Genomic DNA, 71,439 nt, shown 5'->3' on the forward strand with positions numbered 1-71,439 from the left:
CGTTCTGTTTGCATAGCCATGAAGCCAGCCGGCCGCCTGTCGGGAGGACCGTGTGTTAGCACACATGCGTGCACACATGTGCATTGCAGAACTGTTTAGATAGTAGTCATTTCCCTCCTGTGGTGAGGAATCTCCGAAACTTTTTCAAGTTTTCAAGTAAACAAGTATCCTGGGGAACTACAGTTCTGGTTTGTGCAAATTGAGAGTCCTGTGCTTTATTTAAAAAAAGGAAAAGAGGTGACATGGAAGAGAAAACCCAGGAGAGAGGAGGAAGTCAAGGGTTCTGGAGCGTCGTGAGAGGGACCGGGGCTTCAGACAGGAGGTGGGGGCTGGGGGCCACGGGGGCCGGTCTTGCCCTGGGCCTGGGTGTCTGTGCAGCCTGGGCCTGGTGTGGGTGAGAGAGAGTCCTGCACTCTGCAGGGCTGGCAGCTGAGGCAGCCCAGACCCTGGATTCTCTGCATCCTGGGGCCGCTGGACCCATCCAACATTGAGCCCCAGAAAGGAGGGACCCAAAAGGAAAGCAGGAAGGGGCTTCATAGGTGAATTGCCCGCATCCAACAAGATGAGTTCCAAGCCTCTGCTCGGAACAGTGAGGACCCCGAGGAACAGTGAGTGGGCGAGGAAGGGGAGGAGAAGGCCAACCCTGGCCCTGCCAGCACTGGCATGAAGCGAGTCACGTGCAGTCCAACCACTTTGCATGTAGCGTGGGGCGCGTGGCGTTCACCAGCGAGTGCAGTGGGAATATGTGACAACTTCATCCACTCTCCTAGAGCCTTGGACTCAAACTTTCAAACTTCTTTTCACGTAAGATGCAAAGTTCTCCCTGATCTCCAACCATGGGGTTAAGGTTGGTGTAGAATCCTGTGTATATAAATGTACGTGTTTATAACTTAACCTTGAACTGAAATACTGCCTGGCAGGTGTTTGGTGTCTGAGCTGAATGCCTACGTTTTTCAACGGGATGGCAACCCCTGTTTGTAGGTCCAATTTGTATAAAAGTAATTACATGTGCATTAGGAAGGACCTATTTTTTTCGAGTTTGAGAAATGACTAATCGTTCTTTTGAGATTCTGGCAGCGAAGGTTATGTTAATACAATCAGCTTTTACTCCGCCATGAAGTCCTTGCTTCTCAGGCTTTCTGGTAGAGAGTAATCTCCAGTCTGCCTAACTCTACAGCCACAAAATGGGGTGGGTTTCCAGGGAAGAGAGAAAATGCAATTCTCTGTGGCATGGAAGGAGTTGATGTGGGCTTCAGAGTCCTTGTGCTGGTGGAGGGGCCAGTGCCCCCATCCACCAGGCCCTCCCCTGCCCCCTGCCCTGTCCAGGGGTCATGACAAGGACTCATCCTTTCATCTTGGAGCCTTGTCATGGCTGGTCACATCCTTTCACCTTGGAGCCTTGATATGGCTGGTGCTGGGCCAGCCCCGGGGGTCCGCTGGGCATCTGCAGATGGGGTCCAGGGGTTGCTGTAAAATCCTCCAGTCAAGGATGGGGCATCAACTCCCTACCTCCTGCCTGGCCTCATACTCTGAGCTCCAAGTCTGGACACCCTTGGTTCCCACCCTGTGCACAGCCCCGCCCTCGCTGCATCTGAGGACGTCCTGCCTGGGAACCCCTCCTCCTGCCTCTCCCTGCTCTCTAGTGGATGCCAGATGAGAGAGAGTGAGGCAGCCACGCTGCAGGAGGGGCTCTGCTCCACGGACGTGTCTCCAGCTCCCTCGGTCGCTGCTTACTGCTCTACGACTGGCCGACGGCAGAGCAGGACTTGGGGAGCAAGCACTAAAGCAGGAGACCAAGAAGCTGGCAAAGCCCCTGGGCCCGGTGTCCCTGCCTGAGGGTCCCTGGGTGGAGCCATACCGGGCATTGCCTGAGGGCCTTCCCAGCCAGTGTCAGGACCCAGGTCCCCTCGGCAACACCCTCGTGATCCACGAGAGCAGCACCCTGACTGCCTCCCTCTTTTCTCCCGCAGCAAGAATTATCAAGACCAAGCAGTGGTGTGACATGCTTCCGTGTCTGGAGGGGGAAGGCTGCGACTTGCTAATCAACCGGTCAGGCTGGACGTGCACGCAGCCCGGCGGGAGGATAAAGACTACTACGGTACGTGGTCCTTGGCTTTCTCGTGTGTATGCTGGGGAGGGGTCATCTGCGGGCCTCTGACGCCACCCTGGCTCCGAGGGGACGGGTGGCAGCTGCTCACTCTGTCCTCGTGCAGAGAAGCCAGGGCCCTGTCTCCTCCCCCACATCCCTCTCGGGGGCCGAATTCCTGAGCGTCTGTCCTGGGGCGGAGAGTCCATGAGTACATGGGTGCTGAGAGCTGGATGAAGAACCACCTGCAAGGCTGGTCAGCCCAGAAGTCAGATCACAGACCAGGCCCCGAAATCCGTTGGTTAGAGCCATCTTGTTTCCGGGACTGATGTGCCCGTGACTCCCGGCTGGAGGAGGCGTCCGCCCCTCCTGAAGATGAGCTTCTGATAACTCCCCCAGTGAACAGGGAGCTTCTGCAGAGACAGAGCCGGGTGCGGGTTCTGTCCAGCTGTGCTCCTTCCGTCCCTGGGCCTGGCCTAGTGGCTGCTCACACCAGAGACCCGGAGCTCCTCTTTGTCCCACTGAGTGGGGCACGCAGCATACCCCGTCCTCCCGAAGCCACGGCCGACCTGGGTGTCTAGAGCTGCTCTTCCCAAGGGCAGAAGCTTGGGGAGCGCGGGGTGGCCCTGGGCCTTTTCTGAAGGCAGCTCCTCCAGGCACGCCATGGATTCTGAGGCAGTTTCCCCTGCAGAGGGGCAGAGGAGGGGGCAGAGGAGGGGAGCCCACGTGCATGGGGCTTGGGGCATTCACATGTGGGGTGGCCTCGACTTCTCCCTAGCGAGTGGTACCCCCTTATCCTGGCTCCTCCTGCTTTGAGGTTGGCATTGGAAGCTGAGGATGTGAGTGGCTGACGGTTTCCCTAACGTGGATCTGGGCTCCATGCTCTGACAATGTTAAGTCAGGGAGATCTGTGGCTGGGCAGAAGGATCTGGAAAGCCCTTGGCATCCGAGCCCCCTCCAAGGATTGCACGGAGAGAGGGGGCTGCAGCCCCTCACCCTGGGCTGCAGGGAAATCCTTCCTCTTGCTGCCTGAGCGGCCTCCAAGCGAGGGCTCGGCTGGGCTTTTCCGGCACTTGGCTCAAGAGACCAATTTGGCGGCGTTGCTCCGAGGAGAACCACAGATCCCTGGGTTCTAACATAATTCGGGGCTCTCAGGGTCGTCTTCTGGGAGTCGCACGGCTTTCTGCTACAGCCAGGATGTCAGTGAGATGGGCAGGGCAGCACTCCAAGCCCCCCATAGGTTTCTCAGGGGCCTCTTGCATTTGTGGAAGTTCATGCAGACTCAGCCTCGCTGGCGGCCCAGGGCCCCCTGGGAGTGCCTGCCTGGAATGTGGGCCTGCAGGAGGAGTGTGAGGCCGGGCACCGGTGCCACCCTGAGGCATGCGGACAGGACAGGAGATGAGGGGCGCGGGTTGGTCTAAGCTGAGGTCCTGGGCTTGCCTGGTCAGGGTTTGTTTATCTGGCATTCAGTGCAGAGGCAGATGATTCCGTCCTGCACCTGTGAAATGCACAGTGCTCTACCATGTCCTTACTGCTACCTGCCCGCAGAGGGGGCCTAGGCCCTCCTCTGTCCCTGCTCGTTGGGGTTCCCAGGCCTGCGCTACCTCCCCGAATCTCCAGCAACACAAGCAGCAGGTGCATTCCATCCACCTGTGGATCCCGGTCAGGCGCAGCCTTTCGCTTCCTTCGTAGAAGCTTCAACATAAGCAGCCACCTTGCCCCGAATTTTGGAGGGATGGGTGTGGGAGCCACTCTGGGTCCCAGCTGCCAGTGACCCATCACTTCTCAGTCACCCTTTGATGAGCCCCTCCTCCTTGTGATTCGAGGCGCCCAAGCCAAGCGTTCAGGCCACACCCCTTCAGGAACGAACTCGAATGCACCTCTGTGAGTTGACTGCTCAGTTCACCGGGGTGGGAAGTCAGGGAGTCCGCAGACCCCGTGAGAGCTGGCGGTGGATAAAGCTGTCGTCACTTCGATGCAGACAGCCCTGCTGAGGCAGTGACAGGGCCAGAACCGGCCCAGCCCCTCCAGAGGCATCGAGGTGCTTGGCAGGAACAGGATTGGGTCCTTACTTGGAGGCTGCTGGCATCATCACATTTTGGTTTTTGGTAATTTATTGGGGTGAAATTCACATAACATAAAGTCCATTTTAAAGCGAGCAGCTCAGTGGCGTTGGGCACACTGACAGTGCTGTGCCAGCACCCCCTCTACCTGCTTCAGAGCATTTGCATCCCCCTGGAGGGTGCCCTTCGCCCACCGGGCAGCATCGGAGTCTTCAGATCTGCATGAAGGCTTCTCCTGGTGCAGCTCTGCAGCCACTTCTGCCCAGGGTCACCGTGGCAGACCTTCTGGCCCCCATAAGGGCAACGCTAATTAAAGTGATCGGTGAAGCCCCCCGCACGCAGGGCGCACGCTGGTAAGTGGGGGACACAGATGTGGCCTGTCCCCAGCCTGTCAGGCTGCCTGGAGAACGCCTTGTCCGACAGCTTCATGGTATCTTCCTTTCTTCACTGTTGGCCCAAACCCTGGACCCAGCCCTCCCTGCCTGCTGCGTTCACCCAGAATGCCTGTCTTCTCCTCTCTCCTCCTCCCGTTTAGTTCTTCAGCGCCTGAGTCATTCTCATGAAGTCTCGTCAGGGACCCCTTTACCTACCCCAGAACCAGACGAGGGCCGCCCAACCAGCCTCCCGCGTCCGTCCAGGTCTGCCTGGCCAGCACGGCCTCTGTGTGTGCAGAGACGGGGAACCGAGGTGCTCTCCGCATCAGCTCAGTCCAAGCCCCCAGGGCCCACCACAGGAGACAGTGAGCCCCCCTTGTTCTGGGGCATTTGAGACAGAGGCTAACCAGGCACCCGGGATATTCCAGAGGGGTTCCAGCCTTCCCGGCTTGGGGAACAGTAGCTGCACCTGTCCAGTGCTTGGTGTGCTCAGAGAGCCTGGCGGACATGGCTGCGGATTCTCCTTCCCTTGGGCCTCGCAGGCCTGGGAGCTCAGTTCCACACGTTTGAATACTGCAGCTGCGTGAGCTGGGGTGACCGCTGGTGGCCAGGGGGTCAGAAGCCCAGGGAGGTGGAATTGACTCTGCCTGGTCTGCTCAACGCAAAGGCCAGATGTGGCTCGGCGTGAGACCCCACATGGCTTTCAGCTCAGGAGACTCAGATACTCTGATCTTCCCATGGTTAGGACACTTTGCAGGGGACCCCGCAAGCCTCTGCTGGTGGAAGCTGGGAGGGCACCTGCAGGGACCAGGGACATGGGCAGGTGGGAGTCCTACTGTAGCAGGACGCTCCATCATCCAGCATGGGAAGGCCGGGCGCCCCTCCCGGGCTGGTCACTCTCAGGGAGCCTGATTCTTCTGGAGAGTGAGGTCTCATAGGTGGAGGGGATGGCTCTGCTTTCCTGGGGGAGAGCGTGTGTCGGGGGCTTGAGGACCTGTCTCTCAGCCTGTGCCTCACGTTGCCATGGCGGGGGCACCTTGTGTACATGGCCACGGGTGCCTGGGCTGGTGGATCTCGGTGAGTGACCGTGTGCTCACTCCAGGGGCCCGGGGTGGGCCCTGTCGTCTTCCCAGGTATCTCGGGAGAAGTCTGGGGACAACAGGAGAGCCGGCTCCTAATAGAATCGCTGGCCTGTGGTGACCTGTGTTGAAAGCTTTCTGAAAAGGTTAGTTGGGCTCTTGAACCAAACACCATAGAATTCGGAGCTACAATCCCAGTTGTGCGATTGCATCTGAGTTCTCTCATGGATGGTAGATGAGCACTACAGGAGATTTCACCCTTTACCATAAACTGGTTTTCTGAGAGATGATGGTGTTCTCCTAACTTGGCTTTTAGAGACCCAGTGGATACTGAGTTGCTGCTAATTCCATCCTAATGGCCACGTTCTCAGATGAGAGCCCGCCTCCAGCACAGGCCTGATGGAGGCAGCCACCCGCTCCCAGCCTGCCCAGCTACGCTCCACCATCGTGCCAAGCCCCCGTCACTCCCCAGCCCCTTCCTGTGTGAGCCGTTGCCGTTTGCTTGTCTGTATGGGCCCACCAGAGTGTGGGTCGCCTAGCACCGGTGCTGGGCCTAAGGCTGCTGCTGCCCCATCCCCTGGCAATGCCTGCGCCTCTGTGTGTGACACGTGGATTCAGGATTCATGGATTAACCGAGTGTGGACCCCAGGCACACGCTAATGCTTCTGTTTCCAGGATCATTGCTTTTCTTGAGATGGAGTTTTGCTCATGTCACCTAGGCTGGAGCGCAAGGGCACAATCTCGGCTTGCTGCAACCTCCACGTCCTGAGTTCAAGTGATTCTCCTGCCTCAGCCTCCACAGTAGCTGGAATTATAGACGCCCACCACCACACCCAGCTAACATTTGTATTTTTAGTAGAAACGGGGTTTCACCATGTTGGCCAGGCTGGTCTCGAACTCCTGATCTCAGGTGATCCATCCGCTTCGGCCTCCCAAAGTGCTGGGATTACAGGCGTGAGCCACCACACTGACCCGAGATCACTGCTTTTGAAAGCGCAGGCCGTCACCCCGTTAGTGGCTTGTGAAATTAATTTAATAGGTCATGACCAGCATTTAAAAGGAGGAAGGAATAGAATGAAAATGTGAGAGGGCATCTGTGTCAGGAGGGCGAGCGCCCGGTGACAGGCATGTGCCTGCGCACGCATGGTCGTATGGGAGAAGGCTTTCTCCTAGGTTGCTATGAAAGGCTGGAAATCCGCATCCTGTGGGGGCTTGAGAGAAACTGACCTCTGCAATGCTCTTCCAGGCCCTGCCTCTCAGCCGGCTCTGCCCTGTGGACATCCACTTGCCCCAGGCGAGGGGACCCTGGGTGGGTGTCGCAGGTTCTCCCGAGGCGTGAGCAGCGTCCCTTCTTGGCTCCCCATTCTGGCTCCTGCTCCCTGGGGACAGGCCCAGAGCTGCTGTCCACCCTTCTTCCCGTTTCCCTGCTCTGCTCTGGCTTCCTCTGTCCTTGAGCTGGGCTCGGGCTCGCAGAGCTGGAGGAGGAGGGACAGGAAAGGCTCGTGGGGCCGAGGGGAGCAGGCCGGGCCACGAGCAGGTCTTTTCTCCACAGATATTCCGTGGCTGGGGCTGCGGACCGTGCAAGCGACTGACTTTCAGAAATATTCTCATCAGTGTTTGCTCAGCCACATTTTTGGAATGTTTATGTATCGCAAGATACTTGTCAGTGAGCTGCACCATCTCCTAAATCGGAATCAGCCAGCTAGATGGAAATCCTGTTTGCACGTTCGCTATTGAGCACCACCTTCTAATTCTGTGCTGCGTGAAATCACAGTTGTAGGGGTGAAAAAAATTCAGTGGGGTTTCTGTATGGTTCTGTTTGGGAACTTGTATTTCATGGAAACTCATTACGCTAAAAGCCCGTTTCCCCAATGTGAGAGATTCGGAGGATGTGCAGACAGCAGCTGCCGCTGATCTCGTGGGGGCTTGGATGTCTAAATTCCACCCTGGCCAGGCATCCCAGCAGTGAGGCCATCCCAGGGCCTCCGTTGGACACGGACAGGAGGACACTGAGGTCTCCGTGGGGCCTGGCAGCCCAGCCAGCAGCCTGCCAAAATGCTGTCTCTTCTCTCATCTTGCCATAAACTGCTGCTGACTTGGGCTGGGCAGCTTGTGCTGTGAGCCTGTCGGCGAGTTCTGGAAGTCAGTCTCACCACCGATCGATGATTCAGGTCACCTACACGCCCCCCTGGAAAAGGTTCTGTTCTCGTGGTTGAGAGCTCTCCTGTTAGCATCTCCAGCAGTGCTAAGCATTGTCTATGGCAGCCTTGTTTGGGATTTAGGAGCCAGCTTGCTACGGGGAGGAGCCTTCTGGCTGGACGGCCCCTGTCCCAGTGGATGGCTTGCCTTGTCTAGGCCACCAAGGCCCTTGCCCCTGAGCTTCCTGCAAGCTCGGAGCCTGGAGGAGGGGCACATCCCAGGAAAGGCACCTGTGCGGAAGCAAGCTCAAACCGCGAGGTGTCTTCGGTCTCGGATTCTGAGAGCCTAGTGTGTGTCAAACGTGGACCCACTCATGGATCCCTGGGAGGAAGAGGCTAGGACCCCTGGCTCCAAGCACCCCCAGTGTGAAGAGGGAGGTGTCAACACTGGGGTCCCGGCCCAGCCCTCCCGTGTCTGTGCCAATCCGCCAGGTGGCTGGGGCACAGGAGTATGTTCCCGTGCCGGGCCCTTGCCCAGGGCGGCCCTGCAGAGGGACAGAGTGTCCATGGCCTGCACACCCAGCCCTGATTCTGGGAGGCGCCATCCACAGGAAACAGCAGACGCCTTTGCACCAGGGTCCCCGTTAAAGAGGACGAGATGCTCACACTTCCTCCGTGGAACCCCCTGTAAGATGACAGGTACACGAAAGGGGGAAAATGGCCTCCTGCTTGGAGTGCAAACTCAGCAAGACAGGTCTGGAAGGATGGGAGCGGGTGGACGGAGCTGACAAGGAGAGCTGAGCCCCAGGGGAGCAGTGTGCGGGCTCTGCCTCCACTCTGATGCAGAGCAGTGCTGGCGGCCCCCTCCCAGCGCTGTGGAGATGGTCCCAGTTGAAAGGCTGCGTAAGAGACTCCTGGTCCTCCCCAGCGACACACCTGGGCCTCAGCTGCCTGTGGAACCCAAAGAAGACTAGACTCACAGAGGCTCATGCTGGAGAGGGAGAGACCTGAGCGGCTCTGGACCCTACAGTGGAAACACAGCCAAACGTGGCAGGAACTTCTGGAAACCAGGAGATTAGGTGAAAATCGATGTTCTGAGATGAGATCCCCGCTCAGCTCCCTGAGGGCTCAGTCAAGAAACGGGAGGCTTCTTTTTAGATACACTTCCTGCGTGTGCCCTGGGGCCCCCATAACCAGTGACCATGTTCTAAGTGGCTAGAAATGGCAGAAACATATTATCTCATGGTCCTGAAGGCCAGAAGGTCCAAGATCGAGTGGTCAGGGCCCTGCTGTCTTGGGAGGCTCTCGGGGAGGCCCCTCTCTTGCCTCTCACAGCTTCTGGTGACCCCAGGTGTTCCTTGGCTCATGGCCACAGCACTGCATTCTCTGCATCCGTCTTCATGGAGCCTGCTCTGTTTGCCACATTTCCTTCTCCCTTCTCTTATAAACACTCCACCATTGGCTTTACAGTCCATTCTAAATCTAGGATGATTTCATCTAAAGATCTTTCACTAATAATATCTGGAAAGAACCTATTTCCAAATCAAGTCAGATCCTGAGATTCCCCAGCAGACATGAACTTCGGAGGCCCCCCATTCCATCCACTGAACTCACCAAGCCCAGATCAGAACCTGTGGGTGCCATGAGTCGGGGGCCAGAGGGCCCCCTGTGAAGCCCACCTCCCACCAGCCAGCTGTTTATCGCCGTGCTCCTAAACATGGTAGAAAGCCAAGGTCACTCTTTGGGAGAGAAACAAAACCAGAAGAAGCCAAAGGAAGAGGAGCGAAGAACATAGAGGCCACAGGAGTCATCGAGGCAGCAGAGGAAGGGCCAGCACACCAGCTAAACCACAACTCAGCCTCAGAGACAGCGGACATGCATCCAGACACAGGAGGGGAGCGGGGAGGCAAGGAGGCTGGTGGGAGCCGGGAGGTGAGAAGTCCAGGTCCTCCGTCTTCCTCCTCATGAGTGCTCTGCTTCCCCTCCCTGGCTCAGCCTTAGGGATGTGCTTGACTGGTGGAAGGGTGTGGTTGTGACCCCATGCACAGACTGGAACACTGGCTCTGACCCCTGAGCCCTGCAGGTGTCCCTACCCCAAGCCTGTCCTGCTGGAGAGAAGAGGGGAGCCCAGGACTGGGCGAGGAGCGGGGCCCGCTGGCCAGGCCCAGGCGCCTCATGAGACAGAGGTGAGCCTGGCCGGAAAGCCCGCCCCAGCCACAGATGTCACCACTGAGTTTGGACAGTGAGTCTGGATGCTATTGGTGGCCTGGCAGTAGACAAGTGGGATGGGGAGCTCATTAAAGGAGCGCCAAGAAGCCTGGAGATTTTACATTTAAGTCTTTAATCCATCTTGGATTAATTTTTGTATAAGGTGTAAGGAAGGGGTCCAGTTTCAGTTTTCTGCATATGGCTAGCCAGTTTTCTCAGCACCATTTATAAAACAGGGAATCCTTTCCCCATTGCTTGTTTTGTCAGGTTTGTCGAAGATCAGATGATTGTAGATGTGTAGTGTTATTTCTGAGGCCTCTGTTCTGTTTCATGGGTCTATATATCTGTTTTGGTACCAGTACCATGCTGTTTTGGTTATTTTAGCTTTGTAGTATGGTTTGAAGTCAGGTAACATGATGCCTTCAGCTTTGTTCTTTTTGCTTAGGATCCACACATATGTATATTGCAGCACTATTTACAATAGCAAAGACTTGAAACCAACCCAAATGCCCATCAATGATAGACTGGATAAAGAAAATGTGGTACCTACACATCATGGAATACTATGCAGCCATAAAAAAGAATGAGTTCATGCCCTTTTCAAGGACATGGATGAAGCTGGAAACCATCATCCTCAGCAAACTAACACAGGAACGGAAAACCAAACACCGCATGTTCTCACTCATAAGTGGGAGTTGAACAATGAGAACACATGGACACAGGAAGGGGAACATCACACACCGGGGCCTGTTGGAAGGTGCAGGGCAAGGGGATGGAGAGCATTAGGACAAATACCTAATGCATGTGGGGCTTAAAACCTAGATGATGGGTTGATAGGTACAGCAAACCTCCATGGCATATGTGTACCTGTGTAACAAACCTGCACATTCTGCACATGTATCCCAGAACTTACAGTAAAATTTTAAAAAGAGCCTGGAGAGCGCTTTGGGGAATTGTACACACACGCACACATATACATGGCACAGATGTGTGCACACATGTACATGTGGTATGCCTATAGGTACTGTGTGCCTGAGTGTGTGTAACAGCAGAATGTGTTACAAATCCAGTAGAATGTTGGGTACATAAAACTGGCCATCTCTCAGAAAGCAGAGAGTAGAATTTTCTGAAAGAAATGGGAACTAGGAAAGGAAAACAATAGAGAATCAGAAGATTGATTCAGGAGTTCTGAACGATACAGCCTCCTGAAATAGAGGAAAATGAAGAAGAAATTATCAAAGAAATGCTTTCTAAAAACCTCTCCAGCACTGAGATGTCAGTTTCCTCTGTGAGAGTACTCACCAAGACCAGAAAATGAATGAATGCAGTCGCATCCTAAAGCATGCCAGCATGAAATTTCAGGCCACGGGAGATGAAAAACATCCCCAAAACTCGGAGGGAAAAACTAGGTCATGGACAAAGACGTCCATAGCAGAGTGTTGCTGGATTCTCAGCACATCGCCGAAGCCGGGAAACAGTGGTGCCAGGTCTTGCAGAGCGCAGGCTGTGACTCCTGACCTGGAACTCCGTCACCGCTGGAATGGGCCGTCAAGGGTGCAGGGAGAACAGGCTCTGGCCCTGGACATCCCAGAAGGAGCCCTGCACGCATCTGTACTTGTGAAGATGAGAGGAAGGGGTCAGGAGACAAGGGGGGTCTCCCAGGGAGAGGGCAATGAAGAAGCACCCAGCGATGCCTGTAGCAGGAGTTCGCAAATGAATTCCAAATATGCAGACATTCAGGGAGGGAAAAATGTGAGGGTCTTTCTAGGAAAACAAGCACAGATGCCCTGAGGATCCAGCGTGGGAATATTGGAGAACTGTGGCTGAGCCAGCACTGCCTCAGCCGGACCCAGTGCCCACGTATTCATCAGGCCCCGTTCTCTGTCGGGCACTGTAGGTGCCACTGGAGAGCTCCAGTGCTTCTCAGGGACCACAGAGCAGGCATGGCCTCAGCCCTCCAGGAGCCACACGGCGGGATCATCATCTGGCACAGTTTCTGAGGAGGGTGATGGCCCCAATGAATTGGTCAGGGCGCAGTCAAGGGAAGAGGGTCCCCTCAGGTCCTCTGGGCCAGCACCCCGGAAAGCCTGGCTTAGGCGTCGAGAGGGACCAGGGTGTCACCAGGAGTAAGACCCCAGGCTGGGCAGGGCCAGTCAGGGCCCAGGAGCCTTCTGTCCTGTGTGTGGTCGGGGAGGACTTCATCTGGGAGTGAGACAGAGCTGCCTTCGTGAGCCCGGGTGGGCTGTGGAGCCCATGGCCTTGCATGGCCAGGGCAGGGCTGCTGCGGACAGCAGGCTGCGGGCTGAGCAGAAGAGGAGGGTCCGGGAGGGTCTGCAGTGCCCTCTCCCAACGCAGGCAGGCGAGAACCGAGGTGGTACTCGGTGTGCACCCAGGCATCCCCACCCGACCTCTCCCTTGGGTTACCATGGCCACTTCCTGGTCCCCTGCACAGCAGACACTGAGCCTCGCTGTGGCCGCCATTAGTCAGCAAAGGCCGGGGCTGCTGGAGGAAGAAGGGGACCCTGTAGCTGAACGCTGAGCCTCCGTGGGGACAGCGGGGAGGCCCCCAAGCAGGAAGGCAGTGGCTGTGGTTGTGGAGGGAACTCAAGAGGTGTCTTGGGGGAAGATTCACTGTTAACAGGCAGCTGACTGCACGCAAGCAGGGGGAGAGGACGTGGGCCTGGCAGACCTGTGTGGGTGCCATCCTCCCGTATGACCTGTCTGCCCTGTCCCACCCCCACCAGGAGCCTGTGGTTCATCTCCTCCCCAGAGCACAGCCAAGCCAGGGCCTTGGGGACCCCTCCCTGCACAGGGACCCTGGTCCCAGCCAGGCTTCCCCTTGGCTCCTGAGGTCAACCAGGAATTCAGGCAGCCTTTTCGGATTCTGGCAGCTTCTTCAGTGACTGAGAGTTGCACCCCCGCCCCCCCCCCTCCCGACCCCCTTGTGAGCCTCCTCCCTGCTGCTGGGAGCGTTCATAGCTCCCATCCTGCACCGGGCTTGCCCTGCAGAGACGGGGTGCAGCTTGTCACTTCCTCCTTTGATGTGACAAGGTGTCCCCTGCCCCCAGCTCACTGTCACCATGGCTGAGGGCCCATCCTGTCCTCCACCATCTGTCTGTCCCCATGTCCCCCCAGCTGGCATGTTCTGAGCACTCCTCTTTGCCCGGCCAGGTCAGCCCGGCCTTGAGGACTGGGGAGCACAGCTGTGTTCTCAACGTGGAAGAAACGCAGTTTTAGTCCATTTTATGGGCCCAGGGGCATTTTCAACTTTTTCTTTTGAATCCCACGTGGGGAGGTGTGCAGACGCCCCTCTCACCAGGGGCCCTGGCCTGCACACACCCACGGGGGCTCTGCTTCCCAAGGTCGACCCACCTCCTTCTGGAACTGATACCAGGTGGACGCAGAGCCGGGAGGACTGCAGAGAACTGCCCCTCAGGTGAGGTGGCATATCCTGTCCCCCTTGGAGCCCTCCAGCGAACAGCTCAGCCCTGACCGCCTGGGCCAGAGCCCAGAGGCTCCGAGTCTGTCTGGAGTGTGATCAGATGGCATTCATGGAGCCTGGCTCAGGGAACCGGAGGAGAGGGAAGCTGAGCTAAGGAAGAGACGGCTGCAATGGCCAGGGGAGAGGAAAACTGCCCAGAAGGATCGTGAAGGAACAGGAGAGAGGATATGCCCTCCCCTCTCACCAGCCCAAGAGAGCAGGGTGGTGGTGGGCCGAGGTGGCCTGAGGACCCCCCCACCTGTCTGCTCTCCCAAGGACAAAGAAGGCTGGGGCTTAAACAGGCCTGAGAGATTGAGTGGGGGTGGATACTTAGCCAGAAGTGGCCCAGGACCCGCACCTAACTAATCTTTGTTCTGCACAAAGAATGAAAAATACTAAGTCATTACTCTGATCCCTGTCTGCAATCCATTTTACGTTCCTTTGAATCACCGCTATTCATCACCACAATAATAGCTGGACATTTTAATAGATTCTGTGTGTAAACAAAAACGTGTATGGCCGGCACCACATCAGCTAGTATTGTAAGCAGTGACACTCTTCATTTTCTCAGCAGAAATAAGCCCAGAAACAAAAAAAAAGGGGGGGTTTGACCAAACCCACATTATTTCTGTCTGCACTTTGGGCCAATTTCGTGATGGGAGATGTGACACGCTGGGCACCATTTACAGTAATTGTCCTGCATTAGGCTCAATCTTCCTTAAAGCAGTTGTTCTTTGAATCGTTTTAAATACATAAATGGCAAATGGCTGAAATGTGAGGATGCTTGCCTGGTGCAGAAGGGTGGACAGGGTCTGTCGTGGAAACCCAGTGGGTGTGACGGGGCTGGGAATTTCCTGGTACCCCCTGCTGATCAGCAGGTTACGTTAGGTTGGGTCCGGGTGAGGATCAGGCTTAGGGTTTTTCTGAGTGACGTGTTCAGTGCCTCCCTCTCCTTTCCCCGGCCCTTGCTTCCCTGTCTTCTCCCCACCACTCTCATCCCTCTGACACTATTTTGGTGCGAAGTCAGAGACTGGAATGCAGAGATGAGACACGGGATCCAACATCTCAGGGACGCCCCTCGAGAATCGCTGGAGGGGTCACTTTTTGGTGCCAAATGGGCCTGCTTGGTTGGCCTCTAAGTCTGGCACGTCATTGGGAACTGAGAAGGGAAGGGCTTGCCGAGTAAATGGCAGACAGCACACTGTTTACCTGGCGAGGACTGCGGCAAGGTGCTGGCATCCCACCGTGCGTAGCCAGGAGACACAAGGGTCCTTTCGGCTGGAGACCATCCTCTGGCTACACAGGTGCGGGAAGCCTGGTCTCCAAGACACGGGGAGACACCCTGTCTTGCTGCTAGCAGGGCAGCTTCCCAGAAGTTCTCATTACGTTCACAATGTAAATGCAATGCCTTGGCCCCCACCATGCTGGCACCTGGGCACAGAGCCTCCACAGGGTTCCCTGTGCTCGAGACATATTTCTGAGCTGTACCTTCCAGGGCCTGGCTGTGGTTTAGAGGAACTCTGCTCGCACTGCAGACCATGGAATGTCCTGGAAGGGCTCCACGTCCTGCCTGGGCCCCTGGGGCCCTCTCTGGGTGGATCCCAGAATAGGCACTTCTGGTTCCTGCCTCAGGCCCCCTCATGCACAGTGAAGTCACACCCACGTGAAGACCCCAGATGAGGAACCTGAGTGGCCCCCTCTCCCGAGGGCGGTAAGGCCACTGTCCCCTGCTGGGCCAGGCTCCCTGACAGCCCTACCGCGTGGCTGCCCAGGCAGGAAGATGGATGTGAGCTCCATCTTGATGGGTGAGGCTTGGGGATGCTGGACTTCCAAATGGCCCTGGAATCTACACAATCCTAGGGGAAGGATAGGGCCGCCTTCGACACTGGCGTCTTCCCTATAGAGGAGCCCGTGAGGAACAACTGCCGGCTATTCTGGAGTCACTTGGGCCATTGCCTCCGTGCCGCCGTTTCAGCCCGTCCACTGCCTTTGTGCCACCCACTGCCTTCATCCCGCCCACTGCGTGTGATCTCTGGTCCCCACCAGAGCACTGCCTCCGTGCCGCCGTTTCAAACCCACCCACTGCCTCCGTGCCGCCGTTTCAGCCCACCCACTGCCTCCGTGCCGCCGTTTCAAGCCCGTCCACTGCGTGTGATCTCAGATCCTCACCAGAGCCATTGTAACTGGTGCCACTGTCTGATTCCAAGTCTTATGAACTGATTCGCAGAAGGTGCTGGCCAAGTGCTGGAAAACGTGTTTTTCTCCTATTGGTTTATAATCCTTATAATCTTACAGATGACATCACTTTGAGATTAATTTTCTTATAAAGGACAAAGGTGAACTTACTCCTTCCTGACTGTACTCTGGAAAGTAAGATCAGGTTGGGCACAGTGGCTCACGCCTGTAATCCCAGCACTTTGGGAGGCTGAGCAGGTAGATCACTTGAGCTCAGGAGTTTGAGACCAGCCTGGCCAACATGGTGAAACCCTGTCTCTACTAAAAATACAAAAATGCTCCAAGCATGGTGGCACGCACCTATGATCCTAGCTACTCGGGAGGCTGAGGCAGGAGAATTGCTTGATCGCTTGAACCCAGGAAACGGAGGTTGCAGTGAGCTGAAATCACACCACTGCACTCCAGCCCAGGTGACAAAGCAAAACTCTGTCTCAAAAAAAATTTAATAAACATACGTGTGCGTATGTCTTTATAGTACAATGATTTATAATCCTTTGGGTATATACCCAGTAATGGGATTGCAGGGGTCAAATGGTATTTCTAGTTCTAGATCCTTGAGGAATTGCCACACTGTCTTCCACAATGGTTGAACTAATTTATACTCTCACCAACAGTGTAAAAGCAATCCTATTTCTCCACATCCTGGCCAGCATCTGTTGTTTCCTGACTTTTTAATGATCGCAATTCTAACTGGCATGAGGTGGTATCTCATTGTTTATTGCGGCACTGTTCACAATAGCAAAGACTTTGAACCAACCCAAATGTCCATCAGTGATAGACTGGATAAAGAAAATACGGCACATATACACCACAGAATACTATGCAGTCATAATAAAAGGATGAGTTCATGTCCTTTGCAGGGACGTGGATGAAACTGGAAACCATCATTCTTAGCAAACTAACACAGGAACAGAAAACCAAACACCGCATGTTCTCACTCATAAGTGGGAGTTGAACAATGAGAACATAGGGACACAGGGAGGGGAACATCACACACCAGGGTGTATCGTGGGATGGGGGGCTAGGAGAGGAATAGCATTAGGAGAAATACCTAATGTAGGTGATGGGTTGATGGGTGCAGCAAACCACCATGGCACATGTATACCTGTGTAACAAAACGGCACATTCTGCACATGTACCCCAGAACTTAAAGTATATAAAAACAAAAATTTTCAAAAGAAAGTAAGATCAACATGCACGGTGGGAAATCAGCTGGGTACATGCCACAGGGGCAGTCATGGCCAGGGTTCCATCCTAACAGTGAGGTGGTACCTCCAATCAGCTGGAGTGTACACCACAGGGGCAGTCATGGCCGGGGTTCCGTCCTAACAGTGAGGTGCTGCCTCCAGTCAGCTGGGGTGCATGCCGCAGGGGCAGTCATAGCTGGGCCTCCCATCCTAATAGTGAGGTGCTATCTCTAGCCCCAAGGCTACCCTCTACCTGTGCCCAGCCTGTCCCCTGAGCCCCAGGTTCCAGTCATGCTGGACCGGTCCCTCTGTCACAGCACCTGTGTGTACCGTCTTCTTGTGTCCAGATGTGCCTCATTCTCAGCCCAGCTCTTCGGACCCAGATAGCAGCACACAGGAGACCCGGGCTCTGCCAGCCACCCCTCCCAAATGACTTCTGCATGCTGCCATGGGAATGAAATACGACGTGTGGCATGTCCGTTTGTTAAAGATCAGTCTTTAAAAATGAAATAGAAGGATTTGCGTCTGCATCCAAATTACTTTAAATGTCAACTCCCCGTTAAACCCAAGATGTGGCGGGTGGCACGTATCCTTGGATGACACCCCTACCCCATCGCGTTCGTCAATGCCAGCGTCCTCATCACTGCGGCTCTGTCACTGGGTCCCTTCGCACGTCGCCTCTTCCTGAACTGGAATAGAAATCTCAGCCTCCACAGGCGTTGGGCACGATCAAGCTGCTGTGCGCCTCCGGGACTGACAAGCCCCTTCCGGGGACGTGGCTGTTGTACCAATAGGACTTTGTGGGTCAGATCCCACCGTCCTCCCCCTGCCTGGAAGAGTGACAGCACTTGTGCATGCTAGGGTGGGAGACCCTGTGGAAGTCAGTTTATCTTTAGAGCTTCAGTTTCCTTATCTGTAGAAGGGGGTAAGGATGCCCCCAGGGTTGACCCTTCAGGTTCATGGGATGGTAAGAAAGGAAAATGATGGATGAGATATTCCGTAAGCCTAGTTGACAGTACAGTGGCAGGGTATGAGAGAATTGACTCCAATTTTGAAAGAAGTTCTTCTCTGGTTAAAATGCTCTCAAACAGCATCGCATGCTACGGAGAACTCTTTCATGAAAGAGGGTCAATCGATGCAGCAACTTTAATGTTGTCTCATTTTAAGAAATGGTCACATCCTCCTCAACCTTCAGCAACCACCGCCCTGATCAGTCAGCAGCCATCAGCATTGCGGCAAGACCCTCCTCCAGCAAAAAGATGACGGCGCCCTGAAGGCTCAGATGATCATTAGCATTTTTAGCACTAACTTATTTTTAAGGTATGTACTTTTTTAGACATAATGTTTTTGCACACTTAGTAGACTGCAGTATAGTATAAACATAGCTTTTATACGCACTGGGAAACCAAACATTTGTGTGACTCACTGGATCGCGGTATTTGCTTTATTGCAGTGGTCTGGAACTGAACCCACCATATCTCTGAGATATGCCTGTATTTCAAAATCAGGTAGAATGACAAACTGTATCACCAGGTTGAATCTTTTAATAAGTCTTCTAATTCAATAGATGCTGGAAAACTCACTAGGGGGACACAGTCTTGCTCATTAAAAAACAAATCAAATGAGCAAAAGCACCAAAAGCCACAGACCTCCAGTCAGCCTGGAGGATAGGGCAGGCCCACCCAGTACCCAGCATCCATCTGAAACCCAAGCCAACATGTGCTTCGGCCGGGGCCCAGCTGTCACCCCTCCAGGGAGACTCCAGCTCTGAGATTTTGGGACACAACCCAGTTGCCCTGTGTCTCTTCAAATGGAACCTTCGGAAGAGTCCTGCATGATGACTTTTTAGACGTTCCGGCGAATGCAGTCACATCAGCGTGTGATATGAGAAAATACAATCCTTGTTACTTGCAGGCGAGGTAAGCTAGTGCTTCAGAAACTCTAGAGATTGGCTGAAATGTCTTGGAAACTAATAAGATTTCAGTAAACTGGCCCGAGTATTGAGTCTAGAAAGTTGTATCTGCTTGTATCCAGTGTTAAAGTTTTCACAGACCCAGTCTGCGGTGGAGATCTGTGTTCAGCAAACTCCAGCCTTCAGGCCAAATCAGGCCCATCTGTTTGTTCATTCACACATTGTCTACAGATGGGTGGGAGCCACAGCAGCAGAGTTGAGCAGTGGCAGAGGAGAACCTATGGCCCCAGAGCTACAAATGCATAGACTGTCTGACTCTTTGCAGCACAAGTTTGCCAACCTCCGGACCAGACTAATCAAAGCTCTTCAGCCCCACTTGCCAACAGCTGGAATCGGCCGCCGCCTGCCCAGTGTTGGTCAGGATGGGAAACTGGTGAATCTGCTGGTCACCTTTAGGAGAAATCCTCTTTGCATATGCCAAAAAGGGAGCTACCATACACAAAAACCAGTTGCTGCTGACTTTCCAAGCACACGTGTTTCAAACGATAATGATTTAATTCCAATAAAGACATGAAATAAATGAGAGGGGAGGACTATTGATCACAGCAGAAAACAGAAAGTAACTTGAAAGAACATGAGTAAGAAATGCACCTGGGTGAAGTGCAAAGCCTTCCCATGAGAAATGAGAAAAGTCTGGAACAAATGAAAGATGCCGTAGACGCTGACATGAGGAGGGGAGGCCGAGATGTCGTGAGGCCGGCTGTTCTTTCAAAAGTTAATGTTTATATTTAGTAAGATTTGAATCCAGTTTCCCATGGGTTTTCAGAATTTCACAAATGATTTTACGCTGTATCCCAGAGTGTAATTCAGTCTCGGGCGTCTAAGAAGACTTTGTAACGGAAGACTCACCCGGGTGTCCTCGTCCTGCTGGTGTACACACGTGTGTGAACAGCAGGAGAGGAGCCGTCTGGGCTCTGGGCAGTGTGTCAGCGGCTCTGGGCTTTGGGGGCCGCCTGCCTGGCCTAAGCCTGGGTCCCACCACTGACCCGCCTCAGGAGTTAACACAAGGACCATGTATGGCAAAGTCCCAGCACATAATTAAATGCTAAAATGTTAGCTCTTCTGACTGCTGTTTTCTGATCTACAGAAGAGACTAAGTGAACAGCCCAGCCCTGAAATGAACCCAGGTGTTCCTGAGAGGTGAATATGGATGCGGTGAGCATCTCAACTCAGTGAGGATGGGACAGGGTCCCCAGCCCTGAAATGAACCCAGGTGTTCCTGAGAGATGAATATGGATGCGGTGAGCATCTCAACTCAGTGAGGATGGGACAGCGTCCCCAGCAGCAGCTGCTGGGAAAATCAGCTTTGGATTTGGGGAAAAACCCAAGTTGGACTCTTACCTCACACCATGTTCAAAACTAAACGCCCCCAGGATTGCAGAGTAAACGATAACAGGGAAACTCGGAGATGACCAGGAGGAAGTGGAGGGGAATATTGATCTGCGTGGGGCGTGAGGAAGAACGCTGCAATTGTAAACTCAATCGGAGAAATCCGTGATGATAGCAAACGCCTGACCCTGTGCACCTAGGCGCTCAGGTAGATTAACTCATTGATTCTGACATCTGCCCACGGGCTGCAGACTGTTCTCATCCGGTCTTACAGATGAGAAATGGAGGCACGGAGGTGCTAAGTAACGTCCTGAAGCCACCCACGGACCGCAGAGCTGGGATCCCACCCAGGAGCCGGGAGCTGGAGCCCCTGTTCTCTAGCCGCCTGGCTGACCTCAGAACCCCAAACATAGGACAGTCCAGTCACATGCATGACGCTCGGAGGCGCATCACAGCGTGGGGAGAAGGAGGTGGGTCACAGCTGGCGAGCGTGTCTCATAACCTTGTGATAGACGCACAGTCCACAGGAAGACGGGCAAAGTCCGCAAATAGAGAATTCCCAAAATACGAAATTGAAGCAGCCAGAAAAAATGGCAGAGACAGTCACTGTCAAGAAGGGCGACCAAAATACGCACACGGAGGCCACTCGGGCGACCAAGACACGCATACAGAGGCTGCTCGGGTTCATTCATGGTTTGGTTTTTATCTGATCTCCTTTTGAGCTGACTTAAAGGATGTTAATAGGAATGAAGATCCGCCAGCCTCTCTGGAAAGCAGAAAGCAGTTAGGCACTCTCTGTCGAAGAATCTGAAATTGGTACTCAGGCTGCTTTGGAGGATAGTTTGGCAGTGGCTGAAAATGATGGAGTTACCAAGGGACCCAGCAGTCGTACTCCTAGAGTCCATTCCCCAGGAGAAATGAGAGCACATCCACACACAAACCTGTGCACGCCTGTTCTTGGCAGCACCGTTCCCAGCAGCCAGAAAGCAGAAAGCGCCCAGGTGTTCGTCAGCAGACTCGCAGAAATACACCTTCATACACAGCCGTGACCGGAACATGATTCAGCCTTAAAAAGGAGTGGCGTTCCTGATGAACCAACAACACGGATGAACCTCGGAAACATGACGCTGAGTGAAGGAAGCCAGTCACAAGTCTGCCCTGTCGGAGCCCAGTGACGTGAAACGCCCAGAACGGGCCAGGTCACATCGGCTGAAAGCAGGCCCGTGGCTGCCAGGGCCCAGGAGGGAGACAGGGAGTAGCTGCTGACGGGAACGGCGTTTCTTCTGGGCAGATGAAGGTGTCCTAAAGTTGGCTATCAAGATGGTTGCCCAACTCTGGGATATGCTGAAAATCATTGAATTGACACTTTAAGCGGCGAATTGTATTGTGTGTGAATCATATCTCAATAAAACTGCAGCACACAGGTACCTAGGCATAGCCTGGTATTTGAGGCAGAAAGACTCTGACCAGGCTCTCCCCTGGTCCCCTGGGGCTCTGCTCTGGCAGCAGAGGACTCTGCCCCGTGTCCAGCTCAGAGGCCAGGCACCTAGCCACACAGGCCTGTCCCACCCCAGGTGGCCATTTGTCCTGAACTTGGACAGAGGGCAAAGACCATGAGACAGGGAGCCTGCGAACGTGGCTGGGCTTTGACCTTGAGCTTCAGAAGCTACTTGGCCCTCACAGCTCAGAGGGCAGCGCCTGGCCTTAGGGACCCTGAGCTGCCCTGGTGGGAGGCGTTTCTGAAGCTGCCTCTGAGGGACGCCTCTGAGCCTGCCCTGCTGTCCCTGGTCCCCTCAATGCCATCCGCCCACGAACTCACAACTGAATGAGGCTGTGGAGCTGCAGTCGCCGAGACACTGTGGTCGCCCCTGACGCCAGCTGGGGTCTTCTCCTGGGGCTGGGAGAGGGCACCACACACTGTGCTGGGTGAGCCTGGGCACGGGGATGGGAGCTTCAGAGCTGGCTGCACTACGGCTTGGGACGAAAGGGAAAGGTTGGAAGTGGCAGAGCCATGTCCTTCACATGCCTGAGAGGCGGGCGATTCCCGGGGCCGGTGCGGCCTCAGGGATGGGGATGCCAGCCCTGCTCCCTGGCGCTGGATGTGACTGTGGCTCCCGGTGTGAGCACCGGCCCCCGGGCTTCCGCAGGGCAGATGGGCAGCCTTGTGGCCAGGGAGGGCGGCTTCCACTTGCCCTCCCTGTGGCCAGCACAGGGGGCTGCAGCCTCTGAGGTTAGAGGTGGGGTTGAGCTGGACCGGGCGTGAGATGCCGAGTGATGAGTGAGGGCTGCGGTCACTGTGCAGCCCTGCTGTGCCTCCTGTGGTCACCTGCGTGGGGGCCTTCACTGGGGGATGTTGTGGGGGGAGCTCCGGCCTCCCTCGGACATGAGGGAGATCCTGGGCCCTCTCATTTAAAATTCAGCAAGGCTGAGTCCAGGAACCAGCCTTCGGAGCAGACGGAATGGGTGACGCGCTGCAGTGAGCCTGGGATGGGCGGGGCTGGTGCAGGCCTCCACCCTGGCTGCCGGGGCCAAGTGTGAAATTTCCTTCTTGAGCGTGCAGAACTGGGAGCACCACTTAGAGCCCAGCACGGGGAGGGCCGTATTGTCACTGCGGGGAAAGAAGGAGGTGCCCGTGATGTCTACATTATTTTTTAAATTGAGGTGTAGCTCTCAGCAGTGAAACACACACATCTTAAATGTACCACTGCATGGATTGTGACGACACCAAACCTGTGGGAGGCCCCCAGGTCAGACACGGAATGTGCCCTGCAGCCCAGCGGGCGTCCCAGTCAGCACCGCTCCGGGGCAGCCACTCCTGGGCCTCCGGGCACACAGCAAGGGAAGGTCAAAGGCCACGCCTGTGCTCCTGAGCCTCATCTCACTGCCTCTGGCCTCCCCTGGCTCCTGGCACAGAAGCCCCCCGGCTCAGTCTCTCCAGGACCCTCTGCTCACCCCAGTGAGAGGTGATTGCACCACAGCCTCCCCCGTGAGACCGTCTGCGCCAGTAATCGGGTTAAGTGAGAGAGGCCATGATGTGCACAGTCCTAAACGGGTTATTTTAATTTAAGACGCATAAAAAGCCGACATTCCCCAGGCAGGGTATGTTAGTTTCCAGGGTGCATAACCACGCGGCCGCTGGGTCAGCTGTCAGGAGCTCCATGTTTTTCGCCACTTGTGGCTCTACCTTTGGTGCAGAGGGTTGATCGGCTGTCACAGGCAGCCTGACATGGCACCTTGACCTTGCCGCTGCTCCGAATTCAGTGCCAAAATGGGACTCTGCCTTGATGACACAAATTCATTGTCACCAGCTCCTCCTTTTACCACTGGGTTATAAACCAAGCCACCCCTCGTGTGAGTATCACACCTGGATCCTGGTATTCATGATTCAGACCGATGCTTTGCTCCCTTCTCCAAAAAGGAAAAATCACGGCTTATCTACGAAAGCCGCAGCTCCATAGAAATAGCAAATGGCAGCCCACCACTACCCCAGCACTGCTGAGAACCCTCCCCCGCACCAGGGCCCAGTTTCTGGAAGCTTCTAGGAACTTCTCAAAGACCCAAAGATAGCTATGAGGCAAAGAGAGGAAAAATACCATCAGAAAGACAGAAATATAATTTTCCCATATTTAAATTAAAGATTTTTTTTTTTCCCCCAGAGAAGTAAGCTAGACTATTTAACCAACCAAGAAATATGTGTTCTTACAGCTTGGCAGCTTGCAGAAAATGTTGAGACTGCGGTCTGCTTCTGTCAAAGCTAAGCAAAAGAGTACACGGCTTTCTTTCCAGGGCCCTGGCACTGCCCACCCTGCCTCCTTCCCCAGCTCTCTGCCTCATGGCACAGAAGGGCTGCGTAGTGAATGCCTGTGCACACTCATCCCAGCCTTGGTTAGGGCAGTCTGCTGCCTTCAGCCCGAGGACACGTGCATGCAGGTGCTATGTCCTCTGGGGCAGGTGAGTGGCCAGCACTGTAATTGCTGAGACAGGGTTAGACATCTGTAGCAGCCCAGATGTGTCCAGAGGTGACAACTGATCTTCAGGCTCACTATTCAGGTCAGTAATGACCAGTAAAGGACGAAGTGTTGAGCAGATCTGGGGAGGAGCATGTGATGGCTGCATCTGCTTCTCTGTGTTTGTCATGGGCTTGCTTTCATTACCTGCGGACTGGGTCTCCCGGTGCCATCCTTCCCTCTCAGAGCTGACAGTACCTCCCGTGCATGTGCTGTGCATAGCTCCCTTTATTCCCCGGCGCGAGGCACGATGACTCCGTGATCTCTGGCAGCAATCTGGCCGTCAGCGTGCTGAGTCAGCAGAAGCTCTGGGGGCCCTGCCTCCTCGACTGTCCGGGACCGCAGGTCTGCTTTTTAGTGGGAGTCTGGTCAGTGCCCGGATGTGCCGATTCCTTAGAACCCACCAAGTGCTGGTGTTCCTGGACGCTGCTGCCCACGCCCACCCCAGCTGGCTTGTTCTTAATTAGCACAGGGAGGAGTGTCCGCTGCAGGCCCCTCTCCAACGCTGGAGAGGGTGAACGGATGCTTTTCCTGGCAGGACCCAGCAGTGACTTCGCTAAGTAGGAGCCCCAAGGAGAAGCCCACCTCCCCCGGCACCGCTGCGTGTGGCCTCCCTGGCTGGGAGGACGGCAGGGCAGGAGGTGGCTGCAGGAGCGGGGGCCCTGGGGCAGAGGAGCTGGTCCCAGAGCCAGCCCTTCCGCATTGGCTGCGTGGCTTTGGGGACTCACGGAGCCTCCAGACTCGAGCCCCTCCCTGTGTGTTTGCAGATAAGACACAGCAATATCCTTCACTGTCTGGTTACGAGGAATAGTAACCATTTCCCACGGCTTAGTGAGCACAAGGGGATCTGCTTACTAAGGGGGCGGGGATGGAGCTGTGCCCCTGGACTCGGTTGGCGGATCTGCCTGGTGCTGCCTCCTTCCTGACGTGGTGGCGTGTCGCAGCGCCATGGCTTCAGAACCCTCTCAGTGAAGGTCCAGCACCGTCATTGGCCCATGCTCTCAGCCAGGGACAGACTCCAGAGACTGCAGGTGGGCTCAGCGTGTCCTGTGTCCACCCCTGGATGGAGATTCGCACACGAGATCCCAGCCCTGGTGTTGGGGGCTGTTCACAGAGAAGAGGTGGCTGTGATGTGGCCTTGCAGGGTCTGTAGACGCCATGCTGAGGACGTGTCCCCCAGCAGGCCTGTTCTCAGTGGAGCTCGGTGATCTCCCGCCCTCACCCCTGAGGGTAGGAACTGGAGCCCCTCAGAAAGCAGCTCTTATGGACTGAACTTCATCCCCCAAATCTATACGTGTAAGTGCTGCCCCCCAATCTTAACATATTTGGAGATAGGGCCTTAAAGGAGAGAAGCTTAAGTGGGGTCCTTGGGGTCCAGGGCTCTGATTCAGGAGGACCCTGTCTTTCTTAAAAGAGGAGGCGAGGACACAGACGCACACAGGGCTGAGCCTGTGCAGACTCACGGAGATGCCGTCTGCACACCGAGGAGAAGGACCTCAGAAATCAGCCCTGCCACGCCTGTGGATCCCAGACGTCCAGCCTCGTGGGCTGTAGACAGCGAATGTCCTTTGTTCAAGCTGTCCAGTCTCGGGTACTCGGTTACAGCAGCCCTGGCAATGACACGGCAGCCTTCTGGATGAACGCTTCTAGAAGCTGGTGAGGAAGGTCGCTGTGGCTTTTTTTCTTTATTCTGAGTTGTAATCTGCAATAGAAAAGGTGCCCTGCATTCTCTCTTATGCTGAACTCTTTTTTCTTGTTAAGAACCCCATGGATGGGGGTAAACTGTTCCTATCCCATGTTACAGACGGGGAAACGGACTCCCAGAGGCTCCAGCTGGGAGGCTGTGGGAGGTCGAGGCACCCGCCAGGCTCTGGAGGCATCTGGCTGCACCGGCTGTCCTGCCCCACCCCACAGGCCCCCCATCCTTCACCAGACACAGGTGCACAGGGCCCCTGCCGGGTTTGGGAAAAGAACTGACCCGCACGCGGATGGTCCTGGTGTGGAGAAACCTGTTTCACAGTGGAAGACACGGACAGCAGAGGACACGGACAGCAGAGTCAAGCACAGTTTTAGAGCCCAGCTTAACACAGGGACATGGAGGGGACAGGGAAGGCCCCACCCAGCAAGAGCCCAGCCAGAGCAGGTGGAGCAGGAGACGGGCGGAGTGAGTGGTGGAGCTGGCGGCGCAGTGGAGCGGGCGTTGTAGTGGACCGGATGGCATGGCGGACCAGGCGACGTGGTGGACCGGGCGGCGTGGTGGGCCGGGTGGTGTGGTGGAGCTGGCAGCACAGTGGAGCAGGCATTACGGTGGACTGGGCAGCATGGTGGATTAGAAGAGGAGAGATGGCCTGGGATGCTCAGCGGGGCCGAGTCCCCAGCCGGGAGCTCAGGTGCGGTGATGCTGAAGGGACTGACGGTGTGAGGAGGGCCCTCTGCTGCTTCCACGCAGCCCACATGCGGGGCCCCAGCAGTGCGGAGATGTTGGAGCGGTGCTGCCTGGTCCCACCCTCAGCCCAGCCCTGGGACATAGGCTCAGCAGCCCCCAGGTTCCAGTCAAGGTCCCCAGGCGGGTCAGGCACAGTGTCCAGGCTGTGTGAGTCTCCGGGAGCTGCTGGAACAAAATGCCACACACCCGGTGGCTTCAAACCACAGAAACCTATTCTCATGGTTCTGAGTCCAGACGTCAGCGGTCACGGTGTCTGCTGGGCCGTGCTCCCTCGGGAGGCTGCAGCGGAGGGTCCTCCCTGCCTCTTGCAGCTGCTGTGGCTGCGTGACTCCAGCCTCTGTCGCTGTCTGCATGGGGCCTGCTGCTCTGTGCGTCTGCCCTGAGTCCAGATTTCCTTCTCCCTGTGAGGGAGTGGTGCCCACCCTAATCCGATAATGACCGCATTCTAACTCGATCACATCTGCTAGAACCTGCTGCCGAGTAAGACCCCATGCACAGGTATGGGGTCAGGATCTTCATGTCTGTTACTGCAGAACATAGTTCAGCCTCAACAGAGGACTGAATCCAATACGGCAGTCTTCACTCCTGAGCTCATGGAGGAGGGGGAGGGCTGCCAGGGGCGTCCTCATTCCGGCCTTCCACGGCCAGGAGCGGACTGCAGGGGAGTTGGCCCCGCTGTGGGCAGCCGAGGCGCTGACGTCTCTGATGTCCTGTCTGCCAGCCCAGCTGTGTTGGGGGAGCTCCTCTATCCTGAGGGAAAGAACCTGCCTGCATTCATCCTTGCCGCCCTCCTGAGTCAGGAGCCTTGTTTATGGTAGATGGATAAATGTTTGATGGATGAACAAATGATCTGTCTGCACATTCCTCAGCCGACGCCCCCACCTGCCCTACAGCGGCCGAGTGTCGCTCTGTGGCCTGGGACACTGCGTCTGGCTTGAGTGATCACACCAGTCTTGATGAGTTTGGGGGATTTTACTTGTTAGTTTTTCTGCGTAATTTTATTCCCCGGGGCTTGGTTTGCCACTGGGAAATATGCTCCGAGTCGCGCCTGCCAAGGCTGTTCTGCCGAGATGGAGTCATCCCTGAACCCTGCGCCCGCGCAGCCCGGCGGTATGGGGGGGCCTCGTTCCCAGAACGCACATCTTCGGCCATGAGGAAGGGGCTGGTCCTGAGGACAATGGTGGCACCATGACGGCCCTTAGTCCCTGACACTTCTTGGTGGGGTCAAGGAGACCGAGGGGAGCTCTGGGCACTGTGTGTTGAGCATTGCTCTGTAGAGGGTGGCCGACTCTGGCCCCAAGGTGGGGGCCACAGACTATGGTTCTATGGTGACCCCAGATGAAGGCCACCCCTGGGTAGCTTCACCTCCTAAAAAGAAGATGTTTTTGGAGTCTCGTGAGACGAAGCCTGGTGTGGTGCAGCCAGCAGGGAAGGCCTGGAGGCATCAATACCTGGTGGCCTTCCCCAGACCATGACCTGTGTGGTTCGCGGGGTCAGAGCCAGGTTCCAGTCAAGTTGTAGAGCCCACACTGATTCCCTCAGCCCCGCAGCCTTGGGGAGGGCTTTGCAGGGCACTAGGCACAGCGTCCTCGTTAGAGAGCAGTGCTAAACCTGCGTGCTCTTCCGGCGATGCGGTCCTAACTTGGGTGGTTTCGTACGTTTCCGGCAACACGATCGTAACTTGGGTGGTTTTGTACATTTTCAGGGCACCTTTACGAACATCTTTTCCTCTGTGTTTCCGCCACCTTGGGAGGCAGGGGCGGGTTCCTTTTATTTATTTATTTATTTTTGAGACGGAATGTTCGCTCTTGTCGTCCAGGCTGGAGTGCAGTGGTGCGATCTCGGCTCACTGCAGCCTCCGCCTCCTGGGTTCAAGGGATTCTCCTGCCTCCGCCTCCCAAGTAGCTGGGAATACAGGCACCTGCCACCACGCCCAGCTTATTTTGTGTATTTTTAGTAGAGACAGGGTTTCGCCATGTTGGGCAGGCTGGTCTCGAACTCCTGACCTCAGGTGATCTGCCCGCCTTGGCCTCCCAAAGTGCTGGGATTACAGGTGTGAGGCACTGCGCCTGGCAGGGGTGGGTTCTGTCTGGTCCCTGGGACCATCAGCCTGTGAGGGTGTCTCAGCAGCCCTGACCACTGACCCCTGACCCCTGAACCCGAGTCTGCTACCCAGTCCTGGCTCTTTGGTGGAGCCGGCTCATTGCACAGGGCAAGGTTTTGTCGTCGGCCGCTGTTCTGTCCAGGGTTTACCCTGAGCATGGGCACACACAGCTTTGTCGTCAGCAGCTGGCCTATCCAGGGTTCACCCTGAGCACACACATGACATAGTCTTCAGTGGCTCGACCCAGGATTTTGACGTCGCAGAACTGGCCTGAGGTCCTAGAATTCGCTCCGTCTTCAGTCTCAGCTGACGACTGTTCATCTGGGGTAGCCGCGGTGCCTCTTGTCAGACGTGCTTCTGTCCACCGGGTCCACCTGGGCGCTTGGAGGGGGCCTGGGAGGCGTCAGCGCCGGCCCAGATATTTCATATACACGGTGGCTCTTCTGCCCCTGGGCCCACAGGCCGGGGCTTGGTGTCAGGCACCTCTCCTGGCAGCAGCACGGGAAGGAGGGCCCAGAGAGGCATCGTTTCACTCCACACGCACTGGAGGAGGGTGGGCCGGGGAGCTGAGCTCCTGCGTGAGAGCGGGGGCTGCCGCCGGTGAAGCCCGCAGGGGCATGCTGTCCCGGGGAGGGAGGTGTGTGAGCTGCACACACAGGATGCAGCCTCCAGGAGACAGTGTGTGATGGGCTGGGGTCCTTGTGTCCCTCACTGGGGCACATTCAGCGTCCACTCAAGGAAAGGGCGAGTGTCCCCAGGATCCGCCTGGGCTGTTTAGCTTGGTCACCTCTGGCCCCTGTCCTTGTGGTTTCTGGCTGGCGCTGGACCTGGCCCTTCTCGGTGATGCCTTTCTGCCCTGGGTGAAGCCACCCAAGGCATTCTGGGCTTTCAGGCTGGCCTCCCCCCCGTGCCGTTCAGGAAGCAGCCCAATCATCAGGCGGGCACAGACACCCCAGTCACCCGTCATTCTCATTTTCCACATAAGAGACATTGACATCAGCTGCACGTGGTGGCACGTGCCTGTGGTCCCAGCTGCTCAGGAGGCGGAGGTGGGAGGATGGCTTGAGCCCAGGAGTTCAAGGCTGCAGTGAGCTGTGATTGCACCACTGCACTCCAGCCTGGGTGACAGGGCCACACCCTGTCTTGTTAAAGAAAAAGAGAGAGAAAAACACTCACATGGTGCTGGCTATATTCGATTTCTTCAAGCCATAGCACTAACTCATGAAGTGGGTATGTGTTTACACATGCAGAAACTGAGGCACAGAGCGGGGACATTCAGAAAGTGGATGTTCAGATAGTCATTGCTCCTGCAGCATTCAGGCCCAGGAGGTATGGCCGTCCTGGGAAGAGGAATTCCAGCTTGACCTTCTCCCAGGTGGCAGCCTAGTCCAGCCTTGTTACAGGACAGAAGCCCGAGGGGCCTCCTCACCTGTCATCAGAGTGGAGTGGGGTGGCAGCCTGCTCCCGTCCTCATGCAGCTCACCAGCCTGACGGGTACTGGAGCCCCATGTCCTCAGGAGGCCGGTGGCCGGCACCCCCCCTCCGTTAGGCCCCTCGCCTGTACCCTACAGAATGAGCTCGATGCCCTGGAGCCCGGGAAGCAGTGGCTCACCGGCTAGGAGGGTGGAGGGCAGGGGAGTGGACACCATAAGCCAACAGGACTGGAGGCCACCATGGTGTCACCAGCCCCGCCCGGCCCTGCCCTGCCCTGATGGACTTTGCTGCTCAGCCTAAGAACTAAAGGGCCCTGGGACTCGAGAAGGTTCCCTGTGAAGATGACCTCCTGCGGCTCAGGACGCCTGCTGGGGTTGCTAGAATGAATGCACTGTAGTCCGAGTTTCCGACGCTCTGCGTGGTGATTTGAACAGCAGCAACCAACCACAGCCACTCCAGCCCTTCTTGTGGACCTGGCCTTGGGGCGCAGGACGGGTTGGGGCCTTGGTTGTGACCTGGCTCTGCACCTTCAGGGAGCAGCTCCAGGAGAGAAGCCAAAGGCTTCCTGGACATGGGTGGGGTGCGGTGTGTATTTCCTCCCTGAGTCCACTTGGGTTTTGCCTGAGGTACAGTGTCCCTCGTCCCAGGTGTCTGTGGAGGTGGCACCACGGTCATCACGCTGTCTTGCGCTTTCTTCTCTCCTGCTGTTTACTGGAACCTTTTGCATAGGCTCCATTCGAGACAGCGTGTTCAGGCCGGGCACCGTGGCTCATGCCTGTAATCTCAGCACTTTGGGAGGCCGAGGTGAGCGGATCACCTGAGGTCAGGAGTTTGAGACCAGCCTGGCCAATATGGTGAAACCCCGTTTCTACTAAAAATATAAGAATTAGCTGGGCATGTTGGTGCGTGCCTGTAGTCCCAGCTACTCAGGAGGCGGAGGCAGGAGAATCGCTTGAACCCGGGAGGCAGAGGTTGAGGTGAGCCGAGATCGTGCCACTGCACTTCAGCCTGGGTGGCAGAGCAAGACTCTGTCTAAAAAAATTAAAAGAATAGCATGTTCCTTCATACAGCAGACTCCTCCTGACCTTAACGTCAGATGGAAACTTCTAGTGAGGAAGAGAAAGTATCATTTACCTGGATGAATGGGGCTGGGAGGTTTGGTTTTGTTGTTTGTGTCTGAACACGGGGTAAACTTCTTATGTAAGCTGAACACACGCTCCACAGGCTCAGGACCATGCCCTGTCGTCACTCCTGATGGAAAGGCTTGTGTGGGCCAAGCATCAGGTGCCTGCAGGTGCAGCGGGCAGCTCGGGACCACACCATTCATGTCGGTTTGTTGGGCGTCCACAGCCCAGTGTGATGGCAAGCTCACTCTGGGGCCAGTTGAGCCCTCTGGGGACTGGGATCTGGAACAATGGCTACAGACTGGAGGATGCAGACCTTGGCCTTGGGCTGTGGATGACTGGGCACCCACAGACCCAGCAGAGGGGAGCTCAGAGCCAGCTTCCTTTCCAGGCCCCAGGGGTGCAGTGAGGAGGTGCACCAGCTACGACCCAGGCCACAAGTGTCCACAGGCAGAGAGGGCTGGCTGGGCCTGGCCGCAGGATGACCATGCTGGCAGCTCCAGGAAGCCAGGAGGGGAGGCATCTGAGGCTCCCTGTCTCAAAAGTGTGAGTGTGAGGCTGCTCTGACCCCGGGGCAGGTCCCTTCACTCCTGAGCCTCAGGTCCCGTTGAGTGCGGGTTCTAATTCCCACGGCCCCATTGGGTAGACGAGCCTGTGACAAGGTGACGGCAAGGTCGTTCCCAGAGCAGTGACTGGCACCCAGGAGCTCAGGAACCGCAGCTGGTCAGAGTGCTGGAGATGACCCCTGGCCCTGACGGAACCTGGGATTTGGGGAGGCCCTGCAGCTGCGAGACCCTCATCATCACTGCCTCTGGCTGAGTAAGGAATTTAGCGCAAGGCAGATGAGGCCTAACCCAGGTGGGCAGGTGCCTGGAGGTGCCCGTGCGGGACACAGCATCAGGCTCCAAAATTTCAGTAGGGCCAGGGTCCCATGATGAGTTTTCTGGCCACGGTTGGTTCAAGGGCAGATTCTCAGGGCTGCCTGGGGCCCAGGGAAAGGGTGTCGGGGGAAGCTGAGCCCCAGGGCCTCTGCCTCCCATTGAAGAGAATCCTCCGGGGGCCAGATGGGGCAGGGGAACGTCGACACGGGGACCGTGTGAGGATGGAGGCAGAGATCAGGACGATGCGTCTCCCGGGCAAGGAGCACTGAGGATTGCTGGGAGCACCAGAAACCCCCAGGGGGCCTGGAGTGGACCTTCCCTCAGATCTTCCAGCAGGAACTGGCCCTGTCCACACCTTGAGTCTGGGCAAGAACTAACTGCTGTTTCAGATTCCCGTCCCTCAGTGTGTGGTCCTTTGGGCAGCCACAGGAATGGCACAGACCTGTAGAGGCCCAGCGTGGATGGCCAGGGGAGGGTGGCTCAGTGGTGGGGGTGCGGCCAGGTCCCCCAGCCTGCAGCGGCCGTTCTGGGTGAGCTCTGTAGTCTGTGGCCTCAGAGGCACAGGAAGCTGGGAGGGGTTTGAATTGGATACAGGGAACCGGGAGCCACAGATGGTTCTTGAGCTGGGGAGTGGCAAAGTGATGTGGCCGCTTAGAGGAAAGAAGCCAGCAAGTAGGGGTGGGAAGGGCTCTGCCCGAGGCCAACAACCCCTCCAGGTCATGCACAGACAGCGCCCTACCCTCCCGAGACACAAGGAAGGGTGGGTGATTTGGGGGCGCTGTCTGGTGGCCTGGATGTCCCCCACAGCACTGAGGATGAGCTCTTAGTTTCGGGCCCTCCAGGAGGCCGGCTGGCGGGAGCCAGGGAACGAAGAGGAGCCTGTGTTCCCTGTGGCCTTGGGCAGCATCTGCAGGAGGCTCACCGTCTCTCTCTCTTTGCTCCTCAGGTCTCCTGACAAACACAGCCCCTGAGGGGCCCTGGGAGTGGCCTTGGCTCCCCTGGAGAGCCCACGCCTCAGCCACAGTTCTCTGCCCGCCTCGGACTTCGCCCATTCTCTGCCGCCCGCCCACTCCGTTTCCCTGTGGTCCGTGAAGGACGGCCTCAGGCCTCGGCATCCTGAGCTTCGGTCTGTCCAGCCGACCTGAGGTGGCCGGACTGGACACACAGGCGGGGGGCGGCACCGGGCATCAGCAATACGCAGTCTGTGGGAGCCCGGCCGCGCCCAGCCCCCGCCGACCGTGGCGTTGGCCCTGCTGTCCTCGGAGGAGGAGGAGGAGGAGGAGGCTCCGGCAGCCCAGCCCGCCTGAGACACGACGCCCGCCCCAGGGGACTGTCAGGCGTACAAGTGGCCTCCTCCCGTGCCCCAGACTGTCCGAATTGCTTTTATTTTCTTATACTTTCAGTATACTCCATAGACCAAAGAGCAAAATCTATCTGAACGTGGACGCACCCTCACTGTCAGGATCCCTGGGGTCGCTTGTGGGGACGGGAGGGCATGGTGGCAGAGACATGCTGGTGGCCCTGGCGGAGCGGAGAGGGCGGCCGTGGTGGAGGCCTCCACCCCAGGAGCACCCCGGCGCACCCTAGGAGGATGGGCTTTGGCTGCGCGGAGGCCGTGGCACACTCGCGGGAGGCAGCCGGGGCGCGGCCGGCGATGGCCCCCACGCAGACGCCGAGAGCCCCGGGGAACACAGGCCGTTTGATTCCTCTGTACTTAGACCGACTTTACCGTACTAAAATCACTTTCTGTTTTAACCAGTTAAACATGCCTCTTCTACAGCTCCATTTTTGATAGTTGGATAATCCAGTATCTGCCAAGAGCATGTTGAGTCTCCCGTGACTGCTGCCTCATCGATACTCCATTTAGCTCCAGAAAGCAAAGAAAACTCGAGTAACACTTGTTTGAAAGAGATCATTAAATGTATTTTGCAAAGCCTAAAGTTATATATTTAACAGTTTTTATATGTTGTATATTTGTAGAAAATCCTATTTAACAATTAACGTGGCAGTCCCGGCCGTCCTGAGAGTCGGGCCGCGCCCCGTGGGTTTCTGAAGACTCTGGGGGTGGGACATGGTGGGGAGGTGGCGCCCCTCAGACCCTGGGGTGCCAGGCGTGGAAGGCGGGACTCTGGGAGAAGCGTGTGGAGGACCGTGGCGTCGGTGTCCCAGACGCGTCGGTCGTGCCCGGGGAGGCCGGGTTCCTTTCGCTGCGGGCCAGGTTTGGTGGCTCTTGATTCCCGCTTTGGTCTCTGCGTTGGTCAACACTGAGTGTACAATATTTTGAACATGCTTCTTCCAATGGGTTTTGTTTCCCGTTTCCTGCCCCTTTCGCCACTCACGGACCTTGAGGCCAGTTGGCGGCCCTCCTCCCCACGTCTGTGTCCCCGCGTTCTGAGAAGTCCTCCGTCTTTGTGTCAGTAGGTCCAGAAAGCCGCGCTGGGCAGAGGCACAGGCGGGGCCAGCAGGGCCGAGGAATAAGGGACAGTTGTGTTTTTTCTCTCCTGGCCGTCGTACGCCAGCCTCCTTCATTTTCCTGAGTTCCCGCTGAAGTATATACTACCTACAAGTCCAATTAACATGAGTATTATGCTAGTTCTATCCTACTAAAAAAGCGTAAAAAGATAACTATAGCTGTTCCAGCAACCATAGACTAAAGATACGAAAGAAAATCCATTTATTTAAGACCTGTTTCAGTATCCATGAGGACTTCATTTACCTTTCAGTCACCACAAATTTATAGGCATTAGTATCCCGGACTAAAAGAAGGGGCTGATGTTGGGTTTGTCATTACAGAGGGGGCCCACCCTTCCTGAGCTGCCCCGGCTCCAGCGGCCCGGGCCGCAGCCTCTGCCAGCCAGCGTCCTCACGGCCTCCCCCTCGCCTGTTTCTTTTGAAAGCAAGTGTAGACACCGTCGAGGGCAGAGATCGGGAGATTTAAGATGTTACAGCATTTTTTTTTTTTTTCTTGTTTTACAGTATTCAATTTTGTGTTGATTCAGCTAAATTATGAAAAATAAAGAAAAACTCCTTTGATAAGCATGGCTTTTGTTCCCTGGGCATGGTGTCCTGGGAGAGGGGCTGTGGCTGGTGTGGCTGGTGGGGATGGCAGGCGGGGGCCAGCACAGGGACCCCCAGGGCCAGAGCGGACAGTGCGTGCCTGTGGCCCTCACGGCATAGCTGGCACCGCCTGTGAGCCCCTGGGTTCTTCTGTACCAGCAAGCATGGCCTCCGAAGCCCAGCCCCAGACAAGTGGGCAGTGCCTGGCCACAGCCCTCTGGGGTGCTGTCATCCCTGCCTGAGTATCACTGCCCCACACAGACACTGTGCCCTCAGTCCCTCCATGGGTCCGACGTGCGGCCGCCTGAGTGCAGCAGGCATCGGCTCTCCTTCATCATTCCTGCCCTGGCCAGTGCGGAAGCCCAGGCTGTCAGTAGGGAGGCTGGCCCCAGGTTCTCGTGAGCTGGCCCCACACAGGTGCCAGACACAGAACTCCCCAAGGAGACCCAGTCTGAAGCACCCCCTTTGCAGAGATGTCCACTCAGATCCCCAAAGAGCAGTGCTGGAGCCCAGAGCCTCCTTTCTGCCCACACCTGAGGCCACCTGGGTGGGCCACTGGCTACTCCCCAGCTGCTATTCACAGGGCACCCCGGCCCGGACGGCTGGGCTGGGGGTCTGCGCCACGGGCTGCCTGGCTGTCTGCACTTCCTTCCTAGGAGACATCACTGGTCTTTGGAGCCATCAAGGTGGACAGACAAAGCCTCAACTTTTTTCTGCAAGGGGCCAGGCTTGTTCTGGGAGGGAGGGCAGGAGGCAGAGCTACAGTGGCTGCAGGAGCCCCGGGCCAGCCTCTTCCCCATCGGCGGCCCTGGTGCCTGGGCTGGAGAGTCTTCGGTTCCCTCCCACAGAGGTGAGGCACCACCTGGAGTGTGGCTCTGGGACTCTGTGGTCAGCACAGTCAGACAGGATGGGGCAGCCTGACCAGGAGAGGTGCCACCAGCCCGTTCCTGTTATTACAGTGAGAGCTGGGAGGAGAGCAGCCCCCGCCATCAATCCCTGAGGAGCAGCCCCACACCCAGAGGCTGAGCACAGGGGCCTGAACCTGGGCCTGTCCTCCTGCTGTGAGCCCCGCGCAGGCTCCTGGGGGTGCGTCTCCCAGGAAGCTCTCTGCTGCCTGGGTCAGGAGGCACCGGGACTCCCAGCACTGGCTGCACAAGCTGCCTCTGCTCCCTGTGGACTGAGGGAAGGTGGTCATGCCTCACCTAACTCAGGCTGCTGGGAGCAGTGCCTGCCCCGTCCGAGGGGAGAACAGGCTCCGTCCCCAAGGTGAGGGGTCCGGGGGAAGCCCTTTGCAGGCGTGGATGCCCACAGATGGGCTCTGGGGATGGTCGCAGCCTCTTCTGTGCCCGAGAGGTGCCCTCCCAGGGCCCCGGGCCAGTTGAGCCACCAGCAGAGTCTGCAAATGAGACACTCAGAGATAGTCCTCGGCCTCCCAGGACCCTCTGCCCAGGGCCCCCGCTGGCCACCCTGTGCAGCCCCAGCAGGACAATAAGAGCAGGCAGAGGCCACACCTCAAGGGCACGACCTTGGTTAGGGGCAGCCCTGGCCACTGTTGTCTAAGGGGCAGGGCTAGGGGTCTCCATCCTTTCTGTCCCGGGCAGTGGAGCAGTGTCACGAAGCCCTGGCTGGAAGTCACACTGCGCAGTGTTCCTCACGACGGCCTGAGGCTGGCCATGCTTCCTCTCCAAGCCTCAGTTTCCCCATTGATAGAATAAAGAGAACCTTGCCAAGCTCACAAGGTGTCAGGAGGTGGAAGGTGACCAGCACTCGAGGCAAAGGTGCTCATGGTCCTGCCTGAAGCCTTACACTTCCTCCCCAGGCCCCGTGTCACCATCGAGGGGTGACCCTGGGCACTGGTGCTCACCTGCCACTCCCGCCTCCCAGCTCCCTGTTCAGTGCTGGCCTTCAGAGATGCTGTCTGGGCCAAGCTCTGTCTCTCCCTCTAGTGAGGTTTGTGACTGAGACCCATCGCTTCTCTGAGCCTCAGCTGCTCGATCACGAAGTGGGGACCCCGTAAGCCTCTGCCCTCCTGAGGCCCTGGGGCCAGAGTAGGCGCCTCCTATGCGGGTCCTCCTGCTGCCCTCCCTGTCTCAGACGTGAGCTGCCCCTCCAGACTGGCCAGTTCAGACTGTGGATGGGGTCCACGTCCAAGGGGCATGGATCCACATGGGGACCCGTGTGGATAAGAACAAGGCAGGAGGCAGCAGGCTGGTGTGGGTGGCAGTGGCCCAGCAGCAGCGGGAAGCAGGCAGAAGGGCCTGTTGGAGTGCGAGTGTGTGCGTGTGAATGTGTGTGTGTGCCTGTGGTGTGTGTGGTGTATGTGCATGTGTGGTGTGTGTGTATTGTGCATGTGCAATGTGTGCATATATGTGTACGACTGTGCATGTGTGTGTGCATGTGTGTGTGCATATGTGTGTGCATGCCTGTGCATATGTGTGTGTGCGTGTGTGCACGTGTGTGCATGTGTGTGCATATGTGTATGCATATGTGTGCTTATTTTCACCAGCACCCTCATGTACTGAGCACTTTCTGAGTCAAGGGTCCAGGGAGGAGCCCTGCAGGACTCCTGAGTTCAAAGAGCCCTCAGGAATGGGGAGTGGTCCCCAAGGTCAAGCAGCCCCCAAGGTTGTGCCCAGAGCGTCTGTCAGAGGGCAGCTGAAACAGGCTATTCCAGGACTTTTGGAGCCCACCCAATGCCCCCCCGGTCCTGCACTGCCCCATCCCACCTCGGGTTCTACACTGCCCATGTTCCCCCAGCCCGGGTCCTGCGCTGCCTGCATCCCCCCCCGCCCCAGGTCCTCCTGCACTGCCCGAGTTTTCCCCCAGGGTCCTGTACTGCCCATGTTCCCCCCACCCAGGGTCCTGCATCGCCTGCGTTCACCACTGGGTCCTGCACTGCACTGTGCTGCCTGCATCCCCCCCCAGGTCCTCCTGCACTGCTCATGTCCCCCCACGCCAAAGGTTCTGAACTGCCCGTGTCCCCCGCCCAGGTCCTCCATTGCCCACGTACCCCCTTCTGGGCCTCCTTCACTGCCTGAGTTCCCCCTAAGGGTCCTGCACTGCCTGCGTCCTGCCCTGCCTAGTGTTTTAGATGCCACAGTGACCTGTAGCCTTGATATCCAGAGCTTGACCGCTCTGCTGTTCTGATCCTGAGCTGACCGTCAGCTTGAGAAGTCAGCGCCCCCATAGAATTTAAGGAACCGAAATCTCAGAGACCCTGGTGGTCCCCTCAGCAGGCAGAGGTGGGGTCTCTGCTCTTGCTCCTGGGTAGGAGGTCACTAGGCAGAAATTGGGCCGAGGCCCCCAGCAGCCCCCAGCCCCAGCCTAGACTCTCCCCTGGGAGCCTGAGGGAGCCTCATGGGCCACTGCCCTGCTGCCTTAGATGGCCCAGGTGGGCCTGTCCCAGGAGAAGCCACTCTGGGCCGGAGGAGGGTCCAGGGGAGGTGGGCCATGTGTCCACCTTGTCGGGATGAGGAATGGGGCTGGGTGGGCACCAGGCTGATCAGTGGGGAGCCAGGATCTCAGGACAGCAGGGACAGCAAGGACAGCAGCCTTCCTTGCACCCCGGGTGCCAGTGCCCTCATTCCAGCATCTGTCCCAGCGCCGTCTCCACCAGCATCTGTCCCAACCGCCCAGTGCTGCCTCCCCGTCTCCCAGCTCCTCGGAGGCTGCCTGCCCAGGGGAGACGGGAGACATGGATGTGGGGGCGTGGCCAGGCCTGGCACCTCCGCCTGTGTCCGGCCCTCTGCAGGTGCTGCCTGTATTGGTGGCCCCCCCCCCAGGTTCCCGGTGAGCTCTGGGTGAGGTGGGCACTGAGAGCCCTGGGGCTGCTTCCAGAAGTCTAGGTCCTTCGGTGTCTTAGCCACCCCAGGCCTCAGGTGCAGCCTATGACCACGCGGCACTTCATCCCCGCTCCGGCAGGTCCCCAGTTCGAGGGGGTCTCCCCTTCCACAGCACTGCTCTGCTCAGCCCTCACACCGGGGGACCTCTCAGTTCCCGGGGGCAGTCCTCCGCTCCTTCCGCGCGCTGGCCTGTCTTGCGCTGTGGCCCCGTGTGCCTTCTCTATTGGCTTCCTTAGAGGACGTCCTGCATCTTCAACATCTTATTTCTTCCCTCTGCACCCAGACTCGTAGAATTAATCTGAAATAATAGCCACATTTACTTTCTCCTTTTACAAATGTCACCTCATTTGTTCCTCCCACCAACGCTGCAAGGAGGGGATTAGTCTCTTTCTTGGGTGGGCGGTGAGGTGGCCAGGCCAGCACCAGGTGGGTCAGCTTGGGATACAGACCCTCTTCCTCCGTGGACACTCGCTTGGAGGGCTTCCTTCTGTGGTAAAGGGAGCAGGAACCTGGCTCCTGCAGGCCAGCGCCACCCAGTCCCGTCTCGAAGGGGGAAGACGAAGACTGAGGAAGGAGCATCTGATCCCACCCATGGAAGGGTGCCGAGGAAAAGGCCATTCTGACACCTGTGAAATCGGCAAGGAGGACCTCATCAGCACCACTGCCGTGGGGCCAGGACTGAGGACGTGGCGTGAGATGGGCTCAGCTGCAATCCACCAGCCACGGCGGGAGCTGTGCTTCACAGAGTGGGGCTACGTGGATGGGAAATGACGAAGCAGAGACACAGGGACCCGGAGACGCAGGGATCTGGAGACACAGTGACCAGCCCGGAGGCTTAGTGGGCTGGCGAGATTCTCGAGGAAAGCAGGCAGAGGACAGACGTGGAAGGTGGGAGAGGAGGAACCTACCCTGCAGCTACAAGTGTAGGCTCCTCTCTACACTGACCTAGCAGAGGTTTGGTAACGCTGGACTCGGCAAGGATGAGCAGAAGCCCCAGGTCGAGGCCTTGTGGAGATGAAGGTTCAGAGGCACCCAGCCAAAGCTTGGCCAGGAGAGTCTCGGTCCTGAGCCTCCTGACCAAACCACTGCACTGCAGGCGGTGACCTCTCCCAGGATAGCAGCAATGGGCTCAGCTCCGCAGCAACAGAAAAGGAGAAAGAAACTCCCAGGGAGGTGGCACGCCTCTCGCTTTGTGAGGAAACTGGAAGGCTTTGGTACAGGCCTGGCTGGGTGTGGTCATAGCAGGGCTTGGAGGATTCTCTGGAGAGAGGCAAGAAGGGGAAGGAAGGAGGAGGGATAGAGGGTGGGAAGGAGGAGGAGGAGGAAGGGGGAGGAGGGGGGGAGGGGGAGGAAGAGGGGAGGATGGAGGAGGAGAGGAAGGACGAGGAGAGGGAGGACGAGGAGGGGAGGAGGAGGAAGGGAGGACGAGGAGGGGAGGATGGCAAATGAGAATAGTGCACAGCTCTGCAAGGGTCACAGTGAACACAGACCTTGGAGGGCCCCGGGCCAAGGGCCCACCTTCTGAGGAAGGTGTGTGGTGTAGCGGGCTCTGTGTGAGTCAGCCTGTGTCCTGTCCGTTCCAAGCCTAGAAGTCTGATGTACAGCAGGAGGAACAACCGAGTTAATAACATTGTCCTGCGTACTGAAAATGTGCTGAGACAGTCGATTTTAGGTCCTCTTGCCACACACACACACACACACACACACACAAGCACACACAGAGGTGCGCAGGAAGTGTGACTGTGGAGGTGATGAGTATGTTAATTCCTATGTAGTAAGCATTTCTCTGTGTTTCTATATATCAAAACAAACATCATATTGTACAACTTAAATATACACAATAAAAATAAATTTTAAAAAAATTGCAAAGGAGCCTTTAAGAACGAGAACAAAGGGGAGCTCCCAGAGAACAAGAGAGCCGGGAAATGCAACCCCAGCAGAGCAGGAGGAGGACTCAGGCCCAGCACCGGACCCAGTGAATATCAGCTTCCCGTACACCCATCTTCCCTCGAACGTCTCGGATTAATTCTCTCCCACTTCATCTCTCTCTTCAAACGCTCCCTGGACGTTACAACCCTCCTTATCTCATGGTCTAAATTCAACCCGATTTCTTGGTGTAAATTCCATTTTTGGCTTTTCAGGGAATGGCTCTTGCTCCAGCCTCTTGAATGTTGATGCCATGAGGATTCTCTTCTCCTTCCTCGTCTCTCTCTGTCCAGCTTCAGAGAGGCATTATGTCCTCAAGTCTTTCTTCTTCACCAGGAGATAAAGTCCTTGCGAGAAGGCACTGCAGCGCCTTTGTCTTGCCAGAGCCTGGCATTGATTTGTTAAGGGGATGCTCCAATATTTATTGGAATAAACTTTCAACAGGTGAGGACTTAGGCGTTGTGGCTTTGTGCACGATGGGTGGGGTGCTAGGTTTTCAGGAAGGTTCCATTTGAAGAGCCGTAGGACAACTGGGTTCTGTGTCCCAAAATCTCAGAGCTGCGTCTCCCTGGAGGGGTGGCAGCAGCCCACTGACAGGGCTCTGGGTGAAGGAGGGTCAGCTGTGTGTGCAGCACGATGAGTTCCTCTGCAATCAGATGGTCTCCTGCCTGCCCAGTGTGTGGGATCCGGGAGGTTCCATGGGTGCATGTACCGTGGGGCAGACTGGCATGAGTGATGGAGCCTTATAGCATGGCGGCACCACCCTGGACCCTTGCAGACAATGAGCCAGGCATGTGAGGAGACAAGGTGGGACCACAGACCAGAAGGTGAGGGCCTAATTAGAGGAATGTTTGGAGATGTGAGTGTCTGGTGCCAAGTGTTCCGCGGCAGATTGTCCTTGTGACAGCCGCTTTGGCTCACACCTCCCTGTGTCGTCCCACACCGCCTGTGAGCTTGCATGGCTTCCTCGGTCCAATCAAACAATAGCAAATGTGATGCGGGCAGACATTTTTACAGTCCTGGCTCATTAGAGTGTCCTCCCGCTGGATGGCCCTTGGGCCCTGCCACCCAGTGAACCAGCCGGGGTAAGGCTGCATGAGGAAGGAACCCAGGAAGGGGCCAGCCACCCCCGCCCTCCCAGCGGGGCTGTCAAACACCATCCAGTTCCCAGCCCACCCACCAGTAGACAGCCGTCAGGGAGCTCCCCAGGATCAACCAAAGAAACTCCCAGTCAAGCTCAGCCCCAAGTGCAGACTCAGGGAACAAACGCTGAGCACAGCAGTGTTTCCAGATGACTGATGGGCACCGAGAGCCGGACAGTAGCAGAGCAGTTGGAAAGTTCCGGGTAGAAAAAAAATCAACCTTTTCCGAGTTAAAACTTCACATCTGCAAAGATATACTTTTAACATGACGATAAAATAAAGATACTTGCAAAAAAATGAAAATGGAGAGAAAAAGATTTCCAAAAGGGTCTTACTCAAGGAAGTACTGAAAAACGAGACAGAAAAAACAGTATATCCCAGGTGGACTCTTGGAGGTTCAGGAAGGAATGAGCAGGGGAAGGTGTGGACGATGGGGCAGGAGATTCCACTCATGGGCAACGACAGTAACCTCCCAACACGATTATCCAAAGCCGCCATTTGGAAGCACTGGAACTCGAACAAGGGCAGGAAGACACTGCGAAGTGATTTTGGAAGGGATGCAGCCGCGTTGGGTAAGGTCGGCCGGTTTGTGGCTTCTGGCTGCAGGCAGCTCCTGAAACCCCACCTGTAGTGACTGGAAAACCACCGGCTCTGCAGCTTCAGGGGGCAGACGACACAGAGCAGCTGGAAGCGCACGGAGAAGATCTGTAAGCAAGAAAGCACAGATGGGCTGAGACCTCAAGTCGGGGTCAAACTTTGCCCAAATCCCTGGCTGACTCCCCAAATGAACGAGCTTGGGGGACCTGGAGGAATGAAGCGGAAATTAGACAGAAAAGACTTCTGATGATATTCAGAAGGATTCTGTGCCCTTGGCAGAGTTTATTCCCCAGCCTACATGGTCCCTGTGACTGAAAGAGGAAGTTGTTCTGCCTTAAAGAAGGAAGAAACTGGGGATGCCAGAGCAACTAAGAATTAAGGGGTAGTTTCAGCAGCAAGACACCTAGAGAGGGGGTGAGGCCCCAAATCTGAGTACGTACACTGCCCGGATACATAGCTGATCACTAAACCACACAGCTGTAGGATTAATACGTAGGACCAAGATGAAAAATAAACACAGTCACACCCTCCCTCTCTCTGACAAAACAGCAACAAGGAAGCCAAACCGAGGCCACTTGTGCATTTTTTAGGGAAGACGGCTTTGAAAGCATAGCTGCCTATGGTAACAAAGAAACAACGCTTAGAAGAATAAAAGACATTTCAGAGCATCTATAGGAAACATTACTTCCACTGGCAAGCCTCCCTCCAACGTGTGCTAGACATGCAGAGAAATAGTCAAATGTGATCTGTACTCAGAAGAAAAACATCAGGCATGGAAACCAACTCTGAGACAGCTTTTATGCTGGATTTTGCAAAGACGTCAAAGGAGCTAATCTAAATATGTATAAATCATTAAAGAAACGTGTGGTATTAATGAGTTAATAGGTAGAACATTTCAACAGAGAAATGAAAACTAGTTTTTAAAAACTGAAGTTCTAGAGGTGAAAAATACAGTATCAGAAAATAAACTGAAAAATGTGCAGGATGGATTCAATTAGCAGATCAGAAACAGCAGAAGAAAGAATCAGTGAACCTGAAGATAGATCCATAGAAATTGTCCAATCTGAGGAACAGATAGAAACGGATTGAGAAAAAATGTAAAAGCTTCAGCGACCTTTGGAACAACATCAGGGAGTCCAACATGGGTGAAATCAAAGCCCCAGAAAGAGAAAAGAGAAAATACAATAGACAATCTTTAAAAATTGAGGAAATAAGGCCAACACTTCCCAAACCGGCGAGAATATTTACAGAACTCTTCAAATCAACAAACCAAAGTAGGATAACCATAAGAAACCACAACTAGATAATATGATAGTCAAATCTCTGAAAGACAAAGTGAGGAGAGGAGAAACTCTTGAAAGCAGCAAGAGAAAAATGGCCCATTTCATAGAGAGGAACAATGATAGGATTAATGACTGACTTTTCATCCAAAACAATGGAGGCCAGAGATGTCGAGGAGACATGAAAGTGTGGAGGAAGGGAAATATCCATCATCCAAAGATCCTATATCTAGAAAAACTATTCTTCAAAGATAAAGGTGAAATAAAGACAAAATAAAATAAAAGTGAGAAAAAATTATTATTAATAGGATTTTACTGCAAGAAATGCTCGAGTATGATATATAGATACATGTGTACATAATCTTATAATTTCTATAGAATATACATGGCTATTTAAAACAAAAATTATAACACTGTATTGTAGGGTTTAAAATGGACAGAGGTTTAATATATCTCTGTATAACAGTGTGTAGCCCAAAGGATAGATGGTACAATAGAACATAGTCCCTTGAAAGTGTCCTACTTTGTTCAGAAATCATTTAATATTAATTAACTTTAAGGTGGTTGTGATGACGTGATATAATCCATAGCAGAGCCACTAGAAAATACTGCAAAGAAATTTTACCTAAAAATGGAATTGAGTGATATGCTTAAAACATTTGATGGCCACAAGCAAAGTAATAAAAGGAATAATATAGGAAGGAAAACGAGAAAATAGAAAAGAAATAGCAAAGTGGCATTTAAAGCCAAACATATCAATAGTTAAATTAGAAATAACTCTACTAAAAATACAAAAAATTAGCCGGGCGTGGTGGCAGCACCTGTAGTCCCAGCTACCTGGGAGGCTGAGGCAGGAGAATGGTGTGAACCCGGGAGGTGGAGCTTGCAGTGAGCTGAGATCGCACCACTGCACTCCAGCCTGGGCAACAGAGCGAGACTCCATCTCAATAAATAAACAAATAAATAAATAGATAGATAAACACTCCAATAAAAACTCAAAAAATGATCAATGGGCTAAAATAAAAAGAACAAAATATGTGCTTTAAACACAAAAACTTTACTACAGAGACACACGTAAGTTGAAAATAAAAGGATAGCCAGGCACAGTGGCTCATACCTGTAACCCCCGCACTTTGGGAGGCTGAGGCAGGCCAGTCACCTAAGGTTGGGAGTTCGAGACCAGCCTGACCAATATGGAGAAACCCCGTCTATACTAAAAATACAAAGTTAGCCAGTAGTGGTGGCACATGCCTGTAATCCCAGCTACTCGGGAGGCTGAGGCAGGAGAATCGCTTGAACCTGGGAGGTGGAGGTTGCAGTGAGCCGAGATGTTGCCGTTGCACTCCATCCTGGGCAACAAGAGCGAAATTCCGTTTCAAAAAAAAAAAGGAAAAGGATAGAAAAGACATGTCATGAAAGCAGTAAGCATAAGAAATCTGGAGTGGATTTGTTGATATTAGATGCAATATACTTTTAGACAAGGAATATTACTATAGACAAAAAGAACATTTAACTACAATAAAGCACCAAGATAGCAGGAAAAAAATCATAAATGCATATGTGCCTGATAATAACGGTCCAAAATACATGAAGCAAAAGCTGACAGAACTGAGAGGAAAAATCGACAATTTAACCATGATAAATGGAGATTTTATTTCTTCTCTGTTAGTAATCAATAGGACAAACAGATAGAAAATCGTTAAGTATGTAGAAGACTTGGACAACATCAGTCAATATCTAATCAACACTCACAGAAACAGCAAATAGAGCACCCCTAGGAATGGGACAGCTGAATCATGTGTGGGTGTGCTTATATTTTTTAAAATTGCCAAACTGTATTCCAAAGTGGTTGTAATAGATCTGATCAGTGTTCATTAATTTTAGCCATCATAATAGATGTAAGATGTGAACTCTACACAAGATCTTTCCAAGACATACTGAAGATGAACCAAAATAGACCAAATATTAGACAATCAAGCAAATCTGTAAAAAATTTCAAAGACTGAAAATCAAACAGTATATGTTCTCTGATCACAAGATAATTAAATTAGCAATCAATCAGAATATCTGAAAAATTCCCAAATTTGGAAATACCCAACTTGGTCAGAATAACCAAACCATGGGTTAAGAAAAAAAAAAAGGAAAATTTAAATGTTGTATATCGAATTGAAAACATTTAAATATTTTTATTTGAATGATAACAAAAGGACAATTTATGAAAATCTCTGCAGTGCTGCTAATGAAGTGCTTAAAGAAAATGTATCGCTTTAGAAGCTTCTATCAGAAAGGAGGAAAAAGTCTAGAATGGAAGCTCTCACCTTAAGGAGCTGGAAGATGAAAAGCAGAATGAACCCAAATAACAAAGAGCAGACACCAATGAGATAGAAAATACATAAGTAATGGAGAAAATCAATGAAACCAAAAGCTCACTAAAAAAACATCTAAAAAGTGGCTTTTTAGGTGTATGGTTAACATGTAACTAACTGCACACATTTAAAGTGTACAACATGGTAAGTCTGATATATATACACCCTTGAAACCATCACCACTATCTTGATTTGCTTGGGCTGTAATAAAATACTAGACTGGGTGATTTAAACAACAGGAATTCATTTCTCATAGTTCTGGAGGCTGGGAAGTCCAAGATCAAGGTGCTGGCCAACTTGGTTTCTGATGAGGGCGCTCTTGCTGGCTTACAGACGGCAGCCTCCTTGCTGTGTGCTCACATGGCTGTCCTTGATGTGTGCACACAGCATGAGAGCAAGCTCTCTAATATCTCTTTTTATAAAGGCACTAATCCCATCAAACCAGGGCCCCACCCTCATGACTTCGTCTAACCCTAATAACCTCCCAAAACCCCATCTCCAAACACAATCACATTGGGGGTTTGGGCTTCTACATATGAATTGTGGGGGCACATAAACATTTCACCCATAATAGCGGTAATCAATATAATGAACATATCTAACACTCCTCAGCATATCCTCCTAACCCTCCTCACCCCACACCTGCCTCTTTTCTATTTCATTGATCTATGTTCTTACCTTTATTATTTTCTTCTTTCTGTAATACTTTGGGTTTACTCTACCCTTTTTCTAGCTCACTAAGGTGAAAACTTTTGTGTTTCATTTTATACTTTTCTTATTTTGTAAAACTCAACTTTCTAATCTGGAGATACATATAATAATATATAAATTATATTATATATACTATAAAGAATATATACTATATAATTGTTATATAGTATATATTATATCATTAATATATTATATATAATTGCATATATTTACATAGCTATTAAATATAATGATATATCTTTCCAGATGAAAGTTGAGTTTTATTTAAAAAAAGAATAAATAGAATAATAAGTAAATAGAAAGAACACTCCAGTAAAAACTCAGGAATTGACCAATATCAATCAACATCAAACAATATTATTTGAGGCCCTGGTGTGTGTTTATACATACATGCAAATAATATTGTTTCATTTTAATGTTTCTTTTTGTTTTACTCTTCACCAGTGGAAATCTCCCAGAACGCCTTTCCTCCATCTCAGGCCGGAGTTCCAGCTGATTGCTGTGCACCTTTCCTTGACTGTGGTCCACACTCAGCAAAGCCACCAAGCAGAAACTCACTCCCTGGTCAATTGCTTCTCCAGGTTTTGGTGCCACTCCACAGTCTGCCTTCTTTTGGGTACTCATTAGTTTACTTAGGTAGTTGGGTTTTGCACTTCGTCCATTGTTTGTAGTTATTATAAGCAATAGGACCGTTCTGTGGAGGCTCACACTGCCATACCAGAAGAGTAAACCCACAAAGTTTTGATATGTAGTGTCTATATTGTAAATCAGTTATGGATCCTTTTACATTTTAATTGTTTTAATTATTTTGAACCCAGGAGTTATTTAGTAATGGTGTTTCAATTTCTAAATATATGGGTGATTTTCAACTTGTCTTTTTGTTTTAACATCTTGATTGCATGGCGGTCAGAGATCTTGTTCTGCACACACACACAAACACACAAAGAGATGCTCTTCAACTTAAGATGGAGTTATGTCTCAATAAACCCATTAAAAATTGAAAATATTGTAAGTCAAAAATACATTTAATAGTGCATACACCTAATTTACTGAACACTGTAGCTTAGCCTAGCCTACCTTAAATATGGTCAGAATACTTACATTAGCCTACAGTTGTGCTAACTCATCTAAAAGAAAGCCCATTTTTGTGATTAAGTATTGTATGTCTTATATACTTTATTAAATGCTGTACTGAAAGTGAAAATGGAACCGCTTTTGCACCATCGTAAAGTCAACAAAATCGTTAGATGGAAGCATGGTAAGTCAGGGAGGGTCTGTATTTAGACATACACAGAGACTCTCTTTATGGCCTCATGCACCATTGATTTTTGTATATTTTTATGTGTATACTTGGAAAAAATATTCTTTATCTGTTGGTTGCCTAACTCTAATTATGTCCCTGTAAGTTACCCTTGCAGGTTCTTCCTCTTCTTGACCTATACATAGAATGTGTTGAAATATCCCCCTAGACTATTATCGTTTACATCTAGTTTATGGATTAGAGTATAGATATTGGATTACTTTTTCCCTGTCAGTCTATTAATTTCTTTCTGTATATGTTTGGAGGCGATTTTACTAAGAGTAGGCATGGTCAATATTTCTATATCTTATTGTTAAATTAAAATATTTATATCTGTGTCATAATCCTCTTCATGAAAAAAAATATTTTTGTCTTAAGGTTTATGAAATGTTATTAAGGTAGTCATCCCAGGTTTCTCTTGGTAAGCATTTTTCTGAAAGGTCATTTTTCCATCCTTCAACTTTTAGTCTTTGCAGGTCTGTAAGTTTGAGGAATGACTCTTCTAATTAGCACATACTGAACATATACATTTTAATTTCAGTTTGTCTAGTTCCATAAAAAGTCATGTAAGAATTCTGATGAGAATTGCATTGAATTTATGAATTAAAGTGGGACAACTGACATTTTAAAGATATTGAACATAATAGATCTCTGCCTTCATTTATGCCTTCACATAAATGAACATAATAGATCTTTGCCTGTATTTAGGTCTTCTCACTGTCCTTCAGCAACACTTTATTATTTTCTCTTTAACAGACTTCTGTACCTTAAATTTTTGTTTCTTTTGTTTTTACACACAGAGACTTTGGGAACCTTTTATTAATTTGAATAATATGGCTTTTGATGCAATGAAACTGGCAATAATATCATTTTTTTCCTTTTTATACCTTTTATTTATTTCTCTTGTTTTACTCTACTGGATTCAAGTATTTTCTTGGCTTGTTCCAGATTTTAAAGGCTGAGTGTCTAGAGGTTGTGTCCTGAAGTGTTGTGTTTGCTTCGAATTTTTGTAGATAACCTATATCAAGTTTTAAAAGTTCTTTCCCATTTATAGCTTTCTCAGAGCTTTTATTAAAAATTGAGTTAAATTTTTGAAATGTCCTTTTTTGTATCTGTTTCAATAATTGTGTGATTTTTATGTAGTGAATTATGGCATATGGTGTTAATGTATTCTTTTACTCCTAACAAAATCCAGTTTGATCATGAGTGATTTTTTTGGTGGGTTACCACATTTGAATTGTTAATATTTTGAATGATTTTTTAAAATCTATCTCATAAATTATATCAACCTACAATTTTCCCTTTTTATACTGTCCCTCCCTGGCTTGGAATCAAAATTCAATTCACCTCATAAAATGAGTTCTTTCATTTTTTATTGTCTGGAAAATTCTTTATGAAATTGGAATGATCTATTCATCGACTGGCTGGTAGAAGTCACCCATAAAACCACCCATGCCTCTTGTTAAAATCGAACATGTACTATGGGTAGGCTTTAAAATACAGAGCCAGTTTCCTCGGTGTTATAGGTCTATTTATGCTTGCTATTTCTTCTTGGGTCATCTTTTGAAGTTGTAATTTTTCCAGGAATGTTTTCAGGTTAACTAAGTCTTCACATTTATCAGTCTTCACATGTTTATTTGTAAAGTTCTCTTATGTTTGATGTCTTTACTATGAAATTTATCATGCATTCAGATTATATATGAATGGTTTAAACAACAGCAAAAATGAAACACTCCTCCAACACCTGTATTAAGACTCAGATCCTGACAAGACTTTCGAAGTCCCCATGTCCTCAGACCACCCATCTCATAATTTTCTGTCCCCAGAGTTGCCATTGTTCTGAATTTGTACAAGTATGTTCTTATATTTCTTTGTGCATCCACAAACATTATATTATTTAGTTTAAAATGTGAGTATTAAGGACAAAACTAGCTTCCTAAGGAAAGAGTCATGTTACAGCTATTTAGATGAAGGCACTGGAGGAAGACAAGTTAAGAGAGCTGGTAAGCCGAAGCACAGTCTCAGCCTCTTGGAGAGTTTACCGGATCCTCCTGTGGAATTCCATGGAACCTGAAGACCTCTGCAGCTGGCTGGGGAGGGGGCAGGGGTGGAGATGAGGGCCATGTCCTGACTCAGGGCTGCGTGTCCCAGAGGAACACAGGCAGGGAAACACGGTCTCTGGCTTGCCAGGTCCTCCAGCTCTCAGGATTGGATTAAAGCAGAACAAGAGTGCAGGGTGGGACACAGGCCCTCTGCTGGCCTGAAATTCGGGTCATGGAGAGAAGAGTGGAGAACTCATCGGCACACGGCCAAGGGAAGCCATAGCAAAGAGTCCATGGCACAACGGCGATGAGGCTGGGGTTCACCTGAAGGTGCTGTTTCTGGGGGTACGTGCCCATCTGGGCGGGTGAACTCCTGCATGTGGTGAACAGCTGTCCCTGTCCCTACCTACATCTCTCACTGTCCTGCATCAGGCCAGGTGTCCCCTGGGTCCTGGGGCAGCCTCCCCACGGGTTACTCTTCACTCAGTGGGGTGCTTCCTCTGGATCTTTGAGAAAAAGAGTTCAAAGGAGGCAAGCATTTGGGATCCCACCCATCCAAAGTGGGTTGCATGTTCCTCCAATACATACTGATGGGTCTGGCTGGGTGAAAGATTTGCGTTTGGAAGCCACCTTCCTTCCAGCTTTTGAACGTGGTGCTCCATTGGGTCACTGACTCCCGTATTGCTATTGAGAAGCCCTAAGTCTTTTTGATTTCCAGTCCCTTTATCCAACTCTTGTCTATATGCAAGATTGTAGAATAGAGTCTGTGTTCTGGTTTGAAATTTCACCACAATGAATCTTGGTGTGGGTCTACTTTCATTCATGTGCTAGATTCTTTTTCTTTTTATTTTATTTTTTTTAAAAAAGCAGGGTCTCACTGTATTGCCCAGGCTGGAGTGCAGTGGTGCAATCCTAGGTCACTGCAGCCTTGACCTGGGCTAGTCAAGCGATCCTCCCACCTCAGCCTCCTGAGTAGCTGATGTACCACCATGCCTGACTAATCTTTTTTAATTTTTTGTAGAAACAGGGTCTCAGTATGTCTCTTAGGCTAGTCTCAAACTCCTGGGCTCAAGTGGTCTGGCCACCTTGACCTACCAACCTGCTGGGATTACAGGTATGAGCCAGTGTGGGGGACCCTCATGCTGGATTCTTATTGAGCTCTCTCTCTCTCTCTTTTTTTTTTTCTTTTCTTTTCTTTTCTTTTTTTTTTTTTTCTTTTTGAGATAGAGTCTCATTCTGTCACCCAGGCTAGAGTGCAATGGCAGGATCTTGGCTCACAGCAACCTCCGCCTCCTGGGTTCAAGTGATTCTCCTGCCTCAGCCTCCCGAGTAGCTGGGACTACAGGCATGCGCCACCACACCTGGCTAATTTTTGTATTTTTAGTAGTGACAGGGTTTCACCATGTTGACCAGGCTGGTCTCGAACTTCTGACCTCAGATGATCCACCTGCTTCGCCCTCCCAAAGTGCTGGGATTACAGGCCTGTGCTACTGTGCCCAGCCCTTACTGAGGCTTCTTGATCTATCATCTCATGTCCTTTCTTAGCCTTCTCCCCTGTAACTTTTCTTATTTGGATGTTGGGCCTTCTAAACTGGTGTAATTTCATGTGTTAGTTTTTCATCTTTTTCTCTTTATCTCTGCTAACCTTTAGTAAGATTGTGAAATAGCCTCAGCTTTATCTTCCAGACTTCCTATAGAGTTTTCATTGGGGCTGCCATGGTTTTAATTTCCAACAGCTATTTTGCTACCATTCTCTCATTGTTCCTCGTGTGTAGATAGCTTCTTGTTCTCCTTTATTATTGCAACATTTGTCTTATTTCTCTGGAGTATTGGATACCTTTCTGGAAAGTTTCTTCACTCTGTCAAGTCCCCGTTTTCTCCCAGTAAGTCTACTTTGATTCTGGGCTGTGGCCTCCATCTTCACATTGCAGGCCTTCCTTATGCTTGACCATCCTGGCTGGTTGAGAGTAGTGGTCCTCAAAGCTGTTTGGAGGCTCTTTGTCTGTGGGCAAAATGCATTGACTTTTGATTTTGCTGCCAGGTGGTTTGCAGGAGCCCTTGGCTGGGAAATCCCCAGCTTGTCAGTTTTTCTTTTATAGCTTTCTTTTCTTTTTTTGGAGATGGAGCATCGCTCTGTTGCCCAGTCTGGAATGCAGTGGTATGATCTCGGATCACTGCAAACCTCTGCCTCCTGGGTGAAAGCAATTCTCCTGCCTCAGGCTCCCGTGAAGCTGGGACTACAGGCACATGCCACCACATCCGGCTAATTTTTTTTTTTTTTTTTTATTTTAGTAGAGACGGGGTTTCACCATGTTGCCCAGGCTGGTCTCGAACTCTTGAGCTCAGGCCATCTGCCCACCTTGGCCTCCCAAAGTGCTGGGATTATAGGTGTGAGCCACTGCGCCCGGCATTTTTTTTAGAGCTTTCATCTGCAGCTTTGTCTGATTATCTAAATACAAGTATCATACAGCTCCCACTACTGTGCATTCTTTAAACCAAAGTTAATTTTCAAGTTTGTTTTAAATGTTTTAATGTAGAGGATGTTTAGTTGAAATTTCTATTAGATGATTGTAGATTGACATGAGGTTGTAGGAAATTATACAGAGAGAGCCCACATACCCTCCCCCCGTCCCCAGTACAAATGCTGTGTAAAATTCTAATACAGTAGCACAGCCCCACCCAGTGACAGAAGCCGCTGAGCTGATTAAGTTTTCCTCAGTTTTACCTGTGCTCATTTGTGTGTGCACGTGTGTGTGTGTGTGTGCAGTGAGTTCGATACCATTTTATCCTCTTTGTAGGTTCGTGTACCCACCACCAGAGTCAAGACACCAAACAATTCCAACCCCACAGAGATCCCATTGATGACCCTCCTCTATCATAGCTACTCCCCTCCCACTCCTCCTCCCCTTCAACCTGGGCAACCATGATTATTTTCTTCTCCATTTCTAAAACTCTGTCATTTAAAAAATTGTACATAAGTGGAATCATCCACTATGTAACCTTTAGAGATTGACTTTCTGTGCATCACACAATTCCCTGGAGATTCACCCAGTCTGTTGCCTGTATTAACAGCATGTTTCTTTATATTACTGAGTGGCATTCCATGGTATGGACGTACCACAGTCTGTTTAACCATTTCATTAATAACTGTGTGTGTTGCTAACTTATCTGTGTGTCATTAGCTTACAATGTAGTTGTGTTCATAAAATATATTCTGTTTAATGGTAATCCTTTATTTGGAACTATGTTGAGATATGACTTATGTTCTAATACAGGTAAATTTTCATGAGTGTTCTATGTATATATAGAAAGAATATCCTGCAATTTTGAGATACAGGATTCTACAGTCTATATTTTCATCTGTTCTATTTGTTAATTGTGTTGTTTCCATCTTTTTTATGCTTATAAATAGTTTTGCTGTCTTGATTTACTAAGAAATCTCTATGAAAATCTTCCAGTATGGGGATGGATTGATCTGCTTCTCCTTGCATTTCTATTAACTTTGGCATTACAAAGTTTGAAACTATACCATGTGCATGCAAAATGTTCTCCTGATGGGTTTGTCTTTTTTATTGCAAAATAGCCTTCCTCACAGCTAGTACTTTCATTCTGCTTTGAATATAGCTACACCAAGGCAGCTTTGGTTTTCATTTGCTTCCAAGGCTCTGTCCTCTTTACTTTATTTTTTTGGTATATTTTAGGTATGTTACATACTTAGTATATGACCATTTTTTTAAAAAAGAAATCTTTATACTTGCTATAACTAGTTATATTTGAATATTATCTATGTATACACAGCTTTATGATATTTTTTCTGCCTTATCTGAGTTTCTTTGCTTTCTCCCCCTCCTCTCTTGCTTTTTATCAAAAGCAGGTTTTCTCTGTCTCTCTCTTCCTCTCTCTCTCTCTTTCTCTCTCTGTCTGAGTGAATTTAATGTGGGAAGAGCCAGCACTTAGGCCAAATGACTACTAGGACAGAGGGGTTACCGGAAGCGGGAAAATAAAAGTGATGGATAAAGCAGCCACCTTGAGAGGGGCAGCGACCTTCTGTCCGTGGACACAGCAGCTCCAGGGACATTACAGGAGTGAACCTGGGGAGTGAAATCCCTCACCTCACTCTCTTCTATCTCTTTGATCTCTCACTGGGTCTCCCCCTTGGCCAAATCTTGCTACAAACCAGGAGGCTGGAGGGCCTGGGTTCAGCATGCACTGTGCGGCACTGCTGGCTCCATCATGATCCTCACATACGTTACTGGCCATCTTTATGTTCTTATACAATGCAATCATCCATCTTTTATGTGACTTGTGCGCTTTACTGACCTCCTGTACTAAGAATGATGATGAAATCTGCTTATTCAGCCTCCAGCTTGCCTTTCTCATCCACCCACTGCTTAGTTATGTAATTCTTTCTACATTGCTAGGGCTTAGAATAGTTGTTACTCCATAACTATCATCTCCACAGTCTTAACCTTAGTATTAACTTACAAACCTTCATACAAACCTCACTACCAATTTATTTTCCACAGACTCTTTCTTAAGCTCTTAGCTGGGTGACTTTTGTCTGTTAGCAATGTCTTCAAGAAAGTTTATGGGACTTCTTGCGTATACATATATATATAAATTAATCTCTTTTTACTGAAATAATAGTTTAGCAAGGTATAAAATTATTGAATGACTTTTTTTCATTGAAGTCTTTATGGATACTGCTTCACGCACTTCTGATATCGGAGGTCTCCTATGGAAAAGTCATTTCACAGCTTTAGAGGGTGTGAATTCCCTCAGTATTATTTCTGTATCTTTCAAGACCAGTCATTTCATTTCCTCTTCTTCAGGGCTAACAGTTATATATATGTTGGAAATCTTCCTTGTCTTTTATCGCTATTGTATTTTTCTTATATTTGAAAACTAAAATAATTTCATTTGCTCAAGATTTTTAAGCCTGTTTTTCCCCTGGGTATGGCTGTTCCAGCCTTATGATGCTTCAAATACAGCCTTCTCTGTGATGGCTTTCTTGATCTTTGTCATTTCCTCCCAAGGTCTGGCAAATTATTTTTACCCTTTTCTTCTGTTATAGTATTGCCTCCATGAGCTCTTGTGTCTCTGCTTTTAAGGCTTTGATTTCCTGACTTTAAAAAAAAACCATCATCTTCAAATCCATGTGATACCATTTTTTTTCTTCATAATATTTTTCAGTCCTCTCCCTGGCCAAATTTTTCTATAGTATATTTTTAGTTTCCTCCTCTACATTATTCCTATTTTTTCTTGTTATTTTTACTTGTGTTTGAATGAGGAGAGCTATTTTCAGGCCAGGTATCTGTAGAAAGACAGTGCGGAGAAGGGGCCCAAAGTGTGTACTTGGTCCACACATCCACACGTCTTCTCTGTGGCTCCCAGTTCAGCGCTGAGTGATACAGGGTGTGTGTCTGTGTCTGTGCTGACAGACATGTTGTATTCCATATGAGACTGGTCTGGTCCTAGCTTCCACACGTTGTAGTATCAGCAGTTCAAAGCTGTTTCCTCCCACTACTCCTTTTTTCCATCACACGTGGGACCCACTGTCTCCTACAAAGGTGGCAGGTCATGCATTCTTCGTTCCCTCCCAGCTTCATGGCCCTTCGCGGGGTCACTGGTTTTCAGGAGTCCCCTGTAGCCTGTGCCCACACCTCTTCCTGTTGTTTTACACATACAGCTGTTGGTTCCAGCCCCCAGAGTGAGCCAGCTGCTTTGGAAACCAAGTGAGTTTGGCCGATTCTCTTGAGGCCTGTGGAAGTGACCCCGGCTTCTCTGCCCCATCGAATCGCGACCCCTTAGCATTTTGATTTTACAAGTATATTGAAGTCCAGAGTAAGAAATGCCCCTCACTGCAGGTGGCTGCTGTTCCTGGCTTTTTATTTTCCTGGTTTTCACCGGCATCAGGAGAGGACAGACAGCACGTTGTCATGGTGGTTCACAGCGCAGCAAATTTCTGACAAGCTCTTCTGTGTCTCAGGGAAGTGAAGCTACCTGAGCAGGGTCTCACGGAGCTCGGGATTAGGGAGCTGAGAACCCAGAGCTGCCCTTCCCGTGCCTGTTATGGGTGCCAAGGATGTAGCACTCATTACACAGACCCAAACAAGCCCTTTCCTGAAGTTACCGTGTAAACTATGTTAGATGCAAAAGGCACCATGGGGAACAGTGAAACAGGCCAGGAGGGGTGTCAGGGTGGAGTGCTGGGTTTGGGGGTGCTGGGTCGAGGGTTCTGTTTCTAGTGGGAGGCCAGGGAAGGCCACACAGGTTATGGGTGTTCAAACAAAGACCTGGAGGAGGCGAGGAAGAGCCCTGAGTGCAGCTGGGGAAGGAGGTGGCCGCAGCTGCAGGGGCCTCAGCAGTGGGCCTTCTTCATGCTCCAGGCACAGGAGGAGAGGGAAGTGGAGGGATGGAGGGCCCGAGGGAGGAGTGGCGGGAGGTAGGGTCAGAGAGCGATGGGAGTGGAGACTCTGGAGGGTTCAGGCCCTGAGGAACTCTGCTGTTCCTCCAGGAGCAGGGCCACTGCAGGGCCTGAGCAGAGAAGGACATGCTGCAACCCAGAAGACGCAGCTCCCCTGGCTGCTGTGGGGTCATCGGCCTTTGGGGAGGCAAGGGCAGAAGTAGGGAGGCAGGGGGACCTGGGACCAGCCTGGTGGCAGGGGGTGGGGCTAACACATACTTGTCAAATGTCCTGGAAGCCTATTCCCTGAGACCGGACCTTGCCAGGGACACCGGCCCACCAGGGACGCAAAGCCCATGAAAGATAGATAAAGGGAGCCGCTCCCTGAGCCAGGAAGCTACACACGGGAGATTAATCCATCCATTTCTTCGGTGAGGTGCCCACTTCCCACACGTGGGTAACTGATGTAAAATCATTAAATGGACCATTTGCCTTTATTTTCCTGTAACCTTGGACCTTGCAAAACTCTGAGCAACTTACTTGAAATTTAACTGAACATCAGCAGAGAGTCTGACTCGACAGTTGCCGCTGACCTCGCGAGTCCGGGCTGGCCCATTCAGCCCTTGCTGTTGAGTCCTGCAAGACCCACAGCCAGGACCATTGTAGCCACCACCTTCCCTTCTCGCTTCTAAGACAACAGAGGAGATCCCATCCTGCCTGCCTGGCCGTGCACAGCGTGGCTGGACTCGTTGCTCATTTCACTTAAACCCTATGACACCCTTCCCAGCAGGCCCTGCTCAGATCCCTGTGTTTGAGAGGAGAAACAGCTTTCAAGAGATGCCCTGATCCTCACGGAGCCCCGCCGCGGCGGGGAGCACCAGCGGATCTGCCGCCAGGCTGCCCGACTGCAGGGACTGGGTCTTTATACCCACAGAGCTTTCACATAGCGGGTACAGCCCATACCGTCCCCCGAGGGAACAGGAGCTGGTGGCAAAACTCATTGCCTGAATGAAAAAAACACATTGACCTGAATGACCAAGTAGCCACCAGGACCCACTGGGATTTGAGGAGCAAAAAAAAGAAGAAAATATGAAAAAATCAACCTTTTTGAGCCAAAGCAGAATCAGTTTACTGAGGGTTAGGCTGAGCTTGAAGGAGATGCAGTGCAGGTTTGCGGGCCGGCCCAGACTCCCGAAACAAAGCACCATAGCCCACACCGGCGGCAAACACAACAGACGTTGGTCCTTGCAGGCTCTGCAGGCTGAAAGTTCCAGATCAAGGTGTGGCCCGGGCTGGTTCCTCCTGAGGCCTCTGCTCGGGTTTAAGGCGGCGTCTTCTCCCTGAGTCCTCTCTTGGGCTTCACGCTGTGCCTGTCTGCGTCCTCCTGTCCTTTTTCTAGGGTTCTGTTGGATTAGGGCCCGCCCGTATAACTTCCTTTTAACTTCATCATTTCTGTAGAGGCCTTCTCTCCGAATACAGCCTCCTTCTGAGGCATTGGGGGTTAGGGCTTCCACACGTGGACTTTGGGGGTGCAGTCCAGCCCCGACAGTGGGTTTGTGAAAGGAGGGCCACAGTCACCAACACTGCTGCCCTGGAGGTGGCGGGACCCAGGGGCACGGGCTCTCCACTGAGTCCTGAGCTGAAACTGGGTCCCAGTCTTCAGCTGGTTTCTGACACATGGACCTGGCTGGGACAGTATGGCTTGAGCAGCTTAATTCACTGGATGGCTTCTGTCCTAGGCTGGCTCTGGGTCACTGAGATGAGAGGGCACAGTTCTTTCTTAAGAGGCTGGCCCCATGCAGGCAGAAATCACATACACTGGGGGTTGGGACAGAGCAAGACACACAGTTCTGGAACCCGGGGTGGTGGCTCCGACCTGCGCCACTGCGCTGGGGAAAAGTGCCTGCCTTGGACTCTTCTATGAAGAGAGTAGAGCCCTGTGTACAGGCCTCTGTCTGTCTGCCCTTTGTCGTGGCTTTAATATTTTTCCAAAATGAAAGTGGTTTTGTTTTGATGACAACAGCAATCATAGCAAGCCTGCACCCAGTACTGAACTCACACCAGGCCCGGCTGAGCCCCGTAATGGAAGCGGCTCATTGAATCCCCCGTGAGGACCCCAGGCCCAGAGTCCCCTGGGGACGGGACGGTGGCTGTGGCTGTCGGGCCAAGCTTTCCAACATGAGACCACGCTGCTGTCTCTCTCCCACTGGCTTACACCATTCCAAAATAATCTAATTATTTAAACAATACATGTTCGAATGTGTAAGCGTTCTATAAAGTGCAGAGGGGAAAACTGAGTTAAGCCTGATGCAGCTCCATTGGGAACTGGTCTGACCTTTTCCAGGGAGGGGGTGCTGTGCTCACGGTGTGGGTGGGACCCCCTGTAACCTGGGGTGCGCCCCAGTAGCTCACCCCCATCCTGTGGGACCCACAGCCCAACGGCCTCAGCAACACGTCTCATTACAGCCCCCAGTGGGAGCAAGCCAAAGGCACCTCAGCAGCAAAACAAATCAATGGACTGTGGTAAGTTCAGTGACAGGAATGAAGGAATCCCAGATCTAGGAAAAGCAGGATGAATCCCTAAACCTGTGATGCTGCGTGGAGGAAGGAAGTGAAATATGCTTCCCTTTTTATAAAGTTCACAGAGACCAACCTGTGCTTTGCTTTTCAGGGATGTAGACATGGCAGTGAAACGAAAAAGAAAAACAAGGAATGTGTGGCCAGAAAATGACAGAGACTGGTTATCTCTAGGAGCAGGAAGGGGCCATGCTTGCGGAGGGGGAGGAGAATGCGTGATGGGGATGGGGGCATCCTCACCCCCAAATTGCACCCTCCTGAAGCCACACAGCAGCCTGAGGATGTCTTCGGGGCTGCTCTGAGCTCTGGGGTCCCCGGGGACTGGGGGTTAGGGCCCTGACCCACCTGCTCACTGTGGGCCCCAGGGTTGGGTGAGTCCCGGCACCCCTGTCTGTGAAGTGGCGCTGTAGTGCTGAGTCACTCATGGGTTTGCTCTGGAGGCTGAAGGGATTGTCTGCGTTCAGGGCTGGGTGCGTAGCAGGACAACTGTTACCTGTAAATGGCCATGGAGTGTGAGTTGAATTCCATCCCCTGAAAGATACATCCACGTCCTGACCCCCAGTACCTGTGAATGGGACCTTCTCTGGAAATGCAGTATTTGCAGATGTGATCAAGTTAACATGCAATCATTCTGGATTAGGTTGGTTCCTAAATCCAATGACTGATGTCCTTACACGAAGAGGAAAATTTGGAAACACAGCCTCGTAGAAGGAGGCTTGACGACGGAGATAGAGATCGGAGTGGCGCAGCCACACGCCAAGAAAGGCCTGCAGCCACCAGGAGCTTTGAGAGGAAGAGAGATCCTGCCCAGAACCTTCAGCAAGAGGAAGGCCCTTCCCATCACCAGACACAGGATCGCTGGTGTCAGGTCACCTGGTTTGTGGGAACTTGTTACAGAGATTGTTGGAGATTAATACATTGTCTTTCTGTACTTGCTTCTTATGGGCAAAAACTTTAGTTGGCTTATTTCTGCTGGAAGCTTCAGCACCTAGAATTTTCTAGGCACATAGTAGTCATTCCACTAACACTTGTATGAATGGGGAGTTCTATGCAGAGGGTTCTGGATCCTGCTCTCTTCATGCACCCCGTATTACTAAGCCTTTGCTCCATGTCGATAAATAGCAATGTGCCCTGTTCTTTAGGATATGGCAGAGGAGGAGGCCCTCCAAGAATGGCATGCCCTCCTCTTGCTCACACTGATGGGCCCCTTTCTCGTTGTGATGACTGATGCCGTGATGAGTACACTAGCGTGTCACCCTTGCCATCTCACTTAATCATTTCTTTATGACAAACGCGTGGCAGCAGCATTGTTAGGTGAAGAGATATAAAAAGTCTCCACATTTTAGCATGTGCTGCAGGCTGCTAAATCCCCCTCCAGGAAAGCGGAAGCTTTTGACAAGCCCACCAGCTGGAGGGGAGAGTGCCCAACTTTTCCCACACTGGTACCCAAACCAGGGATTATGGTTCTTTTTAATCTTTGCCAATTTGCTAAACAGAGAAAGGTATCAACCTCTTTGTTGCTTTAATTTGCATGTCTTTGATTACTATTGAGTTTGAACATCTTTTCATATGTTTATTGGCCATTTATGTAAATACAGTCTTAACAGTTATGCAGCCATTTAAAATGCCAGGCACTGAGAACAGAGGGCAGGGGTGGAAGGAAGAGAGAGGCTCCAGCCCAGGGCTGTGGCCAGGCAGCCCCTGCAGGATGCCTCCGGCCCCTGGGTTCCCCACTTCCTCTGTGCTCTCAGACAGGCCTCCCTCTGGGGTACACAGTCCTCAGGATGCAGGACGGTGGCTTGGCAAGATCTCGGCTCCAGGAAATTTGCATTTCAAAAGGGAACTCTGCTCCAGACCAGAGAATTAAAGATCGCAACCTGAACAGCTCGGCCTTTACAGCCAAGCCGACCATCAACAAATATGGAGGCCAACAGCTTGGTCAACTCCTTGCATTATGCCCCCACCCACTGTCTTCCACTAGAGGGCACACTTTTGGGTGGAAGCGTGGAGACTCTGCCCAACCCTGGAACTCCCTCCTTGGCAGGACACGCTGCGCACATTTGACAAGGGGATGGACCCATCAGTGAAACCCCCAAGGTGCCTATGGCCTGTCACCTCCTGCCCCACTCTTGGAGGCTGCAGGGCTGCGGGTACTGGCCAGCTCCCGGCCAGCAGGACCATGCCTTCCAGGTGTCCGCCTCCGGACGTGCCCCGCTGCTCCAGGCCACCTTTTGCCCTCCCCAAAGCTTCCCTCGCCCCAAACCATCTCCAAGGTCAACTCCAGAAAAATCTAGCCCATCTGAGTTTAATGTGCTCCTCTTTTTCTTCATTTCCCATTTTACGGGCTAAATCATTCTACTTTATACGTTTTACTTTCTGATTAGTCACACAGAGCTCATTAAATGGAAGACAGAGCTTTTCATAAAATATGCAGAGGAATCTTGGATTATTAATTTCAAAATTAAAAAAATAATAATCCCGGCAATGAAATGCACTGTCTGTTCATAAAACTCGTCAAGTGTCCAAGGATGGAAGGTTTGCAACAGAGGGGACCCAGAGGACAGGTCTCTCGGGAACTGACGGCGACTGCCCTGCTGAGCCCTTGGGCCGTTCTGGGGCTGGGGCGTCGCTGGCTTGTGGACCTTGCTGTAGATAAGGGAACTTGAAGGCTCCAGGTACAAGTCAGACCCTACTAGCTCCACTGAGATATTTCCAGGGACATCGGTCATGAGCAGCAGTTCACAACACCCTGGTTAAACCAACATCCAGCTTCAGACCAAAATGCAGGCGTAGCGGGTGGTTCTCAAAATTCCCTGTGCTGGAGAATCAACAGGAAGTCTGATAAAACACCAAGCCCAGGGCCCTGGCCCCAGTACTTCCCATTCCCTGAGCCTACAGGGGCCTCCAGGCTGTGACCATGCGGGTGGTCCGTCTGTGGCCTGGATTTTTGGAAAAGATGGGGTGGGGAATGTAAATGATTAATACAATTTTTGATGTTGTGAAAATATCTAGAAAACGCAAATAATCAAGCAGTTAACAGCCAGGAAGGGACAGCAGGCCAGGGCCTGTGTCCCAGTCGACCCATGGCACCGTCTCCCTGGCCTCCTTTGGGGCGCGGAGTGGCTCCACCACAGACCACAGATCAGAAAAGAGCCCGGGGCCATGTGGGATGTCCCAAGGTGCTAACTGTGACTTGCTTAAGAGACAGGATTTCCTGATTTTTGGAACTTTTTATCTTCACACCATGAAGAATTTAAGGGTAGTTTACTCGCGGATCAGGAAACAGTGTGTGTGTGCACAGGAGGCAGAGGGACAGAGAGGGGGGACATGTGGGGTGCACTGGAACCACCGTAACCCCCAGGAAGGCAGCACCAGGGTTATTGGCATTATTTGTGCAACTCTTCATGCTTCAAATTGTTTCAAAATAAGAATGAGCTGAGCAAATCAACTCGGCAGGGCACATTTTGTGCTGGGAAGACGTGGGACGTGGGGTGGCCACCAGTGTAGCTTCCAGGTCCCTCCCAGTACAGGGCTGATGGTCCCCTTGACCCCCAGAACTCCTCTCCCTCTGACTGGGAACTTCCCCCTGGGTGGTCTGCAGAAGGACCCTTCTCAGCTGACATCTGCAGCCCCCTCCTGCTCTCTGCAGCCTGCTAGGGACTGAATTACGTACCCCAAATTCATAGGTTGAAGCCCTAGCCCCTGGTGTGACTGTATTTGGAGATGGGGCCTGTGAGGAGGTGATTAGGATTAAATGAGGTTGTAGGAGAGAGGGCCTGATCCCACAGGACTGGCGGCCTCATGCGAAGAGGCCCCGGAGGGCTCCCTCTCTGCCGCCTGAGGACACCGTGAGAAGGTGGCCGTCTGCCCCCAGGAAGAGCCCTCCCCGGGCACCAGCCCTGCCAACACCTTACTCTCGGACTCCCAGCCTCCAGGGCTGTGTGGACCTCAGGGCCGCTGTGTCAGCCTCGTGGACTGTGGGTTCCGTTAAAGCTGAATGTAGCCCAGCTAATGGCGATGGTGCCCATGAGCCCCCCGGGATTTAGTCCTGGGTCCCTTTCCCTTCTCACTCTGCTCCCCAATTCTCACCCTGGAGCATGGACAGCAGGAGCATGAAGGGCCTGCAGTGGTTTGAAGGTATCCCCGCAAAAGCCTGAGTTGGAAACCCGACCCCCAGTGCGGCCACGCTGTGAGCTGGGGCTTTTGTGACCTAACACATTTCTGTGTATTAAAAATTGGCTGGGCGTGGAGGCTCACACCTGGAATCCCAGCAGTTTGGCCAAGGCAGGTGGATCACCTGAGGTCTGGAGTTTCAGAACAGCCTGGCCAACATGGCGAAACCCCATCTCTACTAAAAATACAAAAATTAGCCCGGCGAGGTGGTGGACACCTGTAATCTCAGCCACTCGGGAGGCTGAGGCAGGAGACTGTTTGAACCAGGGAGGCAGGGGGTGCGCCACTGCATTCCAGCCTCAGCAACAGAGCGAGACCCTGCCTCAAAAAAACGAAATAAAATTAAATAAATAAATAAATAAAAAGTACCCAGTCCGCCGGGCGCGGTGGCTCAAGCCTGTAATCCCAGCACTTTGGGAGGCCGAGACGGGCGGATCACGAGGTCAGGAGATCGAGACCATCCTGGCTAACACGGTGAAACCCCGTCTCTACTAAAAAATACAAAAAACTAGCCAGGCGAGGTGGCCGGCGCCTGTAGTCCCAGCTACTCGGGAGGCTGAGGCAGGAGAATGGCGTGAACCCAGGAGGCGGAGCTTGCAGTGAGCCGAGATCCGGCCACTGCACTCCAGCCCGGGCGACAGAGCAAGACTCCATCTCAAAAAAAAAAAAAAAAAAGTACCCAGTCTGTGGCATTTTGTTGTAGCAGTACAAACAGATGGGCCAAGGATCCCCTGAAAGTGTAAACAAAATGGGGGTGTCACGGCGTGGAGCTGACGGCGTTTGCCACATTCTTCAGGCCCCTTCGCCACACACCCGAAGGCCAACGTCTCAGGGACGTCACTCTCCTGCTGCAAAAGCATCACGGACCCAAGGGAGCCTCAGTCGGTTCCAAGGAATTCCAAACAGCTCCCCGCTTACCCCACCCTCGCCCTGCCAGCTGCGATCCCATGTCCCAGGCTGGGTGCTGGAGCCACCGTGAGCCTTTTCGGAGCTTATCGGCACCCAGCGTGTGCCCTCCCTGAGATGCTCCTGAGAGGTGGGCCTCAGCCCAGCCGTCTTTCCTCTCTCCTGTCTGCTGAGGGATCCCTGCGTCTGGGTCACCATGTGACATCCACTCAGCGTCTGTCCTGTCCTCACAGAGCCGCTCTCTGGGGGGACACAGTTATAGTGAGGGCTGGTCTGCAGGGAGGGCAGGGCCGCCTAGCAGATGGGGGAGCCTCTGGAAGGAAGCCCCTCCCGGGCGAAGGCTCAGAAACAGCAGCCCACTGGCAAAGAGGGGACAGTGAGCCGGGGGGGGCTGGGGGTGCAGGAGCCGCCACTTGTGAGCCAGGCTGAGGCCCCAGGGGTCTGGCTGGTTGAGAGTAAGGTCCCAGGAGGGAGGAAGGGCTCACTGACCACAGGTCCCAAGCGCTGTCCCTGAAGCAGCACCTGCTGCTGCCTCACTGCGGACAAGGGATTTGAGATTCCTCCAAACAGACTCACAGCCTCGGGGCTGGCAAGGTCCTTTCCACCTGTGGCTTTTCTGGCTGCTCACTCAGCAAGACTTACACACAAGGGCAGGTGGCCTGGGTAGTCATGGCGTTTCAGTTGTTCTGGGCACCACCGAGTGAGACCAGGGACCCTGTGGGTTTCCAGCTCCCACGCTCCCCCAGCCCTGGCCCCTTTGGGGTCCACCCTGTGGCGGGCTGTCCCTAAACATGCCCCACCTCCCTTTATCTGAAGCTCCTGGAGGGCAGGGCTGAGCCTGCATCCGCTGGGCCAGGGTTCCCAGGTTCAGCTTGGGGTTCTGTGTGTGCCGGAGATTCGGAGAGGCATATATTTATTTGACATGCTGATTTCAACTCCTTTGGATACACACTAAAACTAAGATCGCTGGATCATACAGTAGTTCTATTTTTAGGTTTTTGAGGAAGCCCCATACAGTCGTCCATAATTGCTGTGCTAATTTACATTCCCACCAACTGTGCACAGTTAGTACAGTTTCGTAAAGGCCCCCTGTACTGCATTGCCTCAGCAACACTTAGCATCCTTCATCCCCTTGATAATAGTGTCATTCTGACAGGTGTGAGTGGATAGCTCATTGTGATTGTAAGTTACTTTTCCTTAATGATTAGTGATGTTCAGCATTTTTTCCTATATGTGTTGGCCATTGGTATGTTGGCTTTTAATAAATATCTATCAGATCCTATGCCAGTTTTTAAAATTGGTTCATTTATTTTCTTGCCATTGAGTTATTTGAGTCTCCACCCTGTATTTAGATGTATGGCTTGCAAATATTTTCTCCCTATCCGCAGGTTGTCTTTTGACTGTTAATTGTCTCTGTGGTTGTGCAGAAGCCTTATAGTTTGATATAATCCCATTTGTCTATTTTTTTGTTGTTTTGTTTTGTTTTGGCAGCATTATTTACAATAAACAAGTTATAGCATCAACCTAAGTTTCTTAATGAATGAATGGATTAAAAAATGTTTTTTATATATGTATATATACACACACATATCCTATATATACACACATATATACACACATTATATATACACATATATATTATATATACACACATATATACACATATATTATATATACACACACATATATACACATATACACACATATTATATATACACACATATACACACATATACAAACATATGACATACATGCATATATTATACACACATATATACACACATATATATTATATATAGACACACACATATATATTTTATATATATACACACAGAGAGACACATAGAATACTATTAAGCCTTAAAAGAGAAAAGTGTTCTGTATTTTGTGACAACATGGACTGATCTGGAAGACATTATGCTAAATGAAAAAAGCCAGGCACAGAAGGACAAATACCACATTTTCTCATTTATTATTATTATTTTTTTTTTTTTTGAGACGGAGTCTCGCCCTGTCGCCCAGGCTAGAGTGCAGTGGTGCAATCTCAGCTCACCGCAAGCTCCGCCTCCCAGGTTCACGCCATTCTCCTGCCTCAGCCTCCCGAGTAGCTGGGACTACAGCCTCCTGCCACCACACCCGGCTAGGTTTTTATATTTTTAGTAGAGACGGGGTTTCACCATGTTAGCCAGGATGGTCTCAATCTCCTGACCTCGTGATCTGCCCACCTCGGCCTCGCAAAGTGCTGGGATTACAGGCGTGAGCCACCGCGCCCAGCCACATTTTCTCACTTATGAGTGGAATGGCAAACAATACAAAATAAAATAGGCAATAATCACATACATATTTTTGCCAGTGTAAACACTCAGTAAACTAAGGACAGCCATATGGGCATAACAGTCATGAGAAGATGAGCTGGTCAGGCACGGTGGCTCACGCCTGTCATCCCAGCACTTTGGGAGGCTGAGGAGGGTGGATCACAAAGTCAGAAGTTTGAGACCAGCTTGGCCAACATGGCAAAACCGGTCTCTACTAAAAATACACAAATTAGCTGGGTGTGGCGGTGGGTGCCTGTAATCCCAGCTACTCGGGAAGCTGAGGCAGGAGAATCGCTCGAACCCAGGAGGTGGAGGCTGCAGTGAGCTGAGATTGTGCCACTGCACTCCAGCCTGGGTGACAAGAGAAAGACTCCATCTCAAAAGAAAAGGAAAGAAAAGAAAAACACTGAAAGAAAGAAAAGATGAGCTGTGTCTGTGATGAAACAGGACAGGTGGCTCACACCCATCATCCAGCCACTCAGGAAACGGAGGCAGGAGGATCCATTGAGCTATGATTGCACCACTGCACTCCAGCCTGAGTGACCAAGTGAAACCTCATCTTTAAAAAAAAAAAAAAGGAAAGAAAAGAAACTGGTGAAAAAGGGAAATATATCAACATATAGCAGAATGGCTGGTAACTGTTAGCACCCAGCTTACTAGCTGCAGTCATCTGAGATACTGTAATGAACAACCTCAGTATTTTGAGAAGTTCTGTCAGAAACTGTGATGGGGTCACCATGATGGTTACCAAAGAACCGAGATCCTGGAAAATTTCATTTTTCATACGTGCAGATGTACAAAAAGGACATCTCTCCATTTACTGAGGAAGTTTCAATGTTTGTACATACATGGGCAATACGTATGCAAAATGTAATATTGTGATAGTGTGCTCTTGTAGAGTCAAATTTGCAAACAAACAAACAAAACGCATAAAACGAATTGGAACTCTAAAGTCTCAGCACAATTTACACCTCCAGTATTGGAAATGATGCAGAAATGATAAAATTCATAGCACAGAAAATTGTAAAAAAAAAAAAAATTTGACCACTTAAAATAGTAAAAACAAACAAGCAAGTTAAAATAAAACTAACAAGAAAATCTGATATATGAAAACATGTATTACAGGGATGGATTACAGGCAATTGCACAAAGGTGGGCATAAGAGATGGCCCTTGTTCACAACCATTAACTATATTTTGGAGTCTTGCATCATAATGAAAAGCTGCTTTTTTTTTCTCTCTCAGGATATGACTCTCTCTGTCAAGACAGTCCACATTCATTTTTTTTTTTTTTCCGAGACACAGTCTCATTCTGTCCCCCAGGCTGGAATGCAGTGACTGGATCTCGGCTCACTGCAACCTCCATCTCTTGGGTTCAAGCAAGTCTCCTGCCTCAGCCTCCCGAGTAGCTGGGACCTCAGGCGCCACCACCACACCTGACGAATTTTTGTATTTTTGGTAGAGACGGGGTTTCCCCATGTTTGGCGAGGCTGGTCTTGAACTGCTGAGCTCAAGCGATCCACCTGCCTCGGCCTCCCGCAGTGTTGAGATCACAGGTATGAGCCACCGTGCCCGGCCTACGTTAATTTTCTAAATGGTGTCGCTGCTCCTCTTTTGAAATTGTTCTGTGACCTGATAAACAATGACATGAGTGTTCCCTACTAAATTTTCCCAACTTTCGTTGAGGGATTTTGATCTTTTGGGATTTCAACGTTCAGGATTTTGGAGTTTGGGGTTGCATCTTTTGGGATTATGATCCAACTCTCTTATAACAGATATGCAGTGTCGTATGCCCCCCATGACAGCATCACACAGAAGAGTTTCACTGCTGTAAGAGTCCTTGTTGTCTCGTCGTCCAGCCCTCCTCCCTCCCCTCCAATCTCTGGTGACCGCTGGTCTTTTTACTATCTTTATAGTTTTGCCTTTTCTCACATACTTGAAAATATTGGTATTACAGAGTGTGAGCAGCCTTTTTTGGACTGACTTTTTTCACATGAAAAATACGCACTCAAGGTGTAAGCATTGGTGATTTCCTTCCTCTCTCTGCATGGCTTCGTAGCTCATCTCTGTCTCCAATCGTGTTCCATTGTATAAAAGCCCTGCCATTTGTTTATCTGGTTACCTTCTGAATGACATTTTGGTGGCTTTCAGTTTTTGGAGATTACGGATGAGACGGCTATAAATATTTGCATGTAGGTTTTTGTGTAGACATAAGTATTCAAATCAGTTGGATAAATATGTAGGAGTGTGATTGGTGGATCATATGGTGAGACTATATTTAACTTCCTAAGAAACTGTCAGGCTCTCTTCTTGAATGGCCATGCCATTTTGCGTGTGCTCCAGCAACGGACCAGAGGTCGCCTGGCTCTGCCTTCTTGCCTACGTTGGCTATTGTCAGAGTTTCAGCTGTTCACCATTCTAACAGGTGTGCAGTGGGATCGCATTGTTTAAATTGGCAATGTCTTAATGATGAATGATCTTGAGGATTCCTTTGTGTGCTTATTTGCGCTCTGTCTATATTCTTTCATGAGACCTCTCTTCAGTTCTTTGGCCCACTTTTTAACTGGGTTGTTCCCTTGTTGAGTTTCAAGAATTCTTCATGTATTTTGGTATGAGCTCTTTACCAGAGACGTGTTTTGCAGATGTTTCCTCCCAGCGTGTGGCTTGTCTTCGGCATCCTCACAGCCCGGTTCACAGAGCAGAGGTTTCGTCTGAATAAAGTCTAAGGCTTTTGTGCCTTCACGGTCTGTGTTTTCAGTGTTGTATTTAAAATCTCATCACCAAGCACAAAGCCATCTTGATTTCCTCCTGTTTCTTTCTAGAAGCTTTGCGATGTTCTTCATTTTACCTGTAGGTTAGATTTTTGAGAGGTACCGTAAGCAAGAGGTGGACCCTGTGGAGAGTGGAGTGAGGTAGGTTTGAGGAGCTTTTGGGGCCTCTGTTTATTTTGTGTGAAAATATTTAACCCAAGAGTAACACAGTCAATGGAATGACCCATTCCTAGGCCTCGATAATAGGTCCTGGCCGGATGAATTTCTGGGAGGAAACACACCCGTGGAACGGCTGAATGGGAGTGACCATTTCCGGCCGCACGTGGCTGCTCTCCCTGCTTCCCAGAATGGGAGTGACCGTTTCCGGCCGCACATGGCTGCTCTCCCTCCTTCCCAGATGGCACCTCCCATGTGGGCCAGCACTGTCCTGATCTCACACGCCTCGTTTAGTTCTGCCTCCTCCCAAACGTTGTTTACGTGCAATTATAAAGCAGCTTCTCTTTCATGTCCGGCTCCTTCTGCTCAACCCTGTGTGAAGTTCATCCGCGTGTGTGCAGCTCTAGTCCTGTTCCTTACGAGGTCACATTTCAGGGCATACTGAAGTCTTCATTCATTCTGTTGAGACTGTGTTGATATCAGTGCTGCTAGGCATGATCCTGGATGAATTCTTTTGTCAACACTTCCGGCATTTCTTTTGCATCTGTTTCTAGGAGTTCAATTGCCGGGCTGTGTGCTCTGCACAAAACTTAGGTGGACAGGGTGTTTCCTAGGGCTGTAGTAATGAATCACCTGATGGGTTAAAACAACAGACATCGATTCTCTCAGTTTTGGAAGGCCGGGTGTCCAGAATCAAGTTGTCAGCAGGGCCAAGCACCCTCTGAAGCCTCCGGGGTGGGAGCACTCCTTGCCTCTTCCAACTTCTGGCAGCCTCCAACATCCCTTGGCTGGTGGGAGCATCGCTTTGCTTCTGCCTCTGGTCATCTCCCCTCTGTGTATTCTGTGTCTTCACACAGTGCCCTCCATGTGTGTCTGCGTCTGTGTCTCCGAGTGTCCCCTCCCATTCTCATAATGCTGTCGTACTCGCTCTGAGCCTCCAGTGATCCTGTACACACCCAGTGCCCGTGTAAATAGAATCATTTCACATTTTCATTATTTATCATTTTTTTTTGCTGGTAGATAGTAATAGTATTCATATTGAACACAGATTTACTTAATAGTTCCTCTAGTTTATCTACAGATTATTTTTCATATTCCACATATATAATAATGTTTATAGTGCAAAACTAAAATGTTACTTATCCTCTCTAATCATATATGTAAAATATACATGTATACCCACACATGGGGGACAGCCTGCCCTGGCTGGGGAGCTCCAGGGCAACATTGAACAGCATGCAGAGAGGGGCTGTCTTTGTCTCTTCGAAGAGACATATTGATGTATTTCTCTTCAAATGTATTCTTTCCTCTAGTTTTTTATTTGTCCATTCTGATATATTTTTTTTCTCATGTTTGGCTTCTTTTTGATGAATTAGTAATTGTATTTCCTATTTCTCTCCCATCAGTCTCAATTTTACATCTTTAAGTATTCTTTTAGTTACCCCAGAGATTAAAAAATTGCCTTTGCTACATTTTGTGTCTACATTTCTTTCTTTTGCCACTTACCAAGTTAGTGCAAGGATTCTAAAACACTTCCTTGATATTTACTCTCTTCCTTCACCCTTTCTGATAGTCTTGTTAAATTTACCAAAAATTTAACCCAGCTACACATTACTATTATTTTGAAAAAACAAATGATGTTTATTTAGATAGACTCATATATTCTCACTTCTCTGTGCAGCGTTCCTCCCATATCACCATGCATCTAGCAACACCTGGACACCT

At 51.7% G+C, this 71,439-nt stretch overlaps 1 non-coding gene across 1 annotated transcript; it reads left to right on the forward strand.

Annotated features, from left to right (window-relative positions):
- The first annotated feature begins 1,967 nt into the window (after positions 1 to 1,967).
- LOC111549151 lies at positions 1,968 to 35,184 on the forward strand. The gene is made up of 2 exons (XR_003306651.1): positions 1,968 to 2,098; positions 33,095 to 35,184. It is a non-coding gene; the product is annotated as an uncharacterized LOC111549151 (transcript).
- Positions 35,185 to 71,439: the final 36,255 nt, after the last annotated feature.

This window comes from Piliocolobus tephrosceles, chromosome 19 (genome assembly GCF_002776525.5).
Source record: "Piliocolobus tephrosceles isolate RC106 chromosome 19, ASM277652v3, whole genome shotgun sequence".
In the NCBI taxonomy this organism is placed as follows: Eukaryota; Metazoa; Chordata; class Mammalia; order Primates; family Cercopithecidae; genus Piliocolobus; species Piliocolobus tephrosceles.